At 44.6% G+C, this 66,591-nt stretch overlaps 1 protein-coding gene and 1 long non-coding RNA gene across 2 annotated transcripts; one reads left to right on the top strand and one right to left on the bottom strand.

The window, feature by feature from the left end:
* Positions 1-22,565: 22,565 nt before the first annotated feature.
* LOC141271081 (uncharacterized) lies at positions 22,566-45,977 on the bottom strand. Its single transcript, XR_012321822.1, has 3 exons — positions 45,763-45,977; positions 24,462-24,540; positions 22,566-24,023 (listed from the first exon to the last, which is right to left on the bottom strand). It is a non-coding gene; the product is annotated as an uncharacterized lncRNA (long non-coding RNA).
* Positions 45,915-47,907, top strand: LOC141271080 (E3 ubiquitin-protein ligase RNF182-like). Its single transcript, XM_073681186.1, has 2 exons — positions 45,915-46,097; positions 46,346-47,907. Exon 2 carries the CDS (start codon positions 46,393-46,395, stop codon positions 47,092-47,094), a length of 702 nt encoding a protein of 233 aa, XP_073537287.1. The 5' UTR covers positions 45,915-46,097; positions 46,346-46,392; the 3' UTR covers positions 47,095-47,907.
* Positions 47,908-66,591: the final 18,684 nt, after the last annotated feature.

Here is a 66,591-nt window from a genome sequence, read left to right on the forward strand (position 1 = left end):
ATATCTGAATAAAAACAGTCCTACAAAGACGAGTTGGCCAATATTCCTCCGCAGCAATCTAAAAGACTCATGGGCCAAGGGTGGCACTACCAGTTATTAGGTTTAAAGGGAACCTGTCATGTAAAATAACACTATTAACCTGCAGATAAGGGATTAATCTGCAGGTTAACAGCATTCAGACAGGGTGCTGTGCCTGCACGGAGAACCCCACTGCCAGGAAATTAATTTTATTCCCCCTCGGCAGGCTCGGGCTTTCAGTCATAGAGGTGGGCCAGTGTGGTTTAAGTCACCACTCAGTGTATAGAGAGTGGTTGTTGTCACCGCGCCCTGGCCTCTAACAGACAGAAGGATCATCATTAAGGCCGCTGTCAGTCAGTGCTGTGCCATGGTTACAGTCACCGGTCTCTATACACTGAGTGATGACTGAAACCGTGCCGGTGCCACCCCAGTGACTGAAGGAGCGAGGCTGCCGGGGGGAATACAGTTAATTTCCTGCTGGTAGCGGGGCTCTCAGTGCGGGCTCCGCACGGTGTCAGAACGCTATTAACCTGCAGATTAACCCCATATCTGCAGGTTAATAGTGTTATTTTACATGACAGTTTCCCTTTAAGGTGCAATTCTTTTTTCTACATGGGTGATAAAGATTTATTCTAAATGTCTATCTTCAAAAAATAGAATGGCCGTTTAAAAGACATTTTTTTGGTTACTCAGTCATCTTTATCTTAAAATTAGTTGGATGTTCAAAATCATTTAATATATGTCACTTCCATGGGACATTATGACTTTCAGTGAACAAACCCCTGACCACAGAGATGGAACTTGTTTAAGCAGGACACGCTCAACTTCAAAGACAGTTTATCAGACAGGTCTCAATAAGAGCGGAATTCTTAAAGTCTAATCAGAGGGAACATTTTACTGAAAGTGACTGATATCCATAGAAAATAAATCTTTTATTGTGTAAAGTGAATCACACGGTCTAGGTCCAACATAGGGTTGATGCAACATTGTAGATCTTAGGTCAGAGGAGTTGATGCAACATTGTAGATCTTAGGTCAGAGGAAAGAAACTAAGTGGAGAAATGCCCATCACTGCACAAGAAACATGAGCTTGAGAGGAGAAATTACATCAATTAAATCTACTGAATTCAGAGGTTTGTTACTTGATACCACGTTCTTTATCCGTTATGACCTCTAAAAACATTACAATAGTCGGCCAAACATGTCAACCAACCTCCCTTTGTTCTCCATGGAAGTATGCTGCCACCAGAGGTTACTTCACTCCTATTGAAAACATATAGGGGACTGGAGACATAGCAGTTGGCTAAGCGAGCATTTACCTAACAGCTATCTATGGTGTTAGGACACTTTTAAGCTGCGTTCACACACAGTGCTCATGTTATGGCATTAGCCCAAGTCGTTCTACTGTTTCCCTACACAATCACTTAATCTTGCAGAGAAACAGCTTTGTGTGGACGCAGCTATAGCGTACATGTCTCATCTCTCATATATTTTGTTAGGGTATATGGACTTAATAAAGATGGGTCTCAACCAGGCACTTTAACCAGGAAAGGTTAATGGATAGGACCAATCAATTTATTTGACTGTCAGCCTTTGTGACAACTCCCAACTATAATTCAAAACTCAATTATAAGTTACCTATATAATCCTTTAGGGGGAACTTAGGCCCTATAGAAATCATACCTGCCGTATAGATCTCACTTCTTTAGTTGTATAGAAAAAAATATTAATTTCATAGGAAAATGAGGGCTTCTCGGTGAACCTTGAGTGTGGCTTAGGGCTCAATGCCCCGTTCTGCCCCATCAATCCACATGCGGCCCAGCGAGTGAGTGCAAGCACACAATGTCAGTGCAGGTACGCTCTCATCCTTTTCTCTTGTCCTCATCAGCTGTCCACTAAATATCCTGTGTGGAGCGAGTGGCCACTGCAGACAGGAGGGAGGGATGTGAGTGCACCCACACTGACACTGTGTGTATGCACACTCGCTGGGCTCCTTCAGTGATATTGTGGCCATGCAGGCCAGGGAATCAGTAAAGAGAGATCTCTGTCTGGGCAAGCAAGCGATGTTAACCAAGCAAACGCATGATAATTGAATGGTGCACCAAACTCTTGACTATGCCAAGGGTGCATGGAAAAGTTCTCATTTGCATATGAAATAAAAAAAAAAATTCTGTACAACTCAAGAAGGGAAATCCAAACTGTATGTTCCCTAGGAATATATAAGTAGTTTACATCACATTTTACAGATGACAGACTCCCTTTAAAAGGGAATGCATGACCCCTGTATGTGCTACTTGTATTCCTGTAGAACCAGTGCACCTTGCGATATCACTGCCCATTACATGAGAGCAATTGTCACATAAGGTTTTTATTGACATGACTTTAGCATGCCTATAAAGTCCATCAAAACTGTGACATTATCACAAGCACTGCTGCCCCTACTGGGAAGGAACCTACAGCCCTGTGCACTGATAATCCTTTTGATGACATTATCAGTAATGACACCACCAAGGTGAAGCCACCATGACTGTACGGCAGCTACCCATCTGAGTGCTCAATCCCTTGTGACTCCACTATCCACCGTGATCTCTGCTGTGACATATTTAACTGTAATGTTAATATCCTTTCTTGGACTCCTTAAAGCAGGGGGTCTATTCTGATAAGGGCCTTTTAAATATTTATACCATCCTTCGGAGGCCATACAAATTGCTCTCTAACTCCGCCTACAAAGCACATCCTGACGCTAATGTGGCACCCCAGGGGTCTGGTTTCCACAGTAACGGCAATGTTATGTCTGAGAGCAGGTGGGAGGTCTCTTGGTCAGGAATCCTATGCATGCCACACCTCCTGCCCAGTCCTGGGAGGGGAAGAACTTCCCCTATATAAACCTGGGGCTGAGGCAGGGTTAGAGAGTTCAGAGGGAGAGTTGAGCCAGGAGGGCTGACAGGGAGCTGTGGCTCCGGCTGGGCCCAGCTCCTGGGCCATGCCAGAAGTAGAGACAGAGAAGAGAAGCAGCTATGGGAAGAAACAACAGGAGCTCTGTGGGAGCAGTGTTACAAGGAGTCAGGGGCTGGCAGCTGCAGAGCTCGCCCTGACTGAGAAGATTTCTTACCGGACCCGGAGTCCGAGGCTGTGGGGACTAATCCTTACCCAGCAGCAGAAACCGACCGGCAGGGGATTTCAGGTCCTCTGGCCAAGAAACCCGAAGGCACGGTCACACGCGTGGGACCAGCACCGCCGTCGTGGAGCGGAAGCCACTAGAAGGCCCCGAGTCACCGGCCATACGGGTGAGCACCACACGGTACACTCAGGGACGTGGGCTACTTTTACCCGCCTCTAGCAAGGTAGCCAGAAGAGTACAATTAGTTGGGGAGGCCTACAACTCCGCCTGGCCAGGGGAGATCCCATCTGCTCAAGGACTGACCAGGCCCCAATCGCTAGCCAGTACTCCGGGAGGGTCTATCTTTGTCACCAGTAAAGACCCTGAACTACACCGCATCGTCTGAGTGGTTCCTGCTACCCCCATCATCCACGTCGGCTGCCCTGAGGCCATACCCCTCCCGTTGGGGGTTATCCCATCCACGCTGCACAACCCTTCCACCGGCCTCAGCGGTCTGCCCTGCAGCGGCAGCTCCATAGCTGCATTCAACGGGTGGCGTAGTCGTCCAACATCTACTGCTACTACTCCGCCACTTAGTCTGACTCCCTGGGCACGGACCGGGTCACCGCCACGAGACTACAACCCTCAACAGATCCGGCTCCGGGTAAGCTCCCACGTGCGCAACGCTGCGCGACACCGGCCCAGGGGTGCGTCAACTTTTGGCGTAGTCGGCAGGATTTCGTGCCCGCAACCACCGGGTACTGCGTGCCTGAAAAAGACTGTTCAAACTTACCTGTGGTGAAGATTCCCGCCATCCGGCGCCATCTTCCGCTTCCTTCCCGCCATCGGTGGAGTTTTCCCGCCATCCGGCGCCATCTTCGGCCTTCTTCCCGCCATACGTGGAGTTTTCCCGCCATTGGACGCCATCTTGGGGACGCCGCGCGGGAAGAAGAGGGGCGTGGACTCCGAAAGCGCGCGAGAACTGAAGCCCCGCCTCACGTCCGGACGTTGCGTAAGGCCCTGGAAGGAGCCCAGCAGACGCCGACGTCACAGGAGCGCGACGGAAGGTCCTCAACCCTGACGATCCACTGCGGAGCCGCGGCCTACGGAAGAGGATCATCGCAAGGTAGGCCACGGTCCACTAGGGGGGAGAAGGATGTCGGATACGGAGGAGAGCTTCACCGCTTCAACCCCCGCCAGCGCCACCGCTGTTGCGGTCATGCCTTTCACCATGCCCTATATCCCGGGGGCAGCCTGGCTACCCCAGTACTCAGGGGAGTCACATACCCTGCATGACTTTAGAGAAAAGCTGGATAGCCTCTTCCAGGTGTATCCCCTCACAGGGGAGCAAAAAGTGAGCATCCTGGTGGCCCAATTAACCGGGGCAGCCCAAAGGGAGGTAAAGTCCTGGCCACCTGGGGGGAGGACTGTCGCAGAGATACTAACCCAGCTAACCGAGGAGGAGCTGCAGTACTACCAATACGAGGAAAGCCAAGAGGACCCGGACGGGTCTGAGGACTACCCTCAGGAGGGAGCACAAAGAGGACATAGCTACTGAAGGGAAGTAGCGTGAATAAAGAGCTGTAAATAGTTACCCGTAAGGGTACAAGGACTGCTGCTAATTAAAATATGGTCCCCGTTGGGATTAGTGAATTGTTCCCCATGTGCCTCTATCTTAAACCAGGCTGAGGACTGTGAGCAGCCATTCCTTATCCCCACTGGCCGAGGACTGAGAGCGGCCATATCCTGTAAATAATGTGTTTCTAGTAATTTATGGGAGTCTTTGGTGGATTTACCGGGAATCCTTTGTACATAGTTGGAGCGTAACCCAGGACGGACTAAAGACTGTTAAGGACTCGGGGCAGGACAGACCCCTACCTGGTTACGTCTCCCTGTTTTGGTGAAATGGACACCTTGCTTTTCTTCAAAGACTGCACCCGGTTGCGGACACGCCGTAACCATCTTTATGTGTTTTTCTTATTGTATTATTATTGTTTATACCTTGTTATGTTTTTCTAAAAATATGTTTAGTCCCGAAGTACTAAATTTCACTAGGGGGGAATGTGGCACCCCAGGGGTCTGGTTTCCACAGTAACGGCAATGTTATGTCTGAGAGCAGGTGGGAGGTCTCTTGGTCAGGAATCCTATGCATGCCACACCTCCTGCCCAGTCCTGGGAGGGGAAGAACTTCCCCTATATAAACCTGGGGCTGAGGCAGGGTTAGAGAGTTCAGAGGGAGAGTTGAGCCAGGAGGGCTGACAGGGAGCTGTGGCTCCAGCTGGGCCCAGCTCCTGGGCCATGCCAGAAGTAGAGACAGAGAAGAGAAGCAGCTATGGGAAGAAACAACAGGAGCTCTGTGGGAGCAGTGTTACAAGGAGTCAGGGGCTGGCAGCTGCAGAGCTCGCCCTGACTGAGAAGATTTCTTACCGGACCCGGAGTCCGAGGCTGTGGGGACTAATCCTTACCCAGCAGCAGAAACCGACCGGCAGGGGATTTCAGATCCTCTGGCCAAGAAACCCGAAGGCACGGTCACACGCGTGGGACCAGCACCGCCGTCGTGGAGCGGAAGCCACTAGAAGGCCCCGAGTCACCGGCCATACGGGTGAGCACCACACGGTACACTCAGGGACGTGGGCTACTTTTACCCGCCTCTAGCAAGGTAGCCAGAAGAGTACAATTAGTTGGGGAGGCCTACAACTCCGCCTGGCCAGGGGAGATCCCATCTGCTCAAGGACTGACCAGGCCCCAATCGCTAGCCAGTACTCCGGGAGGGTCTATCTTTGTCACCAGTAAAGACCCTGAACTACACCGCATCGTCTCTGAGTGGTTCCTGCTACCCCCATCATCCACGTCGGCTGCCCTGAGGCCATACCCCTCCCGTTGGGGGTTATCCCATCCACGCTGCACAACCCTTCCACCGGCCTCAGCGGTCTGCCCTGCAGCGGCAGCTCCATAGCTGCATTCAACGGGTGGCGTAGTCGTCCAACATCTACTGCTAATACTCCGCCACTTAGTCTGACTCCCTGGGCACGGACCGGGTCACCGCCACGAGACTACAACCCTCAACAGATCCGGCTCCGGGTAAGCTCCCGCGTGCGCAACGCTGCGCGACACCGGCCCAGGGGTGCGTCACTGGCACTGGTGTTAGAACATAATCTTTCATTGCACGTGCCTCAGCGTTCAGTAGTGAACACTGAGTGCACATGCTCACAGAGCAAGAAGAAATTAATGGTCCGGAGGCCGTCAAAATACAGCCCAGGGGCTGGATAAAAGGTCATTGAGGACCGTAAATGTCCCGCGGGCCTGAGGTTCCCCACCTCTGCCTTAAAAGAACAAGTTAGGAAATGTTAATAATGTGTTACACGAACGCCGCCTAAGTTTAGATAGGGGTGAGACCGGTTACATGAATTCGTTGGAATCCTGGGGGAACCGTTATTCCGGGCGATCAGAGGCTGCAGCTTCTCTCAGGCACAGGACAGATTCAATTGCTGACCAGACACATCTGACAAGAGTCCTCATAAACAGTAGAACAGTAACATTTAATGAGGCACGGCCAGTGCAATATAAATGTCTCTTTGAGCACCAGGCTCCAGTAAAAACAGTACAGTCTCCTTTGCAGCACAGCAGTACACAGTCTATTATCCTGTAGCACAGTACAGCACAGTTTTAATGCATACACAACCACAGGCTTTTCCTTCACAAGGACTCAATTGTACACAGCATTCTTTATCCTGCATGGAGATGGAGGGGGAATGGGTTTGATGAGGGAGATGATCCCTATGACAGGATTCCTTCCAGTCCTTATCTTCCTGGCTGACAATACTCCACACTGTTAGCTCAGGGAGTCTAACTGACCTTTGTTTAGCTTCCCTCCTGACCTGAATTCTGTTCCCTTGTCTTCTGTGAGATACAGATCATAAGCCACCTTTCTCTTCGGCTCCAGCCAGACAGTAAACAACTTCCTCACATTCCCCCTGGGGCTCTGCTAAAACACTCCCTGTCTCCTGTGACTGTGTTAACCCCTCTAGTTGCTGGATGCTTCTGGAGCACAACACTTCCTGTCTCCTGTACTTGTGTTCTGCTTTTAAAGCAGCAACACTACTTCTGCATGTCACAAATGCCCTTTATGATATTCCCACCCTGTGATGCCATCATATGCACAGATCACATCTGTAAAGATCTGAGGTTGTGGGTTGTAAGTAATCACCTAGGCAGGTTAACAATGCAACAATATTTTATTAATCACAGCCATGGTAATAAAGTAATTCCAGGTAAATGGCCAAAATACAGTTCTCTCAGTCCTCAAGTTCCCAATCTGGGTTCAGAAGTTCCACTGGCTTTGTATAAGGCCATACTCACTGTCTCCCAACGTTTGGTTGGCCCACAGATTTCGTATCTCCAGCCAGTATAGTCTGTAGCCACAGTCCATGATCCTCTAGACGGCAGATAAAATGATGAAAGCTCAGGTATCCAGTAGCAACAGTCCTTTTAAGATAGTTTAAATCCAACCGACGTAATCCATAATGGTAACATGTTTATCCATTCATCCTTTCAAGTCCACGGTCTCCATCCTCTTCCTTCAATCCTTTCGCACAATTTTTTCTAAAACATGTCTCTCCTTTCTTCCACTGGGATCAGTCCCCTCCCAGGTCAGAAGTGATCACGCCCTCCCCTTTAAACATTCACTGTTAGCTAAAACAATGAAGAATATTCTACAAGCCTTCATCTGAGAGTGCATGTAAGACCCTCTGTGGTGACGGTTCCACTGTGTTTATAATCTACACACATATAATGAGATTATTGGCTGTTGGAACAATGGTTAGATACTCCTGAGATTCAGATATGCTGAGATACAGATTAGTGGAATGCTGGACATTTTACAAGTGAATCTAGTGCACATACTGACAAGTTAGCAGAACTATATAAAACATAACAAGTAAATCACTAATAAAACACAATAATAATATTGACAAAAATGGTGGTCCGTTGCTGGAAGAGTATCATAGTCTTTAGTAAGTGGGCAGCTCCTCACAACATCCATCCCACCCCCCAATGCTGCACACATCCGTACCCTCCCAACTGATACAGATTTTTCATTTTAATGCACCCCTTCAATTCAGGTAGCGCTCCAAATGAAACACTATAAGGGGATGTGCAGAGGATTCTAATTGAAGGGGCGGAATGGAGCACTGAGCCATTGTCATTGCAATGGGTCCAGTGAGGACTCTATATTTACATATGTTAGAAAACATTTTTTTTTACATAAAATGAAATTAGTGAAATCTGTACTACAAGTATGATTTTTACAGATACTGAGTCCCCTATATGAATGCATAAGTTGTTTAATTTGGGGTTTGGGGGTGAAAGACTCTATTTTCACTCATAGTAGATTAAATACTGTATATAGTTAAAAGGGGCCCAGGTACAGTTGAAGCTCCTAAAGCACTTTTCATAATCCGTTTGTGTTGTACGGGTTTATGAGTCAGACTATTAGGCTATGTGCACACTGTGCTTTTTTGATGCGTTTTTGTGGCATTTTTTACGCGCAGAATGCAGCAAAAACGCTAGGTAATACATCTGCCAGCTAATGCAATGACAATCCTGATGTGCTGTGCACATGATGCGGAAATTTCCGTTCAGGATTGTCATTGCATTAAAATACGCAGCATGTCCCTTGATATGTGTCCTGGGGTATGTGGAGGAGGTCCGAGTTAATAATCTGTTCAAGACTGCTATTGCCAGATTATTGTATATTGTGCGGAAAGTCATTGCGAGGCATTGGATACAGGACAAGCCTACAACACAACAAGAATTTATAAGACAGGCGGCTTTTATTATTCAGCTAGAAAAATAAATTTATGCTAAAAGGAAAAAAGACAATATGTTTCATAAGTTATGGAAGCCTGGTTAGAGAGAGGATGAGTTCCTGAGAGTGCTGTTTTCGTCCAATAATAAGAGTTTGATTAAGATATGATGGGAGGGGAGAGGAGGAGGTGGGAGAGGGGTTAAAGATTGTTACTGGTTATAAGAAAAGAAAAGATGTATGTATGTTCAATACAGGTGGTTTTTTTTCTTGAATAAAAATCTATCTGATTAAAAAAAAAAAAAACGCAGCATGTCTATTCTTTGTAGTGTTTCTGCAGCTAGAATAGTACCCGGGCCGGGGAAGTAGACTACTTTTCCCATCATCCAACTGCCACTCCCGCTGATAACAGCGAAAGCGGTATGCCTGATGGGAGAAGTCGTTTCCTCGGCCGGCGTGTGCGTAGTGTTAAAAAAAAAAGTTAAAATCTCTATTAAAATAAAAAAACACTTTATGCTCACTTGCCCGGCGTCCTCCCGATGTTCCCCGGCGACCCGATCATCCCAGCGGTACACTGACGGGAGCTCACTCGCTCAGGGCAGTGTACATCACTCCGCTGCCAGTTGAGGTCACATGAGTTCATCAGCTGGAGATCAGCTCAGTGCTCCGGGACCTCACTTTACGGCACCGGTGCTGCGTGGGAATATTCTAACAAATGTTCACACGTACCACTGATGCAGTATGAGGTCACCGGTGCTGATCAGCTGATGAACTCACAAGACCTCAGCCTGCAGCACATTGATGTACACTGACAGGAGTGATTTTACACTCCTGTCAGTGTATAGTGCTGTCTTCTATAGCAGTCACATCAGTGATTGATGTGGCTGCTATAGAAGTTACCCGGATCGCGGTGGGACAATCTGGATTACATCATGACAGCGGATAGGTGAGGGATATGGTTGGGTTTTTGTTTTGTTTTTTCAGGAGACGAGAGATTCGGGGATTTTCCAAATAATAAATAAATTATCAAAACCGTGTGTAATTTTATTTCAATAAAAGACTTTATTCTGGCCTTGTTTTTATTGAAAAGCCGTCAAAAACTTTACTACAGGGTTAGTAATGGGGGCATCTTATAGACGCCTCTCCATTACTAACCTAGGATTCATGTCAGCCGCCAATACAAGGCTGATATGAACCCCAACCTTATTACCCCACTCGCCACCGCTACACGGCAGTGGGAAGAGTGGAGGCTAAGCTCCAGATTTGGCGCATCTTATGGGTGCGCCATTTCTGGGACTTCTGAGGGGTGATATTATTAGCCACGGAGGGGGCCAGGATCCATGACCCCTTCCCTTGCTATTAATATCAGCCCGAAGCTGTCTGTTTAGCCTTTAGTGGTTAGATTTTATAGGGGGACCCTACGTCAATTTTTTTCTGGGGTCCCCCAGTAATCTAGCCAGTAAAGGCTAAGCAAACAGCTGTGGGCTGTTATTAATAGCCAGGGAACATTTTTGGCTAATGGCCACTTCCCCGACTACTAATATCAGCTCCCAGCGGCCGGTTTTCCCTCTGCTTGTTATGAAAATGACTCGGGAGCCCACGCCATTTTTTTCAAAAAAAATTTAGGCTATGTGCCCACAATCTGGACGTGGCAGCACTTTGGACACAGCATACTTTTTTTGCGTCCAAAACGCTGTGTTCTATTGAACGCAGGTAAATCCTCATGTGTTCGCTGAACCGTGCGGATTTATCGCATTCAATACATTCTAGGGGTCAAATTTCTGTTGCAGAGACTAGCGACTCCGCAAGAGAATTTGACATTCTGCGGTCCTGAAAGACACGCCGCATGTCAGTGTCTGCGGGTGATCCGCAGCCTCAGATGCTCGCATAGTGGACATGGGATTTCTAGAAATACACTATGCTGTAACATCTGGATGCTGCGGGTTTGACGCTGCATAAGCACACAGCATCAAACACGCAGCGGCTCCTGATCGTGGGCACGTACCCAAACTCGCCCTCAGTATGTTAATTTCTGTAGCTGCAAATTTTGACCGATTGAAATGTCATTATATGCGGTGGATCTGCATGTATTGTCAACAAAAGTGCGGCATTAAAACACAGCGTTTTGGAAGCAGCGAAAATACACGGAGTCCAAAGCGCTGCTTGTTGCTGATCGTGGGGACGTAGCGGCTAACCAAACAGCTGTGAGCTGTTATTAATAGCCAGGGAACATGTTGGCCTAATGGCACCTTCCTAGGCTAAAAATAGCAGCTCTCAGCTGCCTCAGAAATGACATGAATGGAAATGCTAATGAGATTGGGTATTTGGGATTAGCTGACACCTAGCCCTTTTGTTTTGTGATGACAAGGTGTCAATCAGACCCTTTCATTACAAAACCTAATTAAAGCAAAGTAAAGAGTAAAATAAACACACACAGAGTTAAACACTTTATTTGAAATACAACAGACACATTCTTTAATCATTTAAATTAACCAATATACTCACCCCAGGTCTGACGGTAATCCAAGGGTTAAAGCAATGTCCCACTTTTCTTTTTTCAAATATCTTTATTTAGCTCCAAAAAAGCATTCATTGGTGAACAAAAACGCATCAAGAAACGCATTTAAAAACGCATTAAAAAATACATAAAAAATGCATCAAAATCACAGCAAAACGGGCGTTTTTTTCCGGCCAAGAGATGCAGAAATGCTGGAGAAATTTCTGCAATCAAATCCTGAACGTGCGCACAAAGCCTTAAGTGATTAGATAATTCCTAGACCAGCTCCGAAGGGGTTTCAACTCCAGCAATCCAACAGACTAAGCAAAGCAAACAGAGATGTTAGTGCTACAGATGTCCTATAACCGAGTGCAACAGTGCAATCTCTAGTGAAAAAGAATATACACATTGTAAACAGAAATGTCAGGAAGATGAATTGCTTCTACTGTGATCTGAAACTTTCTCTACAAACACAAAAGTCTAAACATTAAATATACAAATGGATCAATTCCTTCATTACATGCAAGCTCCCCCACCATTTTTTCCTGACTACAGTAATATAAAGGGTAAGTATTTTGCACCGTCATCTTATATGGTTAATTATCTCGAGTTCATGCTCCTGGTTATGATGCCTTGAGCAGTTACCGGATCCTGAAGAACATCTCACTGGACATTTTCTGTAACTATGGGACAGGTGTCAAAAATGATTCTAGAGGAAGCTGATGATTCTGTCACCGCGTCTGTAGAAAGGAAATCATCTAAGCTCTAGTGGCTTATTAGAGCACACGTGGATCAGCAGAGGTTGGCCTATACCCTTGTACTGCCTGAGGTGACACCTCCTTAAAATTATAATGACCACATTTTTGACCCCTTCTGTCTCCTTTCAGAACTACATTAAACTTACCTTCAAATCACCTAGACAACATTATCGGCCAGTAAAAGAATTTAGCTGAATTGTGTAATAACAGTTTTTTTAATTGGTAGTGGATAAAAGGGGTTATTAGGTACTTTTTTAATTTCTCTATGGGGCTTAGCACTTATGGGCAGGTAGTTGCTAACTTCTTGCCCGGGCTGCCCTGCGGCGACCTCTCCCGGCTCCGAGCAGTCACGGACTACCTCTGCTGGCGATTCTCCTACTTCCTAAGACAGAGCACCTCCTTCTCTTCTGCTTTGCCAATGGGGGTGTCACAACCAACATCATGTTGATTGACAACCGGTTCCCTGCTGCATTAGGCTGAGCTGGCTGTCAGTGAGCATGAGATTGGCAGTGATGTCCCGTCTACAGAACTGAGTGGAAGAGAAGGTGCTACTTTGTCAACGTAATGTCACAGGAAGGAGGAGAATCATCATCAGAAGGGGTCCATGACCGCTCTAAGCAGGGCAGCACAGGCAGGTAATAAGCACATACCTACCAAAAAGTGCATAGCTCCATAGGGGAAATTAAAAAAAAAAAGTTCTGGAAAACCCCTTTAAATATTTAATTTCTCTGTTCGATCAGACAAAACATGATATTTCAATTGGAGTCATTTTTAAAATAGTTCCTATATTTAGAAATACCTGTTGGATTCTTGTTATGTTGACCTTGTGGTTCCTTTTACTTTGTTAACCCCTTCCCACCAAAGCCTGTTTTCACCTTCCTGACCAGGCCAAATATGTCACTTTATGTGGTAATAGCTCTATAATGTTTCCACATATCACAGTGATTCTAAGACGTTTTTTTCACGGCACATTGGACTTTAAGTTAGTAATAAATTTAGGTTGATATGATTTGTGTTTATTAACCACTTCGCGCCAGAGCCTGTTTTTGCCTTCGTGACCGGGCCAATTTTTTCAATTCTGACCACTGTCACTTTATGAGGTAGTACCTCTGGAACGCTTCAATGGATCCCCCTGATTCTGAGATTGTTTTTTGTGACATATTGTACTTCATGATAGTGGTAAAATTTCTTCGATATCACTTGCGTTTATTTGTGAAAAAATCGGAAATTTGGCGAAAATTTTGAACATTTTGCAATTTTCAAACTTTGAATTTTCATGTCCTTAAATCAGAGAGATATGTCACACAAAATAGTTAATAAACAACATTTCCCACATGTCTACTTTACATCAGCACAATTTTGGAACCAACACTTTTTTTCGTTAGGAAGCTATAAGGGTTAAAAGTTGACCAGGCAGTGATTTCTCATTTTTCCAATAAAATTTACAAAAACATTTTTTTTTTATTTGAAGTGACTTTGAGGGGCCTTTATGTCACAAAATACCCAAAAGTGACACCATTCTAAAAACTGCACCCCTCAAGGTGCTCAAAACCACATTCAAAAAGTTTATTAACCCTTCAGGTGCTTCACAGGAATTTTTTAATGTGGAAGAAAACAATGAACATTTAACTTTTTTTCACAAAAATGTTACTTTAGACCCAATTTTTTTATTTTCACAAGGGTAACAGGAAAAAATGGACGATATAATCTGTAGTGAAATTTCTCCTGAGTAAGCCGATACCCCATATGTGGGGGAAAACCACTTTTTGAATGTAAAATTTGTTTGAATAATTAGCGGACGCCATGTCGCATTTGGGGAGCCCCTGATGTGCCTAAACAGTGGAAACCTCCCACAAATGACACCATTTTTGGAAACTAAACCCCTTAAGGAACTTATCTAGATGTGTGGTGAGCACCTTGCACCCCAGGTACTTCACAGATGTTTATAATATTGAGTCGTAAAAAAAAAAAATTCACATTTTTCACACAAAAATGTTTTTCATCCCCTAATTTTGCATTATCATAAGGGTAACAGGAGACATTGCACCATGAAATTTGTTGTGCAATTTCTCCGGAGTATGCCGATACCCAATATGTGGGGGAAAACCACTGTTTGGGCGCACTGCAGGGTTCGGAGGGGAAGGAGCGCCATTTGAATTTTTGAATGTAAAATTTGCTTGAATAATTAGCAGACGCCATGTCGCATTTGGGGAGCCCCTGATGTGCCTAAACAGTGGAAACCCCCCACAAGTGACACCATTTTGGAAACTAGACCCCTTAGGGAACTTATCTAGATGTGTGGTGAGCACCTTGCACCCACAGGTGCTTCACAGATGTTTATTATATTGAGCCGTAAAAATAAAATTTTCACATTTTTCCCTCAAAAATGTTTTTCATCCCCTAATTTTGCATTATCATAAGGGTAACAGGAGAAATTGCACCATGAAATTTGTTGTGCAATCTCTCCTGAGTAAGCCGATACCCCATATGTGGGGGAAAACCACTGCTTTGGTGTACGGCAGGGTTCGGAAGAGAAAGGAGCGCTATGTTGGCTGGGATAGGTGCAGACACCATGTCACATTTGAAGAGTCGGTGACATGCCGAAACAGCAGAAACCCCCACAAGTGACCCCATTTTGTAAACTACACCTCTCAAGGAATTCATCTAGGGAAGTAGTGAGTATTTTTTAATTTTTAAATTTATACCATTGGGCAGTGAAAAAAACATAATTATATTTTTACCACAAACAAATGTTTTACCCTCAGATTTTACATTTTCACACAGGGCAATGGGTAAAAATGGTGCTGAAATGTGTCACACAATTTCTTCTAAACATGGCAATACCCCATATGTGGCTGTACCGTACCGCTTAGCCATACGGCGAGATCCGGGAGGGACGGAGCGCTATTTGACTCTTGGAGAACAAATTATTGTAGAATAGTTTGCGGACTCCATATACACAGCCCCTAAGTGCTAGAAGAGCAGAATCCCCCCTCAAGTGACCCCATTTTGGAAATTATACCCCTTTGGGAATTTACCTACAGGTGTAGTGACGATTTTGACTCCATGAGTCTTTTCCAGAAACAAGCAGCAGTGGATGTTGCTGAGTGAAAATTTCAAACTGCTGTTGAAGTGACCAGTATGCTGTAGTGACCAGTACGTTGTGCCCAGCTCGTGCTTCTGGAGACATGCACCTGTAAATTAGGCAAGCTCTCATCGCTACAGGAATGCCAAACATGTGGACCCTAAATGTAGTTTCGGCACATTGTGGGGCTCAGAAGGGAGGGAGGCATTTGGATTTGGGAGCACAAAATTTTCTGAATTTCTTTTGGGGGGCAAGGGCCATTTCACTTTTCAAGAGCCTTTCTGCTACCAGTAACTTGGAAGTCCCTTATATTTTTAACAGATAACGGACCTGAGTGGGGACTAGCTTTTTTTGAGGACTGAGTTGAAGCTTTTATTGGGAACATTTTACATAACATTTGTCCGGCGCTCTAGGCTGAGCACTTACATCGGGGTTTCCATCTAAATTCCAAGTGATGTAATTCAGATGAAACCCCTGCGGGATCCATTCACTATAATGAGGCAGCAGAGTTACTCTGGACAAAATTGTGGCCAACCGCACTTTAATGCACGCCTAAAAAACTGACACCGTGGGATCACAGGCCAGACAGCATCCACAGTGCCTATATCTGCCTCATTACAGGGAATCTTCCGTCATGGGTTCCATCTGAATCACGTATTTCAGAGATTTACACGGAAACCCCGGTGTAAGTGCTCAGCGCAGAGCACAGGATAAATGTGAGCAGAGCCTTACTGCGATCTTTGGGAGACATAATAAACAAATCAGCAGCAGGTGAAGAATTGGTTTTATTTATTTTTTACGCCGTTCCTCGTGTGGTATAAGTGATGAGATTACTTTATTCTTCGGGTCGGTGCGATTACAGAGATACCAGATTTATATCGGGTTTTTAAGATTGACAGCTGTCACACACTAAAAAACGCTTTTTTTTTTTTTGCAAAATCTAGTTTTTGCATCGCCATATTTTGAGAGCTATAATTTTTCCATATTTCGGCCGACAGAGTCATGTGACGGCTTGTTTTTTTGCAGGACGAGTTGAAATTTTTATTGGTACCAATTTTGGGTACTTGACATTTTTTGATCGCTTTCTATTCCGTTTTTTGGGAGGTAAAATGAACAAAAACCAACAATTCAGGAATTGTTTTTTGAGGTTTTTTTATGCCATTCTGCATGTGGTAAAAGTGATAAGGCAGCGTTATTCTTCGGGTCAGTACGTTTACAGCGATACTACACTTATATCTTTTTTTATGTTTTGGCGCTTTTGCACAATAAAACTATTTTATAGAAAAAAAAATTTTTTTGCATCGCTTTATTCTGAGAGCTATAACTTTTTTATTTTTTAGCTGATGGAGCAGTATGGAGGCTTTTTTTTTGCGGAACAAGATGACGTTTTCAGCGGTACCATTTTTATTTCCATTTGGCTTTTTGATCGCATTTTATTCCACTTTTTGTTTCGCAATATGATGAAAAAGCATAGTTTTTTGCTCAGTTTTTGTTTTTTTTTACGGTGGGCACAGAAGGAGTTAATTAGTGTGACAGTTTTATAGATCGGGTTGTTTCGGACGCGGCGATACCAAATATGTGTACTTTTTTTGTTTTTGCATAAATATACTGATTTATTGGTTCAATGTTTTATTTATTTATTTTTATTTATTTTGTGATTTATTTATTTTTAACAGTTTGAAAACATTTTTTAGACTTTTTTTTTACATTTTTACTTAGTCCCTGTATGGGACATTAATTTTTATTTTTCTAATCACTGTTCTCATGCAATGCAATAGACATGTATTGCATTGCATGAGAGTTCTGTGGACAGTGTAAAACTGTCATTATCTCCTTCTAGACTCAGCTGCAGGCTGAGCCTAGCAGGACACCGTACATGGCAGACCCGGAGGCGGTCATGTGACCTCCAGCTGCCATGACAACGGCAGGTCCTCTCAGACATCAGGGGGGCCGTCGGAGAGGTAAGTGGACGACCCCCTCTCCTCCGCCCCTCGCGGCATCTAGAAGATATCAAAGGGTTAACATCATTGGGACCTGATCCAATCAGGTCCTGATGATGTCCCCTGTCAGAGCTACTGCTCTGCACCGCACCCACAGTGTTTGAGCGCTGCGGGACCACCGACCGTTTATAAACGTCGGCGCTGCACAGAGCCCAGGCAGCACCGACGTTTATATACAGTGGGCGGTCGGGAAGTGGTTAATGAAAATATCTGAAATTTAACAAAAAGTTAGAAAAATTTGCAATATTTGAACTTTGAATTTTTATGCCCGTAAAGCAGATGGTCATACCATACAAAATAAATTAATAACATGTCTACTTTACAGCAGCGTAATTTTCTAAACTACTTTTTTTTGTTAGGATATTAGAAGGGTCAAAAGTTTAGCAGCAATTTTTCATTTCTTCAAAGAAATTTACAAAACCTATATTTTTAGGGACCACTTCACTTTTGATGCTAGTTTGAGGGGCCTATATGTGTCAGAATAACCGCAAGTAAGACCCCATTTTAAAAACTGCACACCTCTCAACCTATTCAAACCGAATTCTGAAAGTTTGTTAGCTCTCCAGGTGCTTGACAGGAATTAATCCAAACATATGCTAACAAATACGAGACTGGGAGGAGGGGGTGTCCCTGCGGTGCAAGGCTGTGGGCCCTGGGCTTCAAGAAAATGTCGACGGTGAGGCAGGAGCAAAGTTCCCGTTCTGTACATTGATTTCCTGGTGGTGGGCTTCAGGAAAATGGTTGCTGGAGGTGGCACATGTGCAGATTTAGATCTCGGCTCAATGACTAGCCGAAATCTAAATCTGTGCATGCGCCACAGCGACCCTGACTCCTGTGATCCCACTCTACTACCCCTGGTAAGCTAAATTCGGACTATAAAACAGACCCTCCATTTTAACAAAAAAAAATTTTTCCCCTATTTTCCATCCCAAAATTTGGTGTGGGTCTTATGGTCCGAAAAATACGGTGTATACTATTGCTGTATGCATTACTGTTTTTGTAGTAAGAATGAGTAATACTTGGTTATACAAAACAGGGGTGGGTAACCGTTTTTCTACCAAGGGCCATATGGATAGTTATACCATCCTTCGGGGGGCCGTACAAAATTATTAACTTTAAAATGACTCTGCTATATTTGGTCAAACATTTAATTAACTCACCCCTAATGTGATGGCTGGAACCACTCTTTGGTGAGGCCGTAATCTTAGGTATGGATGACGTTGCTACTCGTAACTGCTTTTCCAAGTTTGTGCCAGTCTGGAGAACAGACGACTCTTTGCGATGGTAAGTTTTGTAAAGAACTCGCAGAAGTAAGTTGTACCAAATACAGATGTACATTACACTGCAGGTCTCCCCACAGTGGCAAATTCATCACTGCCCATGTTACATTTATAGAACTCAAGCAGTGGAAGATCTGCAGTATACAGCACATGCTTTCTGAAGTATGCTTTGGGCCATTCTCCTGCTTGAAGACCTATGACATAGGACGCCAGCATTCTGACACTGGGCACTAAATTACAACCTAAAATACTTTGATAATCTTCAGATTTAATGCAGCACTCTGCAACGCTAAGTATGCAAACATGAAATATATACACAACCAAAGCAACCACGATCAAAAAGCCAATATACATCATTAAAATTAATTTATTAAATATTCCATTTCATAAAATTTTTTTTGTCATATACAGATAGTTGGTACAAAAAATGGTGCAAAACAACACACAGTGTGCAAAAAATTCCACCGCAATATGGGACACGCAGGACCCAGGTTGTACTGTCTAATAGTTATTAAATAATCATCCAAGTAGCATGGTGTTTGTACATAAGCCAATATAATCTGACTGATAAAGACGGTTCATATACTAGATGATCTCATTATTAAGAAAAAAGGGCTCATATCCTGAAACATTATAAGGTCCCAGGAAAATAAATAATGTTGGTACATGTCACAGGATCATGTTATACCTATATCAAACCACCATGTGTCTATCTCTATGCATATAGTAACAGTATATATATGTGATAACAGTATGTAAACCTACAATACATTGGTATTTTACATAGTGGTTCCGTATATGATGACAAAATCACTTGGTATATATATCAACATGTGTCAAAATTAATACCTAGACACCAAACCGCTGCTATGTTAGGCTTCCAACGTGGGTCCTGCTCCCACCACATGAAATATATGAAATTTGAATAGCATTACTGCTGTAGAAAATAGAAATAAATGAGAACTCTTAGCACATAAATTGGCCAATTCATGTGTACCTGGTAGCCACGTTAAAGTGTGTCTCAAAATACCAGGACCCTACCAATGTGAACACCTCTCCAAGAGACATATAAGTCTGTTTGTGTGTGGGATAATAATATCCTGCTGCAATTAAAACCGCCTGTGGCATAGAGGTGGAGTGCTCAGTCAAAGCTTATACATAGAAACAGAAAAAACTGACGGCACTTCCAATACAAGAAATAGGTGTGAACAGGTGCTTTCTAGGAGAAGCTACCTCCATATACAATTAACAAATAAAGCAGCACTCTGCAATGCTAAGTATGCAAACATGACATATATGAAACACACGAGCAGACTTATGTCTCTTAGAGAGGAGTTCACATTGGTAGGATCCTGGTATTTTGAGACACACTTTAACGTGGCTACCAGGTACACATGAATTGGCCAATTTATGCGCTAAGATTTCTCATTTATTTCTATTTTCTAGAGCAGTAATGCTATTCAAATTCTATATACCGTATATTCCGGCGTATAAGACGACTTTTGAAGACTGAAAAATCTTCTGTCTAGTCTGGGGTCGTCTTATACGCCGGTAATGCTTTTGAACTTTCAGAAATTGACATGCGGGGATACTCTGGGGGTGTTAATAAGCTGCCGTGGCCGTATCCCTGCCATGTCGGAGTTAATATAAGGTGGAGGGAGTTAAAATACGGCGGCGGTAGGTCCAGACAGTCAGCGCTTCTGTGCTGAAACGGACACATCGCTGCATATTCCCAGCTCCGGACACAGCGCAGGGCTTCTGTGCCGACAGCTTTCACTTGTCACAGAAGCGCTGCGCTGTGTCCGGAGCAGGGAAGTTCACATCGCTTCTGTGACAATATATAAAAAGCCGGCAATTCAGCAGCGGCGTAAGCCGGCACCCGACAATTTAGAATAGAAAGAATAGAGCTTCACACATAGATTAGATAGATAGAAACATGTCAGTCACATATATATGAAGTACAGTGACAGTGTTGCTTACTGTACTTGTCATTTAGTGTAAAGGATTTATTAAAACAAATATTAGTGTTTTCATGCACCGTCTCTTTAAAAAAGCCGGCCGGCAATTCAGCATCTGTACCCGACAATTTATAACAGACAGAATAGAGCTTCACACATAGATTAGATAGATAGAAACATGTCAGTCACATATATATGAAGTACAGTGACAGTATTGCTTACTGTACTTGTCATTTAGTGTAAAGGATTTATTTTAAAAAATATTAGTGTTTTCGTGCATCGTCTCTTTAAAAAAGCCGGCCGGCAATTCAGCATCTGTACCCGACAATTTATAACAGACAGAATAGAGCATCACACATAGATTAGATAGATAGAAACATGTCAGTCACATATATATGAAGTACAGTGACAGTGCTGGTTACTGTACTTGTCATCTAGTGTTAAAATAACGGATTTATTTAAAAAAAAATTGGCGTGGGGTTCCCCTTAATTTTAGTCTCTAGCGGAGGTTAAGCAGACAGCTGGGGCAGATGTTTGAAGCCTGGGAAGGGGGTAATACCCACGGAGCTTCCCAGGTTACTAATATCAGCCCCCAGCTGAATACATAGCCTTTACTAGCTATTAAAATGGGGACCCCCCAAAAAAAATGACGTGGGGTCCCCCCTAATTTAATAGCTAGCAAAGGCTAGGCAGACAGCTGGGGGCTGATATTAATAGCCCAGGAAGGGAGCCATGAATATTGGCCCCCTCCCAGGCTAGAAACACCAGCCGTCAGCCGCCCCAGAAATGGCGCATTCATAGGATGCGCCAATTCTGGCACTTAGCGTCGCTCTTCCACGCTGCCCTGGTGCGGTGGCAGGGGGTAATAGGGCTGGGGTTGATGTCAGCTTATAATGCCAGCTGACATCAAGCCCAGGTTAGTAATGGAGAGGCGTCTATAAGACACCCCCATTACTAACCCCATAGTAAAAGTTAAAAAAAACACAAACACCCAGAATAAAGTCCTTTAATTGAAATAAACACACAATTCTTTATTGTTCTAAATTAAACCATACTTACCATCACGCCCATTCCAGCTGAAGCCAACGATCTCCTGCAATAAAAGTAAAATAATAAAGCAACCTCATCCTTACCTTTCCATGGCTCCCAGGACAGCTTCAGCTCTGCTACATCGAGATGACAGGCAGGACCGCAGCAGAGCGCTGCCATCCAGCTTGTCATCCCGCAGACACTGAGAAGCGCAGGCATGCTTGCGCTCCTCAGTGTCTGGCTGTGACGGCATCCAGATGAGCCGACAATGAACTCAGCTCACCTCCTGGACGTCCGTCACTGACAGCGTGGGAAACTTCTACTGCGCATGCGGGGAGCAGGAGAATTTTCCCACGCTGTCAGTGACGTGCATGAGGTGAGCCGAGTTCATTGGACATGATCTCGGCTCATCTGGATGCCGTCACAGTCAGACACTGAGGAGCACAAGCATGCCTGCGCTTCTCAGTGTCTGCCGCATGGCAAGCTGAACGGCAGCGTTCTGCTGCGGTGCAGCCTGTCATCTCGATGTAGCAGAGCTGGACCGGTCCTAGGAACCATGGAGAGGTAAGGATGAGGTTGCTTTATTATTTTACTTTTATTGCAGGAGATCGTTGGCTTCAGCTGGAATGGGCATGATGGTAAGTATGGTTTAATTTAGAACAATAAAGGATTGTGTGTTTATTTCAATTAAAGGACTTTATTCTGGGTGTTTGTGTTTTTTTTAATTACTTTACTAAAAATTCATGGCGGTCATGTCTAATATTGGCGTGACCCCATGAATTTCGGGCTTAGGGCCAGCTGATAATGCCAAGCTGGCCTTAACCCCTTTATTACCCAGTGAGCCACCGCACCAGGGCCCTGGATGAGTTGGGTACAGCGCCAGAAGATGGCGCTTCTATGAACGCGCCATTTTCCGGGGTGGCTGCGGACTGCAATTTGCAGCGGGGGGGGCCAGAAAGCTTGGGCCTCCCTGCGCTGCAGATTCCAGCCCCCAGCTGCCTAGTTGTACCTGGCTGGACACAAAAATAGGGCGAAGCCCCACGTCTTTTTTTTTTTAAGTATTTCATGAAATAATTTAAAAAAAAAGGGCTTCCCTATATTGTTGTGTCCGGCCAGGTACAAATAGGCAGCTGGTGGTTGGGGGCAGCCCGTTCCTGCCTGCTGTACCTGGCTGGACACAAAAATATGGCGAAGCCCACGTCAACATTTTTGGGAAAAATTAATTACAAAATTAATAATAATTTAGGGACTGCATCTTTATTAACCCCTCAATTGTCATTTAGTCTTAAAATAAAGGATTTTTTAAAAAGAAAATTGGCGTGGGATCCACCATCATTATAGTCTCTAGTGGAGGTTAAGCAGACGGCTGGGGCAGATGTTTGAAGTCTGGGAAGAGGGTAATACCCACGGAGCTTCCCAGGCTACTAATATCAGCCCCCAGCTGAATACCTAGCCTTTACTAGCTATTAGAATGGGGGACCCCCCCAAAAAATGACGTGGGGTCCCCCCTATTTTAATATGTTTATGAGTGACAGTTTTCCTGCTATATACCTGCATGTCATAAGAATTTAAATTAAAAAAGGACCATGTTAAATTCAAATCTGTTTTTTTTTTATTTTTACCGGTGTTTGGTATGCGTTGGAAAAGGGGTAGTCTTATACGGTGAATATATCCTAAACTCTATATTTTAACAGGAAAGTAGGGGGGTCGTCTTATACACCAGGTCGTCTTATACGCCGGAATATACGGTATTTCATTTTACCTTGCACACTCTTTGTTATCTAGTTAAGTACTGTATGTATATGTGTTATATCTAACACCTAATAAAGAATTGTTTTATATTTCCAACCTTACAACTCCTTCATTCTCCTATATCCCCATGTCTTTTGGAGTGGTTCTCTCGTGGCGGTACACTCTCGTTTGTACGTGTTGATGTGCTGACTATTAAAATGTATTTGGGATTTTGGTTACTAATCTTCTTTGTTTATGTAGCACCGAAACAAAAGCAGCATGGATACAGAAGTACTAAGCTGTGTAGCTATTAATCCAGCTCTGAAGTCAATTACATTTGATATGAGCTACAGAAGAATCTGCATGTTTGTCTGCCCTGTGCCTATCTGGTCTGTCACTGTGGGGAGCTGTCCTACCCTAGGAGATGGAACCTCACACCTCACATTGCTGTCCATCTGTTTTGCTTTGACGAAGATGAGTGAACCATGAGTTCAGGACGTGGAGGGAGGGGAAAAAGTCACTCATAAGTGGAGAAAGAAGCATATTTCTTTGATAATATATACTACAAAAATTATATTAATTTGTACTATTGATTTATGCAAAGTTTGTTAAAACGATAGTGATTATTTAATGGGTCAAATGTGAGCAAGTTCTGGAGGAAGATGGCAACCCTGCAAGCCGCTTCTCCACATCAAGCTTCTCCAGCTGAGACGTGTTACTGCTCCTTATGAGGATAAAGGAATGGACTCAATCTTGGTCTGTTATCTGGGAACAAATGTGATAATGTGTCACAGATATACGGTTTGCAATTTTAGTTCACTGTGATAATTATAGCAACCCATATACATGTACCTACAATGCTACGGGAAAATACTGTTAACATGGTAGTATAATACTAATCAATTATCCAAATAACAACCTGTGCTCTGCTACATCTGTACACATACATGGAACAATTTATAAAGAGGATCTGGCAGATATGTCCTGTGAAATGTGTGGAAACCAATTACAGTCTAATAATTGGCTGCAGGTGGCCGCGCTGTAAAACCGCAACATTTCCTGGGATAACAATCTCCCGAGACAAATTTTTTAAAACCTTTCTCACATGCTTCATCTCCATTGTCACATCAGTGTCCGCAATCCCACTGGGGTCATCAAGCAGTCCATGGAAATCAATATGTAATAAATGGAAGAGACACTTACACGGATGAGGAGCTTTAGTAGATAGCAGTAGGGAAGTACTGCACGGCTATGGCCACATGTCCGGCTCTGCTCGCCTCCACTGCAACAAAGAGACACCCTATAGTAAAAATGGCTTGCTCCTACTGGGTTTTCATATATAATAGATGATGTGATGGGACAGGATCATATGTAGCGACAAATCATCTGTTTTACCTTCTGCAGCCTGTTTACCCTCTTACAAAACTTATTATGAGTGAGTTATAGGAATGGCCAGAAAAATATCCCTGTATCCCACTGTGATAAATATTTTAAAATACTGAATGGAACCACCGCAGAACAACAGCTACATCATAAGCACGCATAAGCGCCTCTCGGGTTGTCTAAAAGCCTTTCATTGCCGCTCTCTACTGTCAGATACTCAACATCACAAACACAGGAAGATTTTTAAGGAGGTTTTACTGGTTAAGACGACAACAGTAAATCTCTCTTCCCTTTGATTCTCTTCTACCATCAACCCAATGCCAATTCAACCAATTATTGCACAGTATACATTCTCTTTTTACCGGACTCCGCTGGTTGGAATATCGTACCCCACTACACTCTTACATACATTTGATTGCGGTATACTGACCAACTGAGTATGCCAACCAAACACAAGCACCCCTGACTAATGGCCCCCTATGAACACGTTGACCACATATATTGTGAGCTTTCCTAGCAGAAGTTTGAATGTGAACATACACCTTAGATTTGGCCAACAGCATTCTCTCTAAAATTTTACCTAGGACAACTTTATTTGAGACAATCCGTTGCGTGTTAAATTTCATAGGAAGAACCTCAGGCTATGATTTTCACGTTGCAGAAAATTTCCGTTGCAGATGGATTTGCAAATCTGAAATGAATGCACAGACAAAATCTGCGTGTCCTACTTGTGGATTTCATCCTATTCCATTTACACAGCATCGAATAGGGTGAAATACAGAAATTAATGAGCATGCTGCAAATTTGTAATCCGCACCACACTTTCATTTACTTGCAGATTTTTTTCTGCAATATGTGAATGGGATTTTGAAAAAAAATTTATTTACTTGTATTTTACTGTAAATTGCTGCGGATTTATGGAGCGGAAGAACAAAAACAAAGAAGGCACCACACTATAGTAGGGATCAACCTTTGGCATATCGAAAGTAATACTAAAACAACAAAGAAGAAGAAGTGGGCACACTTCTTCTTCTTTGTTGTTTATGGTGTGGAATACACACCGGAAATCCGTGATAAATCCATGACGTGTGAACTTGGCCTTAGTTATGGTTGAAGTAGTCTGTTTTTATCAACTTTAGTCTAAAGGGAAAATATATGTAGATCGATAGATTTGACTCACATATTATATATAGACATGCGGCTTCAAACTAATAATGGGTTAAGCATATTCTCCATGGTACGCTGTGCGCCTTCACAACTGCTCAGCCCACTCACAGCTCCTCTGCTCCATATCCTCTTCAGCACAGACATCATTGAAGTGTTCAGAATCAGATTATTAAAAAAAAAACATACTCCCACTCCAAGTTAGAAAAGTGAAGTAGATCAGAAGGAAAAGTTAATGTAAAAATCTGCTTTCCTAATCAGATACAGAATCACACAGTGCCCACTGCCATAATGCTTTTTTCAACATAGGATATGTTTTCCTAAAAACCCAATTACAGAGTTTTCCAATATTTGGCTTAAGGCTTTATTTATTATACTCATTTATATAGTGCTATTAATTTCCGCAGCGATTTTACAGGCATCAGCATCGCTGTCCCCATGGGGGCTCACAATCTAGATTCCCTATCAGTATGTCTTTGGAGTGTGGGAGGAAAGCGGGGAACCCGGAGGAAACCCACGCAAACACAGGGAGAACATACAAACTTCTTGCAGATGCTGAATAATAATAATAATAATGCAAACTGCGCTGTAGTGCCGCTGTAAATATATATACATATCTACATATACAGTGGTGGCCAAAAGTATTGACACCCCTGCAATTCTGTCAGATAATACTCAGTTTCTTCCTGAAAATGATTGCAATCACAAATTCTTTGGTCTTATTATCTTCATTTAATTTGCTTGCAAGGAAAAAACACAAAAGAGAATGAAGCAAAAATCAAATCATTGATCATTTCACACAAAACTCCAAAAATAGGACAGACAAAAGTATTGGCACCCTAAGCCTAATACTTGGTTGCACAACCTTTAGCCAAAATAACTGCGAACAACCGCTTCCGGTAACCATCAATGAGTTTTTTACAATGCTCTGCTGGAATTGTAGACCATTCTTCTTTGGCAAACTGCTCCAGGTCCCTGATATTTGAAGGGTGCCTTCTCCAAACTGCCATTTTGAGATCTCTCCACATGTGTTCTATGGGATTCAGGTCTGGACTCATTGCTGGCCACCTTCTAAGTCTCCAGTGCTTTCTCTCAAACCATTTTATAGTGCTTTTGGAAGTGTGTTTTGGGTCATTGTCCTGCTGGAAGACCCATGACCTCTGAGGGAGACCCAGCTTTCTCACACTGGGCCCTACATTATGCTGCAAAATTTGTTGGTAGTCTTCAGACTCTATAATGCCATGCACATGGTCAAGCAGTCCAGTGCCAGAGGCAGCAAAGCAACCCCAAAACATCAGGGAACCTCCGCCATGTTTGACTGTAGGGACCGGGTTCTTTTCTTTGAATGCCTCTTTTTTTTTCCTGTACACTCTATGTTGATGCTTTTTGTCAAAAAGCTCTACTTTTGTCTCATCTGACCAGAGAACATTCTTCCAAAATGTTTTAGGCTTTCTCAGGTAAGTTGTCCTTTTGGAAGTGCATTGAGGTGAAGGGTGCATTGCTGGAAAAGGGAAAAAAAAAAAAAAAAAACTCTTTAAATCTCTTAGTTTGCGAGTGTGAACGAGCTGCGTGTGTCCGGAGCGTAAGTGCGAACGAAAGTAAGTGTGTGACTTGTTTTTCAGTGACTTTGTATTCAGGGAGTTTGGAAGGGAGGACTTTGGACTGAATTGCTGACTGTATTTCATTAATTCTTTACTTTACTTTTTACTTAACATTCTGTATATTGCAATCCCCATTAGGAAATAAGCTCCATTATTGACAATGCTATCCAGTGTACATCTTGCCACATGTATGTATTCCTTGAACAGCCGGTCGAGGTTGCTTACTGCTGCGCGAGATGTGTGCACGTTGTGCGTTTGGAAGCCCAGATACTGGATCTAAATGAGCAGCTGGCAACACTGAGATCCACTGACAACATGGAAAGGAGTCTGCTGCTCACTGGGGTAGATCTGGGGGAGGGTGGTAGTCGGGAGCTGCAGGACAGTGAGGTAGCTGTTAGAAGGGGTGGTAGAGGGAAGAGTGCCAGGGAGGCTAGTCCTGATCTGGCACACCCCAATAAGTTTGCAAAGTTGGCAGATGAGGGGAGTGACGGTACAGGGGTAGCACTACTGCAGCAAGGCATGTCCCCTGAAAGCCGGAGGAGTGTCAGCTCCAGTAAAGAGGGAAATAGGAGAGTAGGGCAGGCCAGGCAGGTGCTGGTAGTGGGGGACTCAATTATTAGGGGAACAGATAGGGCAATCTGTCACAAAGACAGGGATCGTCGAACAGTGTGCTGCCTACCAGGCGCTCGAGTCCGGCACATCGCTGATCGGGTTGACATTACTGGGAGGGGCTGGTGAGGACCCAGCAGTCATGGTGCACATTGGCACAAATGACAAAGTTAGAGGTAGGTGGAAGGTCCTTAAAGATGATTTCAGGGAATTAGGCTGCAAGCTGAAAGCAAGGACCTCCAAGGTGGTATTCTCTGAAATACTACCGGTACCACGTGCCACGCCAGAGAGGCAATGGGAGATTAGGGAGATAAATAAGTGGCTCAAGAACTGGTGTAGGAAGGAGGGATTTGGGTTCCTGGAGAACTGGGCCGACTTCTCAGTTGGCTACAGACTCTACGCTAGGGACCGGCTGCACCTTAATGGGGAGGGTGCAGCTGTGCTGGGGGAGAAAATGTCTAGAAGGTTGGAGGAGTGTTTAAACTAGGGATTGGGGGGGAGGGTATTCATTTTATAGGTGGGGAAGATAGTGCAGATAGTGACCTGGGCACAAATAAAGAAATTGGGGGTGGGGTTAGAACAGTCAATAAAGTAAGAAGGAATAGAGGTACAGAGAGATACATAAAATGCATGTACACTAATGCCAGAAGCCTCACCAACAAAATGGAGGAATTAGAATTAATTTTGTTGGAAAATAATTATGACATGGTAGGGATATCTGAGACGTGGCTGGACGAGAGCCATGACTGGGCAGTTAATTTACAGGGCTATAGTCTGTTCAGAAATGACCATACAAACAAGCGAGGGGGGGGGTGTGTTTATATGTAAAATCATCCTTAAAACCTGTCTTGCGGGAGGATATATGTGAATCTAATGAAAATGTAGAGTCCCTGTGGGTGGAGATAAGGGGAGGGGGAAAAAATAATAAATTACTGATAGGGGTTTGTTATAAGTCTCCAAAAATAATGGAAGTAGCGGAGAATATCCTCGTAAAGCAAATAGATGAAGCAGCGACTCAAGGAGAAGTCATTATTATGGGAGACTTCAACTACCCTGAAATACATTGGGGGACAGAAACATGTAGTTCAAGCAAAGGAAATAGGTTTTTGACTACTATGAGAGACAATTACTTTTCACAACTGGTTCAGGACCCAACAAGAATGGGGGCACTGCTAGACCTAATATTAACCAATAGGCCAGACCGCATATCAAATATACAAGTTGGGGTCACTTGGGTAATAGTGATCACAAAATAATACGTTTTCATGTAACCTTTAATAAGATGTGTAGTAGAGGGGTTACAAGGACACTAAACTTCGGGAAGGCAAATTTCCAACGGTTAAGAGATGATCTTAGTGCAATAAACTGTGACGATATCCTGAGACATAAAGCTACACAAAGCAAATGGGAGACATTTATTAACATCCTGAATAGGACCTGTGCACAATATATACCCTCTGGGAATAAACATGCTAGAAATAGGAGGAAACCACTATGGCTAAATAGAGCTGTAAGGGGCGCAATAAGTGACAAAAAGAAAGCATTTAGAGAACTAAAGCAAGTAGGTAGTGATGAGGCATTAAATAAATATAGAAAAGTAAATAAATTATGTAAAAAACAAATCAAGGCAGCAAAGATTGAGGCAGAGAGAATCATTGCCAGAGAAAGTAAAAATAACCCCAAAATATTCTTTAACTACATAAATAGTAAAAAACTAAAAAATTATAGTGTTGGCCCCCTTAAAAATAGTCCGGGTGAAATGGTGGATGAGGATGAGGAAAAAGCCAATATGCTAAATGATTTTTTTTCAACCGTATTTACACAAGAAAATCGCATGACAGAAAACATGATCAGTGATAACAAAAATTCTCCAGTAAATGTCACTTGCTTAACCCAGCAGGAAGTACGGCGGCGTCTAAAAATCACTAAAGTTGACAAATCCCCGGGCCCGGATGGGATACACCCGCGAGTACTGCAGGAATTAAGTAGCGTCATAGATAGACCATTATTTTTAATCTTTAAAGATTCCATAATAACAGGGTCTGTACCACAGGACTGGCGTATAGCAAATGTGGTGCCAATATTCAAAAAGGGGACAAAAACTGAACTTGGAAATTATAGGCCGGTAAGCTTAACCTCTACTGTGGGTAAAATCCTGGAGGGTTTCCTAAGAGATGCTATACTAGAGTATCTGAAGCAGAATAACCTCATGACCCAATATCAACATGGGTTTACGAGGGACCGTTCCTGTCAAACTAATCTGATCAGCTTTTATGAGGAGGCAAGTTCTGGACTGGACCAAGGAAATGCAGTGGATGTTGTGTATATGGACTTGTCCAAAGCTTTTGATACGGTTCCACACAAAAGGTTGATACATAAAATGAGAACAATGGGGATAGAGGAAAATATATGTGTGTGGGTTAAGAATTGGCTCAGTGACCGGAAACAAAGGGTGGTTATTAATGGAACACACTCAGACTGGGTCTCAGTTAACAGTGGGCTACCACAGGGGTCAGTATTGGGCCCCCTTCTTTTTAACATATTTATTAATGACCTTGCAGGGGGCATACAGAGTAATATTTCAATATTTGCAGATGACACTAAACTCTGCAGGGTAATCAATACAGAGGAGGACAATTTTATATTACAGGAGGATCTATGTAAACTAGAAGCTTGGGCTGATAAATGGCAAATGAGCTTTAATGGGGATAAATGTAAGGTAATGCACTTGGGCAGAGGAAATAAAATGTATAATTATATGCTTAATTGTAAAACACTGGGCAAAACTGTAACTGAAAAAGACCTGGGTGTATTGGTGGACGACAAGCTCACGTTTAGTGGCCAGTGTCAGGCTGCTGCTGCAAAGGCAAATAAAATAATGGGATGCATTAAAAGAGGCATAGATGCTCATGAGGAGAACATAATTTTACCTCTATACAAGTCATTAGTGCGACCACACTTAGAATACTGTGTACAGTTCTGGTCTCCGGTGTATAAGAAAGACATAGCTGAACTAGAGCAGGTGCAGAGAAGAGCGACCAAGGTTATTAGAGGACTGGGGGGTCTGCAATACCAAGACAGGTTATTACACTTGGGGTTATTTACCGTGGAAAAAAGAAGGCTTAGGGGTGATCTTATTACTATGTACAAGTATATGAGGGGACAGTACAAAGACCTTTCTACTGATCTTTTTACTCTGAGGCCTGAGACGGGGACAAGGGGGCATCTTCTACGTCTGGAGGAAAGAAGGTTTAATCATAATCACAGATGGGGACTCTTTACTGTAAGAGCAGTGAGACTATGGAACTCTCTGCCGCATGATGTTGTAATAAGTAATCCACTGTTAAAATTTAAGAAGGGCATGGATGCCTTTCTTGAAAAGTATAATATTACAGGTTATAAATACTAGATTCCTTGATAGGGCGTTGATCCAAGGAACTAGTCTGATTGTCGTATGGAGTCGGGAAGGAATTTTGTCCCCAATGTGGAGCTTAGTGTTTGCCACATGTTTTTTTTTTTGCCTTCCTCTGGATCAACCAGTTAGGCTATGGGTTGAACTAGATGGACTTAGTCTTCCTCCAACCTTAAAAACTATGTTACTATGTTACTATGTTAAGTTTTGGCAAACTCCAGCCTGGCTTTTTTATGTCTCGGGGTAAGAAGTGGGGTTTTCCTGGGTATCCTACCATACAGTCCCTTTTCATTCAGACGCCGACGGATAGTACGGGTCGACACTGTTGTACCCTCGGACTGCAGGGCAGCTTGAACTTGTTTGGATGTTAGTCGAGGTTCTTTATCCACCATCCGCACAATCGTGCGTTGAAATCTCTCATCAATTTTTCTTTTCCGTCCACATCTAGGGAGGTTAGCCACAGTGCCATAGGCTTTAAACTTCTTGATGACACTGCGCACGGAAGACACAGGAACATTCAGGTCTTTGGAGATGGACTTGTAGCCTTGAGATTGCTCATGCTTCCTCACAATTTGGTTTCTCAAGTCCTCAGACAGTTCTTTGGTCTTCTTTCTTTTCTCCATGCTCAATGTGGTACACACAAGGACACAGGACCGAGGTTGAGTCAACGTTAATCCATGTTAACTGGCTGCAAGTGTGATTTAGTTATTGCCAACACATGTTAGGTGCCACAGCTAAGTTACAGGTGCTGTTAATTACACGAATTAGAGAAGCATCACATGATTTTTCAAACAGTGCCAATACTTTTGTCCACCCCCTTTTTTAGGTTTGGTGTGGAATTGTATCCAATTTGGCTTTAGGACAATTCTTTTTGTGTTTTTTTCATTGAAGACAAATTAAATGAAGATAATAATACCAAAGAATTTTTGATTACAATCATTTTCAGGAAGAAACTGAGTATTATCTGACAGAATTGCAGGGGTGCCAATACTTTTGGCCACCACTGTATCAGGAGGATAAAAACTAAAAAGTTAGTTCCAACTATGATAGATAAGCAAAGAGAACTCATTGTATAAGTTGTCTTTGCTGGGATTTGAACCCAGGACCCCAGCATTGCATGGCTATAGTACTATCCACTGTACACCATGCTGCCATCTTAATTTATTTCAATAGGATTCTATGCACACTAGTAAATATTTCTTAGTAAGCAGCAATCAAACTTGTTTGTATTCTGGATCAGCAGCTAGTTTCTCCTCTGTAGGAATGTTTCAGATATAAGCAGCATTCTTACGTGGTATCTATGGAAGACATGTACACAGAGATTAAAGTATAACTGCAATTGTGTTCAATGATCTTTTAATTCAGGACTATGGACCAAGAACCCGAATTTCAGGGCAGAGCTATTAAAATAAGAAGAAGTGAATTCCCTGAAGAACCCTTACAGGATGTGCTATTAATTAGGAAAGACTGTCATCTGCTCGCCGGGCGAAATCAAGAGGAACCAAATTGTGCTGGAAGATTTGCAGCGGGAGTGAATTTGGGTGCTGGACCTGATCATGTGACCCACAGGAAGGACTTCCTTGATATAAAAGCCCTGCACACCAAACCACAGGCCGATTTGGCGCCAATCAGGAGAGTGGAGCAGACATGCTCTAGAGACGCCCTGAGTCCAGCGTGACAGGCCTCAGCGTGAAGTCTGCCCCACCCAGGGGCCGGTCAACGCCTGGCATGGTCCGGATCCCCCACAGGAGGACTCCAAGTTCCATCTACGCTGGTCAGGGCCAGGATCCGCGCCCTGCGCTGGTTAAGCCTCCGAGACCTGGCGTCGAATGTCAAGAGCCAAGGCCTAGTCCTTTCCTCCCTAAGCATAAGAGACTACCGCTGACGCTTAAACCAAGAAGAGCCATAAGAAGACTGCGACAGGAGAGGCACGCCTGCGATTGCGGAAGAACAGTGCGGGTAAGCAGGGCCGTCACTTTCAGCTTTCACCTACGGTACCGGGGTTGGCTGGGACTAGGATTTCAGATTTGGAGGGTGCCGGTTAGTGCATGGGAGGTTCAACGGGCTTTGATAGACTATGTCAGAGAGAGACTTGCGGCCTAGCGGGAAAACCTGGTGACCCCCGCTAAGGCCAGATCGGGATAGAGAATTTACGTGGTGGCTCCCACGACTGGGCGCACCACCTTTGTGAAAAGAACATTCTCGCTAATTAATGAAAGACTTTCTTTGCTATTCGAAGATTATTGTTATTAATTCTACTGTTGATTTGCTTTGTTACTAAGACTAATTGTTTAAAGTCATTGCTGTATATAAAATGAGTTATATTAATCCCTAACTGTTTTCCGCCTCGTGATCTCTGTGTGTTGCATCCAGACACCTATATTACACTATCACTCACACCCCAGTGCCACCCACAATGAATTGCCTAGCAGTATAAACAGTTGGGTATAACACAGATTTGGCCATTACAATATCCATACTAGTTTTCAGATTGACACAGAATATCTGTTCAGTTCAGTACTAAACCATGGATCTGTTTTTATCCTTCAAAGACCAAACTAAAATTATTATGATGACCAAAAGATGGAATAGAATAAATATAGAGTACTGTTCAAAAATTTTAGTCAAGAGTGGAAAAACTGCTGCAAAGTAAGAATATTTTAACAGAGGTGTTATTTGCATTTTTGTTAATTAGTAAAAATAAGCTAAGTGGATAAATCAAAAGAGAAATCCAAATCCAATAAATATTTGGTGTGACCGCCCTTTGCCTTCAAAATATCATAAATTTTTCTAAGCACACTTAGGGATTTTGTAGGATTATAGTCATTTGTATGAGTAACCAGTTATACCAAACAGGTGCTAATCATCATTTTCATATGTAGGTTGAAACAATCATTAACTGAAACACAGACAGCTGTGTAGGAGGCTTTAATCTGGGTGAGGAACAACCAAACTCTTCTACAAAGGGGAGGTTGTGGAAGACTGTTTCATGACACAGGTCATACACCATGTTGAGACTGAGGCAAAGATTTAAAGCAGACTGGGGTTTCAAGATGCGCTGATTAAGCTCTTTTGAAGAAGCACCAAGAAATAGGCAACACTGAGGACTGTAATTGCATGGGTCGGCTAAGGAAACTTAGTTCAGCAAATGAAAGACATATTTACTTTCCTTCTAAATCGGAACTTGTCCAGCAGTGCCATCAACTGAGTACTGACAGCAAATAGTGAGAACCAGCTTCATCCATCAACTGTTCAGAGAAATCTGTCCTGGAGTGGTCTTCATGGAAGAATTGTGGCCAAAAAGCCAAGCCTTGGTCATTGAAACAAGGCCAAGAATTTCAACTGTGTATGAAAACAGGAACTGGGGTGCAGAAGAACAGCAGCAGGTCATGTACAGCTGTCACCCGCGGGAATTTCGCCCGTGGGGCGGCGCTATTCTGTTATTCCCGATCGCCATTTTAAAATAGCGATAAGGCCCTTTAACGGCCACCATTTTTATGTGTATCGGCGGTTGTTAAGGGGTTAAAGAGGAGCATTCATCAAATTTTTCATTTTGAACAGGACACACGATGAAATAGTGACTGCAGAGTTAATTTAAACATTTTTTTTTATTTTACCTTTCTGTTGTCAGATAGCAACTCATACAGGAAGAAGTACACGCTTCCAGTGAAAACACCTACTTGGACTTAACTAAAGTTAACTCATTGGGTGCCGAATATTTTGATTGCTAATATTTCTGCAAAGGGATTACAGGCATTTTCTCAAGTCGTGACTTGAGCAGCACACAACTCTGTAGTCTCTTTACTTCCTTGTTGCTGGGGGCGGGCACTCCTCCTTGAGTAACACATCTGGTCAGTTTTCTTCCTGTGCTTGTGCTAATGTGACACATTAATGGCCTGTGAGTGCTTGCTCTGGAATCTACACTTTACATATACAGGAAACATTGCCTTTATATAAGCAAAGTGCTCTGGAAAATACAATGCTGGGAGCTGCTTATTTTACAAGACTAATAGCAGCTCCAAGCTAGGAGATGAGAGAGAGGGTGTTGAGCAGCTAGCTGCTATATATATAGAGAGAGAACTGATGTGGTAGGAATTAACTTCTCAGCCTGGAATGCAGGTATTGCGCATACTCAGTTGTAATGGCCGATTTCTTTGGCAGCATGCTGTACACTATATAAGATAAAAGCTCTCATTGCAGAAGAACTAGAGCAGATAATAAAAGCAAATCAATTGCAAACTTGCTTATTTTTATGGTGTCAAACTTATTGAAGCAATTTAGTAACATGAGAATACCCCTTTAAAGGGAATCTGTCAGTAGGATCAACCCTCCTAAACAATTTATATAAGCATATACAGTGGGTACGGAAAGTATTCAGACCCATTTCAATTTTTCATTCTTTATTTCATTGCAGCCATTTGGTAAATTCTAAAAAGTTATTTTTTTTTTCTCATTAAAGTACACTCTGCACCCCATCTTGACTGAAAAAAAAACAGAAATGTAGAAATTTTTGCAAATTTATTAAAAAAGAAGAAGGGGGCGTGTTTTTCAGCTGCAGGGACAGGATGACTGGTTGCAGTTGAAGGAAACATGAATGCGGCCAAGTACAGAGATATCCTGGATGAAAACCTCTTCCAGAGTGCTCTGGACCTCAGACTTGGCCAAAGGTCCACCTTCCAACAAGACAATGACCCTAAGCACACAAGTAAACTCAACAGATCAGTTTTGTCTGGATTTCCCCTTTAGTTGCAGAGATTAATATAAACTCAAGATCCCCCCTTTTATATTTGTACTGAGGAAGGTTTCACATTGTGATTCAATCACTAGAATGTTAAAGGTGTTATCCAGGACTGTTTTTGTGCCAAAAAACTGACAAGCATGTAATTACTATCTGCCTGTTCTATCCAGTGCCGACTAGTGATGAGCGAGCACTAAAATGCTCGGGTACTCCCATGGTGTTTGCCTATGCAGTTAAGCAACGGCTGCCAAAAATTTGGAGGCACTCCACTGCGCCTTGCAAGAGACGTAGAGGTCAGAGAGCCTCCTAAAAACAATGTTCCCATTATTAGGAAGTGGGTCTCCCATAATGTTTGCCTATGCAGTGAAGCAACGTCTGCCAAAAATTTGGAGGCACTCCAATGCCCCTTGCAAGAGACGTAGAGGTCAGAGAGCCTCCTAAAAACAATGTTCCCATTATTAGGAAGTGGGTCTCCCATGTTTGCCTATGCAGTGAAGCAACGGCTGCCAAAAATTTGGAGGAACTCCAATGCCCCTTGCAAGAGACGTAGATATGTTGATATGGTACATATGGTTGTTATATGGTGGTGGAGGATGAGGATGCAGAGAAGGAGGAGGACAAGAGCAAATAAACAAAATCAGGAAGCGTATACCCATGTCTGGGTGTGAAGACAAAGGTGCATAGGAATCGAGTTAGACCTCCCCCCAAAAAAGACACTGGATTTGAGTTTATGTTACGCTGCTATCATTCGGTGGTGTTGAGAAGTCTGGCCCAATCTAGCCCTTGTTAATTTTTTATAAGAGTCAGCCTGTCAGCATTTTCAGTTGACAAGCGAATACGCCTATCGGTTATAATTCCACCGGCGGCACTAAAAACCCGCTCTTACAAAACGCTAGCGGCAGGGCAGGCCAGGACCTCCAAAGTGTAGAGAGCCAGTTCATGCCACGTGTCCAGCTTGGATACCCAATAATTATAAGGCACAAAGGAATTACGGAGGATGTTGGTACGGTCGGCAAGGTACTCCCTCACCACCTTCCGAAACTTTGCACTCCTTGTGAGAATTTTTTCACTAATTCCGCAACAAGGGACTTCTCGTACTGCCCCATTTTATTAGGCCTGTCTTGCAAAGGAATAAGAGACATAAAGTTCTCCCTGTAGCGTGGGTCTAGAAGCGTCACCAACCAGTAATGACTGGACAACAGTAATTTGGACAACGCGAGGTTCACAGGAAAGGCAGCGTAACATAAACTCAGCCATGTGTGCCAGACTGCAGAGGCAAGACTTCCGTGTCCTCACCAAGAGGACGACTGACCATGCCCTCCTTCTCATCCTCCTCCGTCCTCAGGCCACCCACGCTGAACAGACAGTATGGTAGTTGTGCAGGTAGTACTGTCTATAGTGCAGGAAACTAGCTCCTGTTCTTCCTTCTCCTCCTTCTCTTCCTCATTGTCACCCAATCCACGTTGGGATGAGATGAGGCTGGGCTGTGTGTAATCACCCTGTATGGTTCCATCTCATCGTGCTCCGCCTGCAATGCATCCTCTTTAATTGCGAGCAGAGAGTGTTTCAGAAGACAGAGAAGCGGGATGGTGACGCTAATTATGGCGTCATCGCCGCTCACCATCTTGGTGTAGTCCTCAAAGTTTTGGAGGATGGTATAGATGTCTGACATCCATGTCCACTCCTGAGCTTTTGTGTGTGGAGTCTGGAGTCTGGAGTCTGACCTGAATACCGACGGCCTTGTTGATGCAGGTAGTCAACAACTGCCCTCTTCTGCTCATAAATCATTCCCAACATCTGCAATGTAGAGTTACAACGCGTGGGAGCATCACACACACGTCGGTGAGCCGGAAGCTGCAAATGCTGCTGAAGCACAGCAAGAGCGGCTGAAGCTGTAACTGACTTTCTAAAATGGGCACACAGGCGGCGTACTTTGACAAACAGATCCGCAAAGATCCGGGTAGGTTTTGAGAAACCGCTGAACCACGAGGTTAAGCACATGGGCCAGGCATGGTACGTGTTTGAGCTTGCCTCGCCTCAGTGCCGCTACCAGGTTCTGGCCATTGTCACACACGATCATGCCTGGCTGTAGGTTCGGCGGTGTCAGCCACAGATCTGCCTGCTTTCAGAGCTGTCCACAACTCTTCAGCATTGTGTGGTTGGTCACCTAAGCATATTAGCTTCAGCACAGCCAGTTGCCGCTTGGCCGAGGCAGTGCTGCAGTGCTTCCAGATTGAGACTGATGTGGTCATTTCGGAGATGGATGCTGAAGAGGAGGAGGAGGTGCAGGAACTGTAGAATGTGGGGGCAACCCTGACTGACCCAAGGCCTGCAACCAAGGTCCGACTGGGTCCCGGCTTTCACTAAGTTAAACCAGTGTGCCGTCAGCAAGATGTACTGTTCCTGCCCACAAGCACTTGTCCACGTGTCCGTGGTTAGGTGGACTTTCCCAGTAACTGTATTGTTGAGGGCACGGCTAATGTTGTGGGACACGTGCTTGCGTAATGTGCTTGTGTAATGCAGGTACGACACACTGGGAGAAATAGTGGCGGCTGGGGACCGAGTACCGAGGGATGACCGCCGCCATGAGGTTGCGGAAAGCTTCCGTCTCCACAAGCCTGAAAGGCAACATTTCGAGCGCAAACATTCGCGAAATGTGTGAATTTAGTAGTGTGGCCTGTGGGGCGTTAGCTGTGTATTATCGCTTGCGTTCCAAGGACTGGGGTAGGGACAAGTGAACGCTGCGCTGGGATAAGGACTTGGACGTGGTTGCTGATGGTGCTAGTTGAGAGTTTTCAATGACAGGTGCAGGGTAGGAAGCATCTTGGCATGCGCCATGGACAGGGGATTGGCATGCACACACAGCCACGGAAGAAGCAGTGGTGTCACCCGCAGACACTGTTGCTGGACCCTGGAGTTCGGCCCACTTAGTCGGGTGCTTTGCTGCCATGTGCCTGATCATGCTGGTGGTGATCAGGCTGCTAGTTTTGCTACCCCTGCTGATGCTGGCCTGGCAGGTGGTGCAAATGTCCTTTTTGGGACTATCGGCAGAGTCTTTAAAAAACAACCTGACTTGGGAAGACCTAACAGTTGTACTGGCAACTTAAGTCGTGTTGATGTTACGGGGAACTATTGTCCGCCTTCTGTCTGCAGCCACCACACTGCTTGTTCTTGCCTGTTGTGGTGCTATGCCTCCCTCCCCCTGTGTGCTGCTGTCCTCGCTCTGCATGTCACCTTGCCAGGTTGGGTCAGTGACTTCATCATCCACCACTTCATCTTCCACTTCCGCACCCTGGTCCTCCTCCTGACTTTCTGGCAATTGTGTCTCATCATCGTCCACCTCTTGTGACAGTTTCCCACCGTCGCCTTCGTGTGACCGTGGCTGCTCAAATATTTGGGCATCGCTACATGCGATCTCCTCTTGCCCCGCTTCAAGTGGACTGGGCGAGAGGCCCGATTCTATAAATGGAAAAGTGAACAGCTCTTCAGAGTGTCCAAGTGTGGGATCAGTTGTCTCCGGGCACTCGGCATGGTGGGAGGAAGGAGGATCAGGGTGAGGAATATGCAGTCCAGACTCACGGCTACTGAAACTTGACTGTGTGGAAGACAGGGTGGTGGTGGTGGTGGTGGCTAAGTGACTTTAAGCATTATCCGCTATCCAACCAATAACCTTTTGACACTGCTCTGGGTTCGATAGTGGTATGCTGCTGTCCCCTAGGAATTGGGACAGGAGGGTGGGGCGAGAAGATGTGGTTGTTTGTTGTGGCACAATTTCAGCTTGCCCACGGCCTCGGCCTCTGCATGCACCATCACCATCACGTCCAGTTCCCCATCCCTTGCCACGCACCTTGCCAATTTTAAATGGAGGACAATATCTTCCATGCTCACTACAAATGGCTGGAGCAAAGTTATATGTGATCCCTGTGACGGAGAAACCACAGTTTTAAATACCTGGCCTGTAGGTAACCATTTTGAACATAAAACCAGTGTCAAAAACTTTGCTGACACACTGAAAAAAAATTTGAATGGAGGCCAAAAATGGCAGTATTTTTAGCGCAATGATATGTGATATGTGTGACGGACAAACCACAGTTTTAAATAGCTGGATTTTTAGCGCTGTAATATGGAAAGGACCTGGCTGTATTCTGCAGTGCCAACAAGCAAATGGTGCAGAAAAACGGTATTCTCTGGATTACTTTTTAAGCAAATAATGAGGATTAAGATCCAAAAAAAAATGATTCCTGGCCCCTGAGACCTGGGCCTTTGTCTAGAAATGTCTAACAGCAGCAGAAGGCAGAACTGGAATGGAGCCTCTTGTGTTATATGCACTGCAGTCTACTATATACACTGCCTACCTGCCTATATACACTGCCTGCCTATATACACTGCCTGCCTGATATCTCTGCAGATGGATTAGTCCTCAGAAGGACTGTTTGTTGAGATGGATATGTGTAATGTACTTGTTTTCTCACTACCTAATACACAACCAAATCTCTCCCTAGCTCAGCAGCACCTCTCCCTACACTACCTGATTGCGGAGTAGACTGACTAGCACAGCGGCGCCAGGTCTGATATAGACCCGATGACGCTATGCGGCCAGCCAATCACTGTAATGCCACAACCAACATGGCTGCGGCATAACAGTGAGTGGCAGGCAATCCCTGCATGTTGATTGGCGCTCTAAAGAGCGCTAAACATGCAGGGAGGGGACCCGAGCATCCGCCCGGGCATATCGCAAGTACTCGGCGAGCTCCGAGTATCTCGAGTACTGAGATGCTCGGGCAAGTACAGAGTACTTGCGAGTATGCTCGCTCATCACTAGTGGTTTGATCTCTATGACCTGCTGCTCCACCCACACAATCAGCATAATTAAGGGACTGATGGAAGTGAATGGGATGAGCTGCAGTAACCGGTAGAGTCGCTTATATGAACAAGGCAATATGCCAGTGAAAACAATAAATGATTGCAGCACATGTGAGTCTGTCTTCATTGCATCAGTCAAACACTGATGGCCTATCCTAGATCATCTATGCATGTAGTTTGGCTGCAGCATTGATGTCGTGACTACAGCACACATCAACGCTGCAGCCAATCACTTAGCAGATTGTGCCATCTACATCAGCAGAGCTGCTGAGCTCAGTGATAGGCTGCAGCAGTGATATGCACTGTAGTCGTGAATCCACAAATGCAGCCAAAATCCAGGGATCGGAGCAGTGAGAAGTGGTGGGAAGTCGGCGCTGGATCATGGGAGGGTGAGTACTGCGTTTGTTTGTTTGTTTTTTTTACAAGTATCCAAATGTTTAGGCACCATTTTTTTTGAAAATGGAAAAACCCTTTAAGGATTCAATCATTATTTTTCTTTAATTTTTTATTCCTGACTTCAAAGACCATAACTTTTTTTTTATTTTTCAGTTGTCATACCCATATAAGAGCTGTTTTTTTTTAAATTATATTTTTAATGGCACCATTTAATTTACCATATAATGTATTAATTGTGGGATGGAACGAAAAAAAACAGGAATTCTATCTGTTTTTTTGGGCCTAGTTTTTATAGCATTTGATGTGGTAAAAAAAAATTTTTTTATAATATTTATGCCATTCAGCTCCTTAATAAATTTTTGTACTGTTGGGAGTGTTTTTCTTTTTTTGATTAAATAATGGAGTCACTAATGACTACCATTCAGAACGCTGAAATTCCGTAATCAGACTCCGCTCTGATAGTGGTAGTCGCAGGTGTTGTGTACCACGTGTTAGAATCTATTTTGTTTTACTATCGGCCATCTTGTTGTAGTTTGCTGGCTTCTAGTCTTTTCCTCTGGTGCTGGGTTTCTTGGTCACGTGATCTCTGCACCCTTTATTACTCAGCACCTGGCTCTCATTCTCCACTGGACATCATTGTTGTAACGCTCGTGCTCTGGCTAAGTAGCCTTGTTTAGTTCTTCTTGCTTTGGACTATTGTTATCCTGGGACTTCTTGCTCTACCAGTTTTGTTTCCTTTAATTTTCGTTTCTGCAACTAACTTTTCTGTTAGGAGGTCCCGTGCTTTTGCTCCCAGTCCTTAGATCTTTTAGGGACCCCTTTTCCCATCCTACAGGTCTTCATTTGAGTTCAGTGCAGGAGTTTCGGTGGGGCTATTCATAAGGAATAGGGCACCCACCCCAGCGTAGGGTTAAGCTGAGTCTCAGTGCAGGGACAGCTTTTCCCTCCTATTCCTTAGTTCTAAGTTGCAGAACATAACACCCCGCAGCCAGCCGTGTATAGAGCAGGCGTAGTTCCTGAGCCCACTCTACACACTTCTGGTGCACATCCACTGTGGATGTTGTTAAGGGTCTAAACTGAGCTTAGAAAAAATAATCAGCCCCCACCAGAATTAGCACTCCTCTTGTCCATTAGGCATGTCTGCTATGGCAGCTTATAGAGCGTCAACTGAATGCAACTACAGTAAACTGTAATGCCAGACACAGAGCATGGACAAGGGTGGTGCCATTTCTGGAAAAAAAGTGAAGCAGACATTTTTCCAATACTCACAAAATAGCAAAAATAAATGCTTTCATACTAGAGTCCTGCAATTTAACTTCTAGAAATGTTTTTTTTTTTAAATGTAGGAAAAGAAAATGTAGGAAAAGAGAACCTGATTCCAGTGATATATCACTTAGTTTACTGGGTGCAGCAGTTGTTTCACAATCAGATTTTTTACATGTAGCATGTAGCAGAGCTCAGAAAGCTAATCCTGTCCACACCACAGCTTTCTGTGTACATTGTCTATTGACAGTGAGCTGCTTATCAGAGGAGAGGGTGCGGACAGACCAGGGCTCAGAATCAGTCTGGACAGTGACTATCTCCTGGTAATAAAACCTTCATTGTTTGGAAACAACAGCACACAGACTATTAAATGACATATCCCTGAAATCTGTCTCCTTTGTTAGAAACTAATGTACACTGCTCAAAAAAATAAAGGGAACACTTAAATAACACATCCTATATCTGAATGAATGAAATATTCTCATTGAATGCTTTGTTCTGTACAAAATTGAATGTGCGGACAACAAAATCACACAAAAATCATCAATCGAAATTAAATTTATTAACCAATGGAGGCCTGGATTTGGAGTCACCCCCAAAATTCAAGTGGAAAAACACAGGCTTATCCAACTTTTATGTAATGTCCTTAAAACAAGTCAGAATGAGGCTCACTATTGTGTGTGGCCTCCACATGCCTGTATGACCTCCCTACAATGCCTAGGCATGCTCCTGATGAGGTTGCGGATGGTCTCCTGTGGGATCTCCTCCCAGACCTGGACTAAAGCATCCGCCAAGTCCTGGACAGTCTGTGGTGCAACGTGACGTTGGTGGATGGAGCGAGACATGATGTCCCAGATGTGCTCAATCGGATTCAGGTCTGGGGAACGGGCGGGCCAGTCCATAGCTTCAATGCCTTCATCTTGCAGGAACTGCTGACACACTACAGCCACATGAGGTCTGGCATTGTCCTGCATTAGGATGAACCCAGGGCCAACCGCACCAGCATATGGTCTCACAAAGGGTCTGAGGATCTCATCTCGGTACCTAATGGCAGTCAGGCTACCTCTGGCGAGCACATGGAGGGCTCTGCGGCCCTCCAAAGAAATGCCACCCCACACCATTACTGACCCACTGCCAAACCGGTCATGCTGAAGGATGTTGCAGGCAGCAGATCGCTCTCCACGGCATCTCCAGACTCTGTCACGTCTGTCACATGTGCTCAGTGTGAACCTGCTTTCATCTGTGAAGAGCACAGGGTGCCAGTGGTGACTTTGCCAATCCTGGTGTTCTGAAGCAAATGCAAAGCGTCCTGCACGGTGTTGGGCTGTAAGCACAACCCCCATCTGTGGAGGTTGGGCCCTCATACCACCCTCATGGAGTCGGTTTCTAACAGTTTGTGCCGACACATGCACATTTGTGGCCTGCTGGAGGTCATTTTGCAGGGCTCTGGCAGTGCTCCCCCTGGTCCTCCTTGCACAAAGGCGGAGGTAGCGGTCCTGCTGCTGGGTTGTTACCTTCCTACGGCTCACTTCACGTCTCCTGGTGTACTGGCCTGTCTCCTGGTAGTGCCTCCAGCCTCTTGACACTACACTGACAGACACAGCAAACCTTCTTGCCACAGCTTGCTGGATGAGCTGCACTACCTGAGCAACTTCTGTGGGTTGTAGAGTTCGTCTCATGCTACCACGAGTGTGAAAGCACAACCAACATTCAAAAGTGACCAAAACATCAGCCAGAAAGCATTGGTACTGAGATGTAGTCTGTGGTCCCCACCTGTAGAACCACTCCTTTATTGAGGGTGTCTTGATAATTGCCAATAATTTCCATCTATTGTCTATTCCATTTGCACAACAGCATGTGAAATTGATTGTCAATCAGTGTTGCTTCCTAAGTGGACAGTTTGATTTCACAGAAGTTTGATTTACTTGGAATTATATTCTGTTGTTTAAGTGTTCCCTTTATTTTTTTGAGCAGTGTATTTGGGCAGCCACTCAGTCTACCAAATAAAATTTTTGTGAAGGAAATTGTGGATGGCTTCGCAAATTGTGAATGGGTGCAAATACCAAACCACTGGAAATATTCCAGGTTGGTTGGAGCCAAACTGATTCCCACAGAAAAGTACCAAAAGCAAGCTAAGGAGATGGTGGCCTCTGTCACCATCACAATCTGCAAGGTTTGACCTATGAACTCTCCTGAAAGAGAAGCCAGGGCCCACCGGAGGTCTCTGACTTTTTTTTTCTGGACAGATTATCAAAAAATCATGGAATATATTTTACAGACACATTATGATACCATAATAAATCATTATGATTATAAGTGATCCATATGTACAGCCCATAATTCTTATTAAAGACATTATCTGCAGTCACTGTAAGCGAAAAAATGATGATAATTACAGTCAAAATAATCTGTATAAGTTTCTTAAGTTTCAAATAAATCACAGATGCCTGATTTTTTTTTTATGCAAAGAAAAAATTTTTACGGACTGGCCTTGAATTTCTGGCCAGTTGGCAACCCAGGTGATAAGACCTCTGGTAGAATTCTCCGTGCTTGCAGTGTCAATTTTTCAGGAAAGCTCTTGGAGCTCCCATCAAACATAACTATAATTTACATATCCTTTTACACATCTGCCTGCAGTGGAAGAAAAAAAGCCCTGAGATCTGGTCCTGATCATATCCAGCTGAGACAGGTGCATGTAACTTCTGCTGGCGGACATGATCCTGACAGGTGTTTTCAGCCTCCAAATGTTTCACATTCAGACAGCAAGCAGAGGTCATTAAAATGCCTAAAGTACATCTGAAAGTTGCTGAACTTTTCACAATGCAATAAGAGATTCGCTTACGTAAAACTGGAAATCCCTTTTAACAGCGCAGATTTTTTCATGTTAAAACCCGGCATAAGCATCAGCAGCTTAAGATGTTGTGTACTGGAGAGAAGCCAAAACGTTGTGTTTATGGAGCGAGCAGATTTTGTTAGAATACGTAATGTAGTTCTGTACGCTTTGACAATGAATCACAGGATATATTTTATTTATGATACAAGTATTGAGAAGGATAAAGCCTGGCACAGAGTTACCTGTGTGTAGAAGGGAGACCTGGCCGTATAGTCTGGTGTATATAGGTCAGTATGTCCTCCCTTGCTTCTGGCCGCAGATACTGCAGTATGATGAGACGGTTAGGTCTCTTCTGTTTCCATGACTACCACTGGGCTTATTCCATGTTGGCTTGATACAGAGCTGAGCTGCATCGTTCTACGTAACACTCTCCATCCTCCCTCAATACCTATTACTCTCGCTCCAGCCCACTTTTTATCACTGTCTCCTTCTTACCATTCCGGTTTCACTGTCCCCAATTCCTGACTTCATCTCCCTCCGATTCTATGAAAACGGATTACTGCTGACAGCTCAGGAGGTAGGTGGCAGCTCCCTCCCTCACTAAAACAAAACCCTCACTCAGATTCATCCGGTGTAGGTGGATCAGGGTTACAGAAGAGCGTGCATGAGGTGGTGGCTAGCTCGATGTGGGAGTGTGTGTCATGCCTCAGCTTCGAATTTCATGCTGGCTACTAATCCAACCTTCATTGTCCACATACTAATTAAAGCAGATCATCATGTCCCAGAATAGATTATTACTTTTTTTTTATTGTTGTTTATCCCCAGGGCCTGTCCTTCTCCAACAGCCTTTGTCGCATTTTAGACCTGCCAAAATGACAAACCGTGATGGGGATTCATTGGAGCCACTACTTGGTCCTCTAGAGCTGGAGTGCAAGATATGTTACAATGGGTTTGATACTAGGCAACATCGACCTAAAGTTCTGGGTTGTGATCACCGTATGTGTGCTCGCTGTCTCAAGAAGATGGCGGCAAACTGGGCTCAAAGCCCACCAGCTACAATATGCTGTCCATTCTGCCGTCAAGAAACTGCATTGCCTGAGGACCTTCACCTTTTACCAGATGACAGCGGCCTTCTATCCAAACTCAGCTGCCATGAATGGATCCACAGACGTGGTTGCACTGTCGCACCAGAGGTGCTCTTGAGTCCTGGGGACTTGTGTCCTAATTCCTCCGAGTGCCTAGTCATCACCATCATGGAAGTCTCAGATGACACTCCAGAGCCTGGTGAGCAAACTCCAGTGCTAGACATCCTAAGGGTGAAGATATCATCAAGTCTAGCATGGCTACCTGGATCTTGCATTCCTCACCGCTGCAGTGCTTGCAGGCCTGTGCCACGAATCCTGCTAGGTTTCCTGTGCCTGGTGTACATTAGTTCATTGCCCCTTGGTGTTTATCTCATGATGACTGGGCATCTTCTAGGCATTATCCTGGTCAGCCTAGTGCCATGCACCCTAATTCTTAGTCTTTTGTGCTATTGTTTCTGCCATGAGCTAGCGGCCTGCCTTGCTAACTAACACCAACACTGATTGTGTAAAAACTATGTCACCAGCATCCCTTCACCTTCACTGACAGTGCCAAGCCTATGCCTCTAATACACTTTGGTGTACCAAGCCCTATTCCCTACTTATATTCCATTTGTGTTCTTCGGTATAATCCATATCATCAACTGGAATCACAAGAGTCTGTGCTTGCACATTGAGTATATGATCCTCTCACCCACTCTCCATCACCATTATTCTGCATTTACTTCAAATAATAATCATAAAATTGATATTTTTTGACAACCTCAACCCCGGAAGATATCACTAGTTGAAGGCCTATACATTGGACACTTTTTTATTCACCATGGCAATAAAAGTTGCCTTGATCTTGACCTAGGTGTTCATAAAACTAAGTGTAAAGGTAAAATTCTCTACAACATTTCTACAAATGCAATAACAAAACAACTCAGAGGAGATTTCCAAGCCAAAACCCTTGAGACAAACCTTGTTTCATTAACAAAGCAATCATCCGTATACATCATCTTGCATGCAAGAGATTAATGAGATTAGCATAAATATTACTAGTACCATTCATTTTGCATAAAGTACTAATATGCAAAAGAAAGTGACACAACTATAGAGAATGGACTATATGGTGCAGACTCGAGTAATTAGAAGAAAGTTACTGATGTCATCCAAAGAGTGATCAACCAGGAGGGACTTATGATAGTTCTGGTCATGCTATGTGATTAGGCAAGGGCTATGGCTTCTCATATTTATATGTATACTGGTATATTTTATTATCCATGCTAGCAAAATGATGTTGCAGATAAAGTGAGTTTATTTTCTATTTTGTATGTGTATTTCTTATGACGGTTCTCTACATCATGTTTCAGTGCACAAAATTGATTTATATTCTTTTTGAAAAAGAAAAAAACAACAACACAAGAATAGCTAGGATAGTTTTTTTTCAGTGGCTCGTGTTTGCTGATAATTTTAGCGCATCTGTAAAAACTTTGTAAAAAAGTTTCCATCAAAAATTGTTTAAGTTTACACCAATATTTTGTCCAATATTTTAGTGCATGTTGTTTTAAGCCACACCCTTTTTCTTAAACCACACCCACTTGTTGCGCAAATTACAAAATGTGTCTTGTTATATATTTTAATGTGGTGTAAGGCATGTATGACACTTTTTTTTGGTGCAAATTGAGCCATTATCCTGATTGATATAATGTAAATATCCCCAATGTCTTCTAATAATAATAGCAACAACAACAAAGAATCTATATAAGATATTACATATTTCTACAAAAATAGCTTACAATACATATTTGAGCAACAAGATGTATACTTCTTCATTCACACTGAAAGCCATTTTTTCTAAAGAGATAAATATGAGTGGCAGGTTCGGATAAAAAGGCTAAAAATTCCGCTCAACTTGCAGATATATATGCTACTACCAAACAATTTCAAAGCAATCAGTAACAGATATCATCTGATGCCACCTCTATGTCCCGTCTAGGGCTGGCCACACCCTCTTGTCAATTAATGGAAAATCAAAAGGGGATATAAAAGCGCTGATGATAAATGCAGAGGTGCAGTATATACCGTACTTTACTTATTGATAACAGCAATGGGTTTTAGCATCATACAAATGCTCTTATACCAAGTTGCATATGTGAGCCTGATAAGTGGGGCATTATCAAGTTTTCATCTTTATGAAAGAGTCGGATGGCCGTATAACTCTGACGAAGATGGCAACGCAATGCTTGGACTGGCTGTCGGCTCTCCCCCCTGAGCGTGCCGGCTGAATAGAATTACATGCGGATTGGGAGAGCCGACGGCCAGTCCGAGGATTGTGTCTGAGTTATACCGCCTCGTCTGAGTTATACGGCCTGCTGACTCTTCCCTTCGATTCGTCATGACTGTTCAGCAGAGTTTATATGTCGTCTTACTTTTGGGTTTCCATAAGTCGATTCTAGATTTCTGTTACCAGGGAGCATTGTGGGACCTCAGATGGGTGTTGGACAGATTCAGCAAATGTAGACTTCTGTTATATTCCTAGTAGCAACCAAGAAAATTCTTATTTTCAGTGTAACTGTAAAAGACAAAATGTCACTCAACCGGAGTAAAGGTGTGAACTTGCAGTCATTCTGTAAAGAGGACCTTTCACCAAAGTTTTCAGGATGAAATGGACACACAATGTAATAGCGGCTGCAGAGTGGAATAAAACAGTTTTTATTTTATTTTGCCTCTCCATAGTAAAGATATTAACAATCTAAGTATTTAGCACCTAATGAGTTAACACCCACTTGGACTTAACAAACCTTATCTGACACTTTTCACTGGGGGAGTGTACTTCTTCTCCCTATATGACATTGCCCAATCAAAGTAGACAGCTCTGCAGCCGCTATTACATTGTGTATCCAGTTTAACATAAACATTAAAAAAAAAACTTTTAAATATATGCCTTGAAAAGTGATGCCAGATATAGCACTTATTATTAAAAAGTTAAGTGCGGGTGGCAGGCCAGCTAAAACTGCACCCACTGGCCAATGGCTGCACCATGTGGTCTCAACCTCAGGCCTAATTCATCCATTTGTGATTTTCCTTGTATGTAAAAACATAGACCTTTGTTCATGACTGTGTTTTTACCATCAGTGATTTTCACTGATGAAAAAACAATTAAATCATCTCCTATACATTAATGTTAATCCCGGACAGCCCACTGATTGCACACTTATGTCACCCAAGTGCTGTCCATAATGTTCGTAGATTCATAGACTTGTATGGGTAAATTTGATCCGAGATTTGTATCAAAAATAGACATGTCTTCATAATTTTTTTGAAGACACCTGGTCAGCAGAAAATATGGTCATTCATTATAATGGGTACGTGTTTTATCTGTGAAAAACAATTATGCAAATCACATGGGAAATGGACGTCTGAATGAGGCCTTAGGCCAGTTTTACGCAAGAGGCTGTTGAGTTTATATCAGGAGATTGACCACCTCACATGGATGGGCATCATGGACTGCGAAACACTGATGTGTCAATGCAACCATAATAATTGTCAGTGCATCAGTAAATGGCATTGGCCAACTGGAGATACTTCATTGAGGAAAGGGCCACAATTATTTAACAGATTTAGGGTATGTGCACACAATAAAGGCGTTGTCCACTACTTGGACAACCCCTTCTTGATCGAAATGTTTGGCCCCGATGAAAACAAAAAAGCCTAGACTCACCTCCCTTGCTGGCGCCGTTCCCATGGTGTTGGCACTCACTATCCCGGTGCTCTCGTGCTGTTGTTGTGACACGTGAGTCTGGGGCCCAGTCAGCACTGGCGTCACTGTCTCCACCTTCGGACAAATCGAGCATGAAAAGGAAGCCAGGACTGCAGCTGTTCTCTGACTTCCTCTTCATGTTCAATTCGACAGGTGGCAGGGACAGTGATGCCAGTGCTGATTGGATGCTTGGGTCACATGTTACATACACAGCACGGGAGCCCCGGGTAGAACAAGTGCGACACTGCGGGAAAGGCGCCGGCAAGGGAGGTGAGTATAGGTTTTTTTATTTTAATCGGGGCCAAGCATGGGGTATGACAAGGAGTTGTCCACATAGTGGAACATCTTAAGTTTTTGGTGCAGAAATTTCTGCACCATTTCTGCATCTTTTGGCAGGAAAAACGCAGCAGCAAAAACGCACATTTTTACTGTGTTTTTTACTTGCATTTTTGTTGCAGATTTTTCCCCACTAATTAGTATGGGTGAAATCTGCAGCAAAAACACTGAAAGAATTGACATGCTGCAGATTTAAATGTGCACCAAATCTGTAAGTCACAGATAGGGCTCATACCCATATGTGTGAAAAAAATGTTCCCATTTCTGGACCGAAAAATCGGACGAGTGTCATGCGATTTTCATGAGGACAATGCGATTTTTCACACCTAGCATCTGTATGACATCCGTATGCAATGTGTTTTTTATCTCTGCAACTATTATTCTACAATCATTTACAAGACAATTTACAGAATTCTATGCTACAGAATGGGAATGTATCCGCAAAAAATCGGATGGTATACAGATGGTCCGTATGCCATCCATTATTTTTCTCACACCCATTGACTTGCATTGGCGAGGCTCATCCGAGATAGGTGCCAAATCGCAGCATGCTACGATTTTTTTTCTCAGTCCGATTTCAGCCGAGAAAAAAATCGCAGATGAGCTGTAACCCATAGATTAACATTGGTCAGAGTGCAATCCGATTTTTTATCGGCTTGCACTCGTCTGTTTTCCTTGCAAGTGAGTATGAGCCCATAAGCAACGTGTGCATGAGACTTCAGGATTCTTATTCACTTTTCTGGCTTCAGGTTTTGTGACAAATCTGAGATGCAAAAACACAACATGTGCACACAGCCTTAGATTTAGGCCAGAAACACACTTGCAATTTTTTTGGAGTCAAAGCCAGAAGTGGATTCAAAAAGAATAGTAAATATAAAGGAAGTACTTTTTCTTTGTGGATCTACCTCTGGCTCAAAAAAACTGCATGTGTGTTTCCTGCCAAAATTACAAAGCATTTATCAGATCTTGGCTTTTCTTGGCTGTCAGAACAACTACTTTTTTAAATACCTATTAGCAGATTTTAAACCTGGTGTTCTTACTTTTAGAATTTAGAATCAGTGTCAGAATGGCTGTATATTAAAAGGAGAATTTCACGAGTTCAGCTAAAGAGCGAGATTGCCTATGAGTCCACATGCACTCAATGACAGTCCTCCCACAACCTGACAATGGCAGATTGTACTGAAGCGTGTGAGATTTCAGCAGCAGCAGCAGTGAGGAGGGACACTGAGGAACTGCCATCAAGATAAGTAGGTAAAGATTGAGTTTACAGCCATTCTGAAATGTATTTTCAAAGTAAGCACAGCAGATTCATAAAGTGTAATTTCTATTTAATATGTGCAGATTGTATTGTGAAGTTGGTGACAGTTCCGCCTTAAAGGATATGTTGAATATTTTTTTTCAACTTAAATGCATTTATATTTGGCTTAAATTATTATTTGCAATGGAGTTTCATTAAAACATTTGCACAGTTTGATTTTTAAAGCTGTTTGTTTCCATTCTCACTGCTAGCTTCAGAATGAGATGAACTATGAATCCGTCAGTCAGCTTCTGAAGGAGAATTTGTAACTATTTTAGGCTAAGTTCACACAAATAAAGTGCTCTCCTCTCAGCATAGTGTTGGCAGATTAGGCTTTTGTGCTTGGACAGGGGTTTGACAGAGTTCAAAGTGGCGTTGTTGGCCTCAAAAGATTTATGATTTCTTTTATTCACTTACAGTATATAGCCCCAATAATTCCACAGCGTTTTACAGACATTATGGGCACTGTCCCCATTGGGGCTCACAATTTAGATTCCCTATCAGTATGTCTTTGGAGTGTGGGCGGAAACCGGAGAACCCGGAGGAAACCCACGCAAACACGGGAGAAGATACAAACTCCTTGCAGATGTTGTCCTTGGTGGGATCAGAACCCCAGGGTTTCAAAGCAAAAGTGCTAACTACTTTGGATTGTTGCGTTTGATTCTTTTTTTTTGTTTTTTTTGGGGGGGTCTGACAAAAACAATGCAGTGGTCAGTGGAAAGCACTTTGTATTTGTGAAAGTAACATTGATAGATTACTGAGCTCTTCTCAACTGATTTATGAACATAAACCACATTAAAGGAAAGCTGAACTTTCATATGATCATAAATCAACTGAGAGAAGCTCAGAAAAATGACAGATAAAAGAGCTTTAAACTCTGTCAGAACATGCTGACTGAAAGATTCTCAGTTAACTCATTCTGCAGCCAGCAATAGAAAATACAACACAGAGGCTGTAGAAGGCAAACGGTGCAAAACGTTTAATGAGACTTGAATACAAACATTATTTTTAGTCTAAAATGCATACAATGAAGTATAAAAAAGCCCCAGAAAGTGTCCATATCTTTAACATGACCATCCGTTCATTTGATCCTAGAGGTTTGGAAGATGGATAAAAAAACATGGAAGTCTGTCCTGAACAATTTCTAATGCTGGCAATTAACTACCCGGGGAGGATCTGATTTTAGAAGTTAGTTAATGCCATGTAATAGTGGGCATTTTATAATATGGATAAAAGAAATATAGGGGCTCTTAAAGGGAAATTATTGCCACCACTTCCTTAAGTATCTGTAGGACAACCCAACCATTCTGATGGGCATATCAGAGCCCCATTCTTGGAATTGAAGGCGACCCCCTGGATTAGTTATCATTTGAAATGTTGGGGATACCCTCTAATGTAAAGGATGTCAGGTATTCATTGTGCTCCAGGATAACTATATGTAAGCCACACGACCTCTGCAGACCATCACTCCTGAGAGCCCACACTATGTTCTGTAACAGTTTGCGGGACTGTGTGGTTACTGAAGGTTGTCCACAAGTCGAATGCACATCCTTCCAAAACCAACTCTGCTTTTATTTCATATTAGGCATTTCTTCCCAGATGAGGTGGTCTCTAGGGTCTGTGCAGTAGTACAAATACAAAAAATCTTATTTATGCACAATACAGTGGGATTTGTAGGTCTAGTTACAGCTACATTTATACACAGCGGCATTTTATACTCTAATATTAATTTCCCAACCCTTAATAATAAGGAACGTTTCATATTCTTAAAAACTGATATTATAAAAATAGGAATACACTGATGCTTCCACCCCACTATACGTGCAGCTGAAGGTATGGCATGTCGCCCACGTTGGCTGTCACATGTTAAAAACTAATAAGAGCTTTCTAGTTGGGTTTAAAGTGGTTGTCCTGATGGATGGACAGGCGGAGCGAACCTGCCCCCGCATTAGCTTCTCTAGCCCCTGTTAATCTGCAGTTAATGCCGCAGCAAGCAGAGCATGAGAACTTGCTGTTCCTACATGGGGCATTACACGGACATGTACACGGCATGTATCCTAATGTGCCGTATCTGCAAAGTGGTGTCTGCCCTTTGCAAAAGCTCTTTTGTTTTGCCTCAGAAGTAAGAACCAAACAGAGGATTCCCATATTAAAGAACCCTACATATTAGTTTATAATGTAACTTCAAATAAATTGAGTGCCAATATTTGCAGACCCTAGCCGCAGGCTCTTTGTACTCAAATATTCAAATAGCATATCCAATTCATATTGGCTGGAGATATCTATAATTCCATCTCCCCTTCTATAGTATAAAACAAAGTTATGCCGTGGGTAACCATAATATAGACCTATACTTGGATACTAAGCATCCAATACACCACCCGCAGACCATATAAAAACAAAACACCTTTATTGACAGAATATAAAATACAATACATAATACGGTATTAGAATACCCGCATAGAGGTGAGGAAAGATATAGATTCAAGTAAAGACAAGTGATAGTAGTCCAGGGTAAGACACTTTGTAATATCCTAATATCCTAGAAAAAGACACATATTGGTTTCCCAGAGAAAAGGGACGACAATACAGCCCTCAATATAAGCTGTTAAGCCTGAAGATTTCCAATAGACTAATAAGAGAAAGCCAGCAAGTGCGAAACGCGCATCGTCGGGGTGGTCTGTGGTGGTGGTCCGCACTATTATATGCCTATATGGGCAAGTTATTATTGACACATGGTTCATCCTCCAAGTTGCAGTGGCTGTTGCCTAACATGCATGTACGGTTACTGGGATTCAATATAGCCTGATAGCAATACGTTTCTCCTCCATTCATTTGTGTGGGGGTAGGGCATTTATACACAGGAATCCTTTGGTCTCTTATAGATTTATCAATGGTGGCGCATTGTAAGATACATATATCTTTCCTGTTGATTGTACTTATTAGTCTATTGGGGATCTACAGGCTGAACAGCTTATAATGATGGCTGTATTGTCATCCCTCTTCTCTGGGAAACCAATATGTGTGTCTTTTTCTAGGATATTTGGATATTACAAAGTGTCTTACCCTGGACTGGTATCACTTGTCTTTACTTGAATCTATATCTTTCCTCACCTCTATGCGGGTATTCTAATTTAGGTGTTTTGTTTTTATATGGTCTGCGGGTGGTGTATTGGATGCTTAGTATCCAAGTATAGGTCTATAAGCCCTTTGTGCTGAAGTGGTTTAATTTACAAAGAATTCTCTAGACTAAGGTTGAAGGCTCTCTGTTTGCTTCTGTTTGCTTCTTGGCACTGTATTGTAGATATTCTGACCTAGAAGCTATGCTGGCAGGTGGGAATACCTCTATAATACTACAGAACATAGACCGCATAACATGTCAATATATTTGTATATCTTTACATAAAATTGGAGGTACATGAATAAGGCCCCAGAGTGTCATATTAATGCTTTCTACAACTCACAAGATGGCATGCAAATCTGTTATCTGCTTGTGTGTAAGCGTTGTTGGAGAATATAACTGCAGGCTTATGCTGTGGAGGGACTGTCTGTGGCAGACAGCAGATGGCGCTATTCTAGACTATATTGTTAAACCTCTCTGGTTTGTTTTGCCTTGTTCTTCCTGTAATGCTCCATGTTCATGATGCAGATGATGGCTGCTGTATTTCCCAAGTGAAACACTTGATACACTTTTTGTATTTGAAAGAACTATGTAGCATCGGGTCTCTGCCTCCTGCCGGGCAGAGACGCCGTTCCCCTCACCGCCGCGGTTCTGGTCCAGCGTCTTCCGGCCTTCCCTGCTGCTGTGGCGCGCACTGCGCACAGCTTCCTGGGTACTGTGCTTAGGGCGCGTGCGCTCCTTCCCTCTTAAAGGGGTTGCGCGCGCCGTCCTAAAGAGTCCCCGGCCAATGGCCAGAGGACTTCTCCTATATAAGGCACCTCCTCCAAAATGGAGGTGCTTGTGCAAGGTTGTTCCGTGTGCTAACACTTGCTTCAGCCCTCAGGTCCCACTGCCAGTCGGTCCTGCCCGCCAGTCTGTCTAACAGTCCAGTCCGCCAGTCTGTCTAATAGTTCTGCCCGCCAGTCTGCCAGTTACCCGCCGTGTCCGCCAGCTTGCCTACCTGGAGCACCTGCCAGTTACCTGCCGTGCCCGCCAGCCTGCCTACCTGGAGCACCTGCCAGTTACCTGTCGTGCCTGCCAGCCTGCCTACCTGGAGCACCTGCCAGTTACCTGTCGTGCCCGCCTACCTGGAGCACCTGCCAGTTACCTGTCATGCCCATCAGCCTACCTGGAGCACCTGCCAGTTACCTGTCGTGCCCGCCAGCTTGCCTACCTGGAGTACCTGTCTATCTGCCGTACCTGCCTGCTGATCTACCCGGACCACCCGTCTGCCTTCCTGCCGTGCTCATCCGCTGTACCGGTCAGTTCCTGTCATCTGACCCATGGGAGTCACCTGCTCTCACACAAGGTCGGTCCCAGAGTGGCACCTGGTTCACCTGCCCAGTCCCTCCCTTGTTCATGGAGTCGACTAAGCCGCCGTGTGACCTGGGTCAGGCCGAGTAGACACTCAGTCACGCTCCTCTGGTCCCTCCTTGCACCAAAGCACAGAGGTTCCACCACCCGGACCCGTAACAGTTTGCACAGGCCATGGAACCCGGTGGCCCCCAGGCTCCTTCGCTCTGACCTGTACCAGGAGGTCTCACGTCAGAGATCCCAACAGGAAACTATCCTGACCTAGCTGCGGACTGTCAACTCCCGCCTGAACACGCTGTCCACCTCTAGCCGAGCGGCACCTGCCCCGGAGGCACCTCAACCCAGTGGCGCTGTGGCACCCGGCTTTGGACCCCGGCTCTCTGCGCCTCCCAGTTTTGGTGGTGACCTCGTCTTATGTCGGGGCTTCATAAATCAGTGCACGATGCACTTTGAACTCTTGGCACACCAGTTCACCTCCGACCGGGCCACAGTGTCGTTCATCATGTCTCACCTCACCGGGGAGGCATTGGCATGGCTAAACCCTCTGTGGGAAAGAGGGGATTCCCTGGTGTCCAATCTTCTGGCTTTCCTCGCTGCCTTCCTCGCTGCCTTCCAGAAGGTTTTCGATGAGCCCGGACGAAAATCTTCTACTGCCTCCTCACTTCTCTGTCTCCGCTAAGGGAGTCTCACTGTGGGCCAGAATGTCATACGTTTCCCAACCCTCACATCTGAACTTGCCTGGAAGGAGGCCCTGGTGTCCGCCTTTTGAACGTGCTAAGGAGGCTACCCGGGAGAGAATATTTTCGAGTCTTGCTCCAACATTCCAAAGGCCAGCCTCGCAACCAGCAATTCCCCGGGCATGTTCGCCTGAGCCAATGCAAATTGACCAAACCAAGATGGTCAAGTCTCACCTGGAGACGCGCCGAGCCGAGGGGAGTTGCTCCTACTGTGGCAGTATAGAGCATCTGATCCGTTCCTGTCCGGAGAGGCCGGGAAACTCCAGTGTCTAGGACCGCTCGGAGAGGTAGTCCTAGGCAAGAGTAAGAGTAAATCCTCTCCGTCCTCGACTCTGTCTGTTTCTATTTCTATTTCCAGTGGTGAGACCCGCTTCTTCGAGACTGCCCATCTGGATTCCGGAGCTGCGGGGAATCTCATTCAACAGGCTGCTGTGGAGCGGTATCAGATTCCTACCGTACGTCTGGCTGAACCGTTGGCGATTGCCTCCGTGGATGGGAGGCTTCTTCTGGAAACCATTTCGCTCGTCACTGAGCCTGTAACCCTTCAGGTGGGAATGCTGCACTTGGAGAAGATCTCCTTTCATGTGCTGTCTGGTCTCTCTCACCCCCTCTTGCTTGGTCTACCCTGGTTACAAAGACATGAGCCCATCCTGAATTGGAGATCTAGTGAAGTGCTCCGTTGGGGTCAGGAATGCCATGAGTCCTGTTTGGTTTTGGTTCGTCCAGCTCGACCCCCGTCTACTCCGGCTAATCTACCGGGTCTGCCGGCACCCTACTGGTCCTATGCGGACGTCTTTGACAAAAAGGAAGCGGAGACACTACCACCTCATAGGCCGTATGATTTTCCTATCGACCTGGTACCTGGTGCTTCTCCTCCCCGCGGGCGAATCTACCCCTTGTCGCTGGCTGAGACCCGGGCCATGTCTGAGTACATAGAAGAGAATCTTTCCAGGCGATTTATCCAGAAAGCCACCGCTCCGGCTGGAGCAGGATTCTTCTGCGTCAAGAAGAAAGACGGCTCTCTACGTCCCTGTATCGATTATAGGGGCCTTAACCAGATTTCCATAAAAAATAAGTACCCCCTGCCTCTCATCTTGGAGCTGTTTGACCGCCTTAAAGGCGCGAAGATCTTCACTAAGCTCGATCTTCATGGGGCGTGCAACTTGGTCCGGATCTGCCAGGGAGATGAGTGGGAGACGGCATTCAACACCCAGGACGGTCACAACAAATACCACGTGATGCCCTTTGGTCTCTGTAATGCTCCAGCCGTCTTCCAGGAGCTGGTTAACAACATCATCCATGATCTCCTGTATTCTTGCGTAGTGGTGTACCTGGATGATATCTTGGTTTTCTTTCCGGATCTGCCATCACACCAGAGGGATGTTCGTCAGGTTCTGCTAAGGCTCCGGAAGAATCGCCTATATGCTAAATTCGAGAAATGCCTCTTTGAGCAGACCCCTTTGCCGTTCCTGGGCTATATTATCTCCGAGACTGGTCTGCGGATGGATCCCGATAAGGTGTCTGCCGTCTTAAAGTGGCCCCGACCGGAGGGGTTGAACGCGATTCAGCGATTCCTGGGCTTCGCAAACTATTACCACCTCTTCATTCCTCATTTCTCCTCCCGGACTGCTCCCATCTCCGCGCTCACCCGTAAATGAGTAAATCCCAGGGAATGGACTTCCGAAGCGGAGAAGGCCTTCGTCTCCCTTAAACAAGCCTTCTCCTCCGCTCCTGTGCTGCACCGTCCAGATTGCAACAAGCAGTTCTTCCTGTACGTTGATGCATCCTCCTCCGGAGCCGGAGCGGTGCTCACCCAGAAATCCTCGTCCGGGAGAATGGTAACCTGCTGCTTCTTCTCCAAGCTCTTCTCCTCGTCCCAGCGCAACTACTCCATAGGAGATCGTGACATTACTGGTGGCCTTCCCTGCGCAAGGATGTTGCGGACTTTGTCGCGGCTTGTTCCTCTTGTGCCCGTAACAAGGTTCCCAGGCACCTTCCATCCGGCCGTCTACTTCCTCTTCCAGTGCCTTCCGCTCCGTGGCAACACATTGCAATGGACTATCACGGATCTCCCTGTTTCTGCCGGTTTCACTGTTATTTGGGTGGTCGCTGACTGCTTTTCTAAGATGGCCCACTTCATCCCTCTGCCTGGTCTTCCGTCTACATCTGTGCTGGCTAAGGACTTCATCCATCACATCTTCCGTCTTCACGGCCTACCCCTCCACATTGTGTCTGATCGCAGAGTTCAGTTCACTTCGTGCTTCTGGAGAGCTACGTGCAAGCTGCTGGATGTCTCTTTGGATTTCTCTTCTGCTTATCAACCTCAGTCCAATGGTCAAGTGGAAAGTATCAATCAGATCCTTACCAGCTTTCTTCGGCACTTTGTCAACGCTCACCATAACGATTGGGTTGAGCTCCTGCCCTGGGCCGAGTTCTCCTATAACAACCATGAGAGCGAGTCTTCTACTAAATTCCCGTTTTTTGTGGTCTACGGTTGACACCCCCGGATTCCATTTCCCGTCTCCTCTTAAGTGGACAATCCTGCCGCAGAGTCTCTTGTCAGCGAATTTTCGGCTATTTGGGAAGACACTAGATCTGCACGTCTTCAGTCTTCCATGCTGATAAGAGACATCTGGATCCGCCTCAATTCTGTCCAGGAGACAAGGTCTGTCTTTCCTCCAAATATGTCCGTCTCAAGATACCTTCTTATAAGTTGGGTCCGCGGTTCATCGGTCTGTTCGAGGTTCTGAACCAAATCAATCCCATTGCTTACAAGCTGAAACTCCCAGTCACCTTAAGGATTCCCAACTCCTTTCATGTATCCCTCCTCAAACCAGTTGTCCTTAATTCCTTCTCTGACGATCCAGGTACCACTCCAGCTCCAGTCTCCGCTGAGGACATCTTTGAGGTAGAAAACATTTTGGCCACCAAGAGGGTAAGAGGAAAGACTTTCTTTCATGTGGATTGGAAGGTGTTTGGTCTGGAGGAGAGGTCTTGGGAACCCAGGGAGAACATTCATGCCCCTCATCTTCTTAAAGAATTTCTCGCGGGCCTAAAGAAGAGGGGGCGTAAAGGGGGGAGTACTGTAGCATCGGCGTCTCTGCCTCCTGCCGGGCACAGACGCCATCGTTCCCCTCATCGCCGCGGTCCTGGTCCGGCGTCTTCCGGCTCCCCTGCTGCTGTGGCGAGCACTGCGTGCAGCTTCCCGGGCACTGTGCTTAGGGCGCGCACGCGCTCCCTCCCTCTTAAAGGGGCCGCGCGCGATGTCCTAAAGAGTCCCCGGCCAATGGCCGGAGGACTTCTATATAAGGCACCTCCTCCAAAATGGAGGTGCCTGTGCAAGGTTGTTGTTCCGTGTGCTTACACTTGCTTCAGCCCTCAGGTCCTGCTGCCAGTCAGTTCTGCCTGCCAGTCTGTATAACAGTCCAGCCCGCCAGTCTGTCTACATTCCAGCCCGCCAGTCTGTCTAATAGTTCTGCCCGCCAGTTACCTGCCGTGTCCGCCAGTTTGCCTACCTGGAGCACCAGCCAGCCTGCCTACCTGGAGCACCTGCCAGTTACCTCTCGTGCCCGCCAGCCTGCCTACCTGGAGCACCTGCCAGTTACCTGTCATGCCCGCCAGCCTGCCTACCTGGAGCACCTGCCAGTTACCTGTCGTGCCCGCCAGCTTGCCTACCCGGAGTACCTGTCTGACTATCTGCCGTACCTGCCTGCTGATCTACCCGGACCACCCGTCTGCCTTCCTGCCGTGCTCATCCGCTGTACCGGTCAGATTCTGTCATCTGACCCTTGGGAGTCACCTGCTCTCACACAAGGTCGGTCCCAGAGTGGCACCTGGTTCACCTGCCCGGTCTCTCCCTGGTTCATGGAGTCGACTAAGCCGCCGTGTGACCTGGGTCAGGCCGAGTAGTCACTCAGTCACGCTCCTCTGGTCCCTCCTTGCACCAAAGCACAGAGGTTCCACCACCCGGACCTGTAACAAACTACATGCGCATATAAAGATTCCCTTTAAGAACAATTGGGATCCCAGTAATCAGACATATGGATTTGCTATAGAGGGCTTTCTTATAGGATATGCCAAACTTTACACATACAAGCCTGGGCAACACTTGACTATATTCTTGCGATGCCAGATTTACAAGAGATGCTGGTGTGGCGCCCTACCTACCAAGAGAACAGCCGGATCACAAAGGTCTCATTCAGACGTCCGAGAATCCCATGGGTTTGGCTCATTATTTTCTCTGATAGAACACATACCCATCAAAGTCTATGGTGCTATTCACATGTCCGTGATTTTTTTGATCTGCGTCATGGAACAAAATGACCTATACAAGTCAAAATCACTGACAGAACACGGATGATATCAGTGTGAGGTCCGTGATTAACACTGTAACGTATATGAGCTTTGCGGTTTTTGTTTTATATGTGAAAAATCACTGATGAAACTCAGATCGAAAACACTGAATAATAACAGACCATGTTTTAATATAAATGAGGGACGTCTGAATTAGGCCAAAAGGGGATATTGCAAACAGCAAAGTGTTCTCACTCAAGGGGAATACATAATCTCAAAAGATATATGCAAACAATAACCCAGCTGAAAACCCACTTTAATCATCTCATGCTATTTTCCATAGCCATTTGTAGCTTAGATAAGTCACCACCCATTTTACAGGAACACCTGGGTGCCAATTCATCTGCAAGAATAATATTCCACAGATTATCATCAGAAAGATTCAGCGAGGGCACGTAGAAATCAGGCTGGTTGTAAGGTTGGCACTTCAGAAACGGATTCTAGGACTAGCAATAAAGCATACTGATTAGGCAGGGTATGACTCTCTTGGAAGATTCGCACATATTGTCCCCTGTCATTCAGCCTCTTTTAGAAGGACAATGCAAGCATGTTATAAAATAGTCAGAGATAACTATATTTAATATTATGTAAAGGAGACGGCAATGTGGCTGAAATATGATCTAAAAATAAATCCCCTTGAGAATAGGACATTCGCATTAAGCAGCTCTTGCTGTGCAAGTAACAAAGGTCAGAACATCTCGCTCCATTCTGCATAACGGCTGAAGTACATCAAAGTGTTACCTGAACATGTTACAAGCTTCATGTACGACCTGATGATACAATGCACAATGCTCGTATTCTGCAGCTCTGCCGTGAGTGGGGAGATGCTTTTCTACAAGCTACACAATGACAAACCACAATTTCTAAATCTACTTACAAAAGAAATAGCGCAATGCAACTAGAAACCAGAGAAGTGTCCCACATGTATATTAATTAATATAGATATATATATAGATATATATATATACATATACACACACACACATACATATAACGTTGCACTACAATCAGAGGCGTAGCTAGGGTTTTGGTTCAGGGTGGGCGAAACTTCTGAGTGGGCCCCTAACCAGGTAACCCTGATTACACCTATGGTGGCACACCCTAATAGAGGATATAGGAGAACCTCAGCAGATGACCGTGCTGTTACTGAATATAATCTCTATAAAATGATCAGCACTGATACTACCGCCATATGGTGACATATATTGATAGATACCAGTCCTGCAGGACATATAAGAGATCACTGCACAGTTATATATAATACCTTACAGGTGACATTCTTTCTCATTAAATTGTTCACTTTTCCTGTCTTTTCCATCTGGCCCAGGCTGACATGACAACTTCTCCATTCAGGACTCAGAGTCTCAGGTCTGCAGAGATCACAACAAAGACACATTTGACTCCTTACATTTCAGGCATCGTCCCCATATATTCCCAATCTGCACAAACCCCTCATCCTGCTGATAATTCAATACTGATCCGCTGCTGTATGTGTCCCTATTACTGCACCTGCTGTGCCCCCTCTAGATGGTAAAACAAACCTCTAGAATATAGTAATGCCGTGTGCAAGTGACCTAGAAAACAGTGCCCACATTTTGCCCCCTAGAAAGAAATAGTGCCCTCTGTGTGCCCCTTTGACAGTCATAATAACCTGAGTTCCCCTATAACAATAAGCGCCCTCTTAAGATTTAATAATGTCCTGAAGTCTCCCCTCATGTACAGCTCCCCTCTACACAGTATGATGCTCTTATATACAGTATAATATCCCTCTTACTGTATAGTACCCCCCACACAGTATACTGACCCCTTAGTAGCCTCCAAACTGATGACTCACACTGTATGATGGCCCCCACACTGTGCTAAGACCCCACATTATCTCCCACACTGTATGACCCGAACTGTAATCCCCACACTGTATAAATAGCCTACATATAGTATAATGCACCAGATAGGCCTCCATATAGTATAATGCACTCCCCATAATCCTTCATATAGTATAATCCCCCCATAGGCAGAGTCTGTAGCATAATCGCCCATAGGCAAAGTCTGTAGCATAACCCCCCCATAGGCAGAGTTAGCAGCATAATCCCCTCCTCCCATAGGCAAAGTCTGTAGCATGATTCCCCCCATAGGCAAAGTCTGTAGCATGATCTCCCCCATAGGCAAAGTCTGTAGCATGATCTCCCCCATAGGCAAAGTCTGTAGCATGATCCCCCCCATAGGCAAAGTCTGTAGCATGATCCCCCCATAGGCAAAGTCTGTAGCAGGAAAAAAAGTAAACAATACTTACCTCTCCTCGTCGTTCCCTCACTGCTCCGAGTGCCCGCACATCTTCAGCACAGCGGGCTGGGCGCCAAGTGATGACGTCAGACGCAGAGGGGACTGATGGGAGAGGGAGGGCGTTGCGCTCCCTCTCTCATCACTGAGCTTGCGGTGATGGACGGGGGGCCCGATCCTGGCACCCCCCCCCCCCAAACACCTCCTGCTCAAGGGTCGCATAGTGGCCGCCGGGCAGTGCAGGGACATAGAGTCTCCCAGCTCTCCCCAGCTGCGCACGCCCATAGTTACTAGCGTAGCTCCGCGTGGGCCCCCTCAGATCGCAGGGCCCGGGGCCACCGCCCCCTCAGTAGCTACGCTGACTACACTGCATGTATGACAGGCCACATAGGATTACCTCCAGTTCAAGTCTTAAAGGTAATGTCACCAGGTTTTTGCTACCTTATCTGACAGAAGCATGATATAGGGGCAGAGACCCTGATTCCGGCGATGTGTCACTTACTGGGCTGCTCGCTGTAGCTTTGATAAAAATCTGTTTTATCTGCTGAAGATCTACCAGTTCTCTGTATAACCCCACCCACCCCCTGATTGGAAGCTTCAAAATTACAGACCTCTTCATTCTTTGTAGGTGGGAAAACTTGCAAAATCGTCAGTGTATCAAATACTTATTTTCCCCACTGTATGTTCAGTGGGGTCTGGTGGCAAGTGTTGAATTCTCCTTCCAGGATCACCAGGTAGAAAACAAAGCAATACACATTTTTAGGGTATGTGCACACGATGCAGAAATGCTCAGGATTTTTTCCTGAGCGTTTCTGCATCTCTCTGGCAGGAAAAAACGCATGCGGATTGTACATGCGGTTTCCTGCCAGGGACATGCGGAAATGAAGCGGTCTTCACTTTCATTTCCGCATGCGGGTTGTCAAGCGCTTCCCAAGCGATTTTAGCATCACTTGGAAAGTGCTTGTCAACTTCACACTATATAAATCCATGCAACCGGCATGGATTTATATAGTGTGTGAATGTCAAAAAATAAATATATACTTTACCCTCTGATGGCCCCCGGTGTCCTGCTTCATCGGTCCCGGCTGCCGGCAGTGAAGACTTTAGGACCTTCCGACGTCAGCGTCACGTGACCCGTCACATGACTCTGACGTCAGCGAAGGTCCTTCTTCATTCAACCGCGAAGTGCCCGGGAAGCCGGCAGGACGCAGCGCGGGCCGTCAGAAGGTGAGAATATATATATTTTTTATTTTATTCTTTTTTTTTTAATGGTACCTGGGTCTGGATGCGAGTCCTCTCCTCCACACCCGGGTACCATCCGCACATTAGACCGCATGAAAAGCGCATCAACATATACAGTGATGCGGATTCCATGCGGTCTAATGCAAGTCAATGGCGGCAAAAGAGCAGCGTTTCTGCAAAATTAATTGACATGCTGCGGATTTTTGACCGCAGCGTTTACGCTGCGGAAAAATCCGCATCATGGGCACAGCACATGCGGATTTCCATTGGAGAACATTGCTGCCCTTCTACCATGCGTTTTTCATGCGTTTCCGCGGCGTTTACGCAACTGCAAAAACGCCGCGGAAACGCATGAAAAACGCATCGTGTGAACTCAGCCTTAACACGATGCGTTTTTCATGCGTTTCCGCTGCGTTTTTGCAGTTAAGTAAACGCCGCGGAAACGCATGAAAAACGCATGGTAGAAGGGCAGCAATGTTCCCCAATGGAAATCCGCATGAGCTGTGCCCATGATGCGGATTTTTCCGCAGCGTAAACGCTGCGGTCAAAAATCCGCAGCATGTCAATTAATTTTGCGGAAACGCTGCTCTTTTGCCGCCATTGACTTGCATTAGACCGCATGGAATCCGCATCACTGTATATGTTGATGCGCTTTTCATGCGGTCTAATGTGCGGATGGTACCCGGGTGTGGAGGAGAGGACTCGCATCCAGACCCAGGTACCATTAAAAAAAAAAAGAATAAAATAAAAAATATATATATTCTCACCTTCTGACGGCCCGCGCTGCGTCCTGCCGGCTTCCCGCGCACTTCGCGGTTGAATGAAGGACCTTCGCTGACGTCAGAGTCATGTGACGGGTCACGTGACGCTGACGTCGGAAGGTCCTACAGTCTTCACTGCCGGCAGCCGGGACCAATGAAGCAGGACACCGGGGGCCATCAGATGGTAACGTATAGATTTATTTTTTATTTTTTGACATCACACACTATATAAATCCATGCCGGTTGCATGGATTTATATAGTGTGAAGTTGACAAGCACTTTCCAAGTGATGCTAAAATCGCTTGGGAAGCGCTTGTCAACCCGCATGCGGAAATGAAAGTGAAGACCGCTTCATTTCCGCATGTCCCTGGCAGGAAACCGCATGTACAATCCGCATGCGTTTTTTCCTGCCAGAGAGATGCAGAAACGCTCAGGAAAAAATCCTGAGCATTTCTGCATCGTGTGCACATACCCTAAAGAGGGACCTGAAGAGTGTCGGAGCCCTGGCATTGGAGTTGCAGCAAAGTTTCAGACATGGAGTGATATCGCCTAAAAAAGTGTGGGTTTAGTTTTGGAAGCTTCACAATCAATGTGCCCTGCAGTTGTATTTTTTCCCCCTTTTCTACTTTAATACACACATACATAACAGCAAATATAGAATAACCATATAACAAACACAAGAGAAAAGTGTTTTGTACTTCATTAATCATTTAATACACTTGTACAGAGACCAGAAGTATAACCCACGCTCTATGTCTTATGAGGTC

The sequence above is a fragment of the Phyllobates terribilis genome, unplaced genomic scaffold (assembly GCF_046119375.1).
Source record: "Phyllobates terribilis strain yellow unplaced genomic scaffold, ASM4611937v1 Scaffold_5__5_contigs__length_657084704, whole genome shotgun sequence".
In the NCBI taxonomy this organism is placed as follows: Eukaryota; Metazoa; Chordata; class Amphibia; order Anura; family Dendrobatidae; genus Phyllobates; species Phyllobates terribilis.

Coding starts and splice junctions, on each gene's coding strand:
- LOC141271080 (XM_073681186.1), top strand. CDS start 46,393: ATGACAAACCGTGATGGGGATTCATTGGAGCCACTACTTGGTCCTCTA.